This window comes from Girardinichthys multiradiatus, chromosome 7, assembly GCF_021462225.1.
Source record: "Girardinichthys multiradiatus isolate DD_20200921_A chromosome 7, DD_fGirMul_XY1, whole genome shotgun sequence".
Taxonomy (NCBI): Eukaryota; Metazoa; Chordata; class Actinopteri; order Cyprinodontiformes; family Goodeidae; genus Girardinichthys; species Girardinichthys multiradiatus.
Window position 1 is genome coordinate 44120992 of NC_061800.1, and position 72089 is coordinate 44193080.

The 72089-nt window shown below is 39.0% G+C and overlaps 1 long non-coding RNA gene across 1 annotated transcript; it reads right to left on the reverse strand.

The window, feature by feature from the left end:
- Window positions 1-14643: 14643 nt before the first annotated feature.
- LOC124871054 lies at window positions 14644-57038 on the reverse strand. Its single transcript, XR_007038936.1, has 3 exons — window positions 57016-57038; window positions 56748-56834; window positions 14644-14805 (listed from the first exon to the last, which is right to left on the reverse strand). It is a non-coding gene; the product is annotated as an uncharacterized LOC124871054 (long non-coding RNA).
- Window positions 57039-72089: the final 15051 nt, after the last annotated feature.

Consider the following 72089-nt stretch of genomic DNA (forward strand, 5'->3'; position numbering starts at 1 on the left):
TAAAATAGGAGTTTAGATTGCTTTTTGAGCACAAAGAGTGCATTAACTTATTGTGAAAACAAAGAATATGGAATAAAAAATATCCCAAAACTTGGCTTAGAAAATCTAAATATTTGATATTTGAAAAATATATAATACTAACCAAGAAATTGCATAGGAACACTGCTTTAAGATGTGTATTTGGGTGTAACTGTGTTGTGACTTATCAGTATAGAAATGTTACTGACCAGGTTGTGCATTTAGCTTACTACTATGTGCTGGTTTGGTAACTTTAGAATGTTGCTTTAGTATGACCTTAAATGCTTTGCTATCTCAAGTTTGTCACAGTGTAAGGTAGAGGTTTGGGTACAAAGGGTCCAGCTGTTATATCCATGTCTCTCCTCTGGTAAATAAACATCTAATTGGGTTATGTCCATGAATGTTTAACTTAAACGTCACCTAAAACATTGGTCTAGTTTTTAGCTTTAATGCTGGGTCACCCACATCCTGAGGTAATATAACACAAAGGGATGTGGGTTTGTTTAACCTAACATGACATGTTGGATCCTATTAACTTCAGTGCATGTTATTAATCTGTCACAATAAAGGTTAAAAGTTGGATTTCTACACCGGATTTTATTTGCCACATTTCTGGCATGAATGAAATAAAACACTAGATTTTTATGGTCTGTTTCTGTCTTGTCAGGTATTTCAGTAAAATTCAGTCTTTTTCTGCATTACAGTGGGGGTCTGTAACATAGTGACCCCATCAGAAATCAGTTTACCAGATTTCAAGTCATTGCTAGCCTTAGATGGAATTATTGGTTTTATAAGCTGTGAAAATAGACTATAATTATTGTCAACAAATGTCTGAAGATAACTGAATAAAAAGCAACAATAGAAGATAATTTCTGAGTTTCTTCAACAAAGGGTCCAAATGTTTTGTTTTTTTTCCAGTTCCAAACATGAATCTCAGAAGTAAAACCTACTGACCCAGACAGACTGAGATATTTTTTTCCAATTTCTAACCTGAAAACGACAAATCCACAAGTGAAAGAACTCCAAATGTTCAGTGAACTTTGTTGGTTGTTTTATTCGTATTTAAGGTATTATATTCATTCATTTATCTTCTATTCCACTCGATCTATTGATCTAATGCTGTGTCTTACCCTCCTGTTGTCCTCATTTTCTGTATACACCCTGTGTCCTCCGGGTCAAAATGACCCGTCTTCACTAAACCCCCAATATAAACAGCTTAATTGAATTTTAAACGCCAAATTTCATCTTGCATATTGTCATTGAGCTCAAAATGTGTGAATACTTGAGTTTTCCCTCTTCATTTGATTTTCTATAGCTTAAGAAAAGAAAAACAATTCACAAAAAGGAGTTTTGAATACATTTTTATTCATCCCAATGACTCAGTTTCATTTTTTTTTTTCTCCAGTGAACAATTTAAGACAATGTACAATACAAAAATATGAAAAATAACATAACCCATTCAACTAATTAGCACATGTAGGGTAGTATACAAGTGCCCAGCCTTTGCAGATATATTTCTTACACCTGCAACACACAGTATGTGTTTTACAGTCCTTCTTTTAAGGCAGAACTGACATCTCTTCCTCTTACTTGCCCTAGCTGGGGAAGTGGCTGTGGTAGATGGATCCTCAGGTTGATCAGGAGCTCCTGCACTCTGAATAGCTTTCACAACTGCTGCTGAGGGTTCTGTGCGGGGGACATTCTTCCTTCTTTCAATGAGTGGAGTTACAAGTGCCTTTCCTAGCTGCTCCAGGAACAACCTCCTCTTGTTCTGCTTATGAGACATCCAGGTTGGGTTGATCTCTCTCCAAATCACAAAAGAATTGTAGGAGGAAACATCAATGATGTTGTGGAAGATGACCAGGGGCCAGCGGGCAGTCATTCTTCTGCAGCTATATGTTCCAATCACCTTATCCAGGTTGTCCACACCTCCTTTGTTGTGGTTGTAGTCTAGGATGATGATTGGCTTCTTGTCCTCATGATCGCTAATGCCTCCGTCTGTGTGCAGTGTGCTCAGAAGAACTACATTCTTGTTTTTCTTTGGGAGGTAGGAAACTAGAGTGGTGTTGGGCATGAAGGCAAACTTTGAGGAGAAGACCTCTCTCTCCTTTGACGCAAGCAGTGCAGGTGGGAGCTCAGGCTTATTCTTTCAAACTGTACCAACCATGGTGATCTTCCTCTTCAGGAGCTGCTGTCCGAGTTCATAAGAGGTGACGAAATTGTCACATGTCACATTGTGACTCCTCAGTCCCTCTGTCACATCAAGCACAACTCGCATCCCCTGGTTCTTCTCTGGGCATCCACTGGTCAGCTTCCCAGTATAGACTTGCATTTTCCAAGCATAGCTTGATTAGGCATTGCAAGCCACCCATGACTTGATCCCATATTTTGCTGGCTTGCTGGGCATATACTGCCAAAAAGGACAACGACCTTTGGACAAAATACATTAGCATCAGTGATTAGTATCCGTGTCACAGAAAACAGTCAAAGAAATCAATAGTGAAAATCACTTTTATTACGAATATGAAAACAGATTACCTCTAAATGGAAGCAGTTGTTCATCCACTGTTAAGTCAGGCCCTGGATTGCAGAGGTAGGGCGAGTAGGTGTGAAAGACTTTGAGTGGCATTGTGGCTTGGAAAATTGGCCTTCCACTCTCAGCATCCCATAGACTAGCTGCAGCCTCACCTCGGGACCTGTATACACCTGCTAAGATTAGCAGCCCTACGTAGGCCTGCAGGTCAATCTCATCCATCTTTTTCCAGCTGTCTCCATATTTGCGAAAACCCTCCAGATTTGTCATCCCCAGGATTATTTTTTCTATTGCTGGTGTGATAAACAGGTAGAATGTAGAGACAATATCATGGGCATGAGAAACGGCATACCTTGTGGGTCCTTTATGATGTTTTGTGTTGTTCATATGCTGCTGAGGACCATGTTATTTTGCCATTTTTTGAAAGGAAAGTCTCTCTTTCAGCTTCAGGGTTTTCTTCTTCTTCTGAAAATGATTCATCGTGCTCTGGGTTGTATTACTCCCCATCTTCTTCGGATACATCCTCCACTTCCTCTTCTGAATCAAAGTTGTCTTGCTGGACATCTGAAAAAAATCAGCTCTACAGCGTCTTCAGTAGTGTAATGCACACTCATGGCTTCAGCACAGACAGAATTCGGGGTCCTGTTATCTGCAGCACCTTTATAACCTCTGGAAATAAACAGATGGCCTGCGAGAACACCACCTGATTTGCCTTGTTTACTTCTGCTACTGATTGATCTGAGACACATCTAAAACATTGTAATATTCTGTTGTTTGTAAATAACTCTGTGACCTTGATTTCAACTCTATTTGTCTCATGGGTCATTTTGACCCGTAGACCACCTTTGTACCTTTTTTTGTACAGCTTAAATGGAAATGTGAATAAAAGCAACATTTAACTTTTTCTACTGTTGGGGCCAATCTAGGAAAAGTCATAAAATTTCGTACTCGTACTCGTCGTCTTCCGCTTTATCCGAGACCGGGCTGCGGGGGCAGCAGACTCAGCAGAGACGCCCAGACGTCCCTCTCCCCAGACACATCCTCCTGCTCAGCTCTCTCTTCACCACAACGGACCGGCACAGCGCCCCCATTACTGCGGCAGCCGCACAGATCCGTCTGTCGACCTCCCGCTCCATTGTTCCCTCACTCGTGAACAAGACCCCGAAATACTTAAACTCCTCCACTTGAGGCAGGAACTCCCCTCCAACCTGAAGAGGACAAGCCACCCTTTTCCGGTTGAGAACCATGGCCTCGGACTTGGAGGAGCCGATCTTCATCCCAGCTGCTTCACACGTGGCTGCGAACCGCCCCAGTGCATGCTGTAGGTCTTGGCTAGAGGGTGCCAGCAGGACCACGTCATCTGCAAAAAGAAGAGACAAAATCCTCTGGTCTCCAAACCAGACCCCCTCCGGCCCTTAGCTGCGCCTAGAAATCATAAAATGTTACAATGTTGCAGGAGGCCAACAGCACTAACCTGGCCATGCACTTACATAATATGATTTGAGTCCTCAGAAAATGGGATTTAGATTGTCAGTCAGTCAGTAATTTTCTACTGCTTCTTCCATAGTGGTAAGCTGCGCCTATCTCTAGCAGTCTACGGCCAACAGGCATGGTACACCCTGGACAGGTCGCCAATCCACACAGAGCAACACAGAGACATACAGGACAAGCAACCATGCACAAACTCATTCACATCTAAGGGCAATTTAGAGAGGCCAATTAACCTAACAGTCTTGTTTTTGGACTGTGGGATGAAGCCGGAGTACCCGGTGACAACCCATGCATGCATGGGGAGAACATGCAAACTCCATGCAGAAAGAACCCCGGCTAGGAGACGTACCCATGACCTTTATGCTGCAAGGCAACAGTGCCACCCACTCCGCCACCGTGCAGCCCAGGTGTTATATTATTTATTATTTATAGTATGTCATAATACATCTACCCATTGTCATTTTGAGAGTCTCTTTGGCTAGTGTTTTATGTAACACCTTGATAAACAGTTATGAGGTCAGTGAGAATAAGCTGCAGACCTCACATATTAGTGGTTTATGTAATTGTCACATTTATTTCAGTGTTTGGGTATTATAGGGATAATTCAAAGGACTGACAGTGGATTAAACTCTGCCTGGCGTCCATACACAATAATTTTTTCTCCCCAAAACAAAACTACCCCAACATGAGAGCAAATTTGTTTTACCCTTTTATTTTAACGCCACCCAGTAATGTGTCATTTTCTTTCAGTATATATTTTTAAATAAAGCTTTTTTATAGCTTTTTTCTTGTCCTTGGACCCAGTCAGGCGCCTCTGCCAGTACCCTAAATGTACTAAAATCTCACCAATGTGTTTCACTGAATTTATATAAAATAAACATTTAACTAAAAAGCTTTTATGCAGAAATGGTAAAAACACAGCTTCTGGAGGAGTGATCAGTAGTCTTTTTACTGATTTAATTTCCTTCTTAAACAAATAAACTCAGAAGGGCAGAATCACAGAGGATTTCAGGCCCTATTGTAACATCTGGTAACTCATGCTGAAACAATGCCCACCCCCTACAACCCGCCTTCCAGACCATTAGTAGACTGATGAGTGAACAGTTAGCTGGATCAACACGGAGCGTCTGGTTCTGCAGCTCGCTCTTTAATCATTCCTTATCTTTGGCAACATTACCACATCATAGTCTTTCGCTTTCTCTAACTCTCCCACCCTTTCTAATCCTGCTTCTGTCACATCCATCTCACCCCCACACTCCACAGCTGCTGCAGTGTTTTTCCATGGGTGGTGCTGTTTCTGGCACCTCTCGACGCAGTTTTGCGGTGCCACTGCATGTTGTGTCTGGAAACTGTAGAATGCCAAAATGCCAGGAAATGATGAATGCTGGGAAAACAAACAAGAGCTGGTTCCTGAGGGATCCAGTGTTTGAAGCATGAGCCAAGTTTATCTTCAAATATTAGATGTTGAATCTAATAACTGGCTATAAATCAGAAAAGTCTGACCTCTGACGTAAAACGCTTCTAAAGTTGAAATTGCTTTAAAAAAAGAAGTATTGATGGAATAAATATAAGGTGGAATAAGGTGCTCTAGTCAGATGAGATAGAAAGTATACTGTTTGCCTACATGTAAAGTGTTAAGCATAAGGGAAAAATAACCCTGCACATGAATCTGGACACACCTTTACCAGTGTGAAACACGGTGATGGTAGGATCATGCTGTGAGCATGCTTTTCTTTAGCAGGAATAGGGAAGCTGGGCAGATTAAACGGGAAGATGGATGGGAGTAAATACAGGATAATATCAGAATAAATAAAAAACTGTTAGAGGTTGCAAAATATTTGAGACTTGGGTGGAGGTTCACCTTCCAACAGGACAAGGGCCCTAAAAATCCTGCCAAAGTTACTATAGTATGGCTTAGGTGAAAACTTCTTCATGGGTAAAAAAAAAGCCCAGATAAAGTGCAGAGTTAAATCCAATAAAGAATTTGCACCGTGATGTAAAAACAGTCTCTCTATTCAATTTAATTGAATGTTTGCAAGTTTGTAAAGGAAAATTCCCAGATGTATAAAACTGGTAGAGTGAACCCCAAAGGTTTTGCAAAACAACGTTCTACAAAATATTGACTCAGGAAAACGAAATAAAAATATAAACTTTTTCAGATTTGGATATGAAAACCTTTGCAATCCACTATTAATCCCATCATAAGTACAATAAGACCAAAACAAACAGCTTTCATTCTTATCAAGCAACACAGATATTTTAAAATAAATCTTTGTTTTTATCAGCTATCCCCGAAAACTATTCATGTTATTATGATGGTGCAAAGGGCTCTTATTTTATGATTAACTGAGCTCAGTGCATGTTAAAAAAAAAAAAAAAAAAAAAAAAAAAAAATCTGCATATTTTGGAAACAGACATTGTATTTGGATGTAAACAGTGGAGTCAAAGCCTGAATCTGCAGTCAGAATACAAAGAAAATGTAGCTAAATACAGGGTATTTTTGCACTGAGCATTCCCTGATTGAAAATGCCTGTAAATGTAATTCTAATTTATTCATTGATCTCCTAAGTTGACTAAATTTAGTCTAAGAGAGAGATGTTAGTGGGAGTCTAAATAGAAATTTAGACTGCTTTAGAAAGAAAAATGAAAGGGTACAGGGTCAGGATTAGACAAGTTGCAGGACTGCAAACCTAACCACTAAACGAGTGTGTAAGAGAAAACTTCACGTAGCTTCATTAAGGAGACAAAATAGCTTTTTTTTTTTTTTGATCTTTTTTTAGCTAAATTTACTTTTATGAATTTACTGAATATAAACTTGCTAAAGTTAATTTAGGTAAATTCAGTTGGATTAATTTTCATCATTGACTATATATATATATATATATGTATATATGAGATACATATTAATGACTGAGAAGTCATTAATAGGTATCCCAAATAGGGAAGCTATTAGTCCATAACAGATCTGTCCAGGACTTGACTCCCAACCACAGGACTTTTGCAGCATGTCTTCCACCCTTTTGTCTTTGCCCAGTTACTGTCTGATAAATGAACAAAGTCCAGAGGTGCAAAATCCTCAAAAAAGAAAAAAAGAAAAAGGATTATTATCATCACGATTGTCAAACTCAAAATTAAAGCCTGTTTGCAGAGATTTCAATGAAGGCATCCCTAAAAGAAATTCTGCCATTTTCACCTTCAAAACTTTTTTCAATGTGCACCAGTCAAACTATATCTCTTGTGATCAGCTTCAGTACTATCTTGTCTTTCATACTTACTGTCAGTATATCTTCCCCCAGGAAGGATGGCATGGGTTTAATTGCCATCAGGTGATGAGGAGCAAAGAAAAACAGAATTAACCTTGTCAGCCCAGAGCCATCCAGCTCTGTCTCCTCTATCCAATGTATCAATTAAAGTTGAGCCTCTGTGGTCCCCTGGTGTCTAAAGGCTCAAAGTTGCCAACACAAAGAAAGGAGGAGAGGTACAGTACAGAGGAGAACAAGTGGGGTTTACAGAGCAAAAGAGAAACTGAAACACTGACAAGGCGGATGAGAGCCGGAGACTGGGAAACAAGCAATGATAGACAGATCGACTTGGCAGATAAACCACAGGAGGGATAAAGGGGGATTCATCTCGAGAAGGATTATGAAGAAAGGATTATGGCACAGAAGAAAGAGAGTAAAAAATACAAAATGGGGTAAGAAATACTGAGGGACATTTGTCAATCTGAATGAGGGAAGAGGTTTGGATGGAGAAGTTATAAAACAGGAAATTAATATTACAATCTCACAAAAGGCAAATCTAAGATTGCTGAGCAGTTGTAAACTGTGGCTGCTTTCAAAGAAGCTGGTTTGCAATCCTCACTGAGGGTTACAGGAAGTGGAGAGAACCCTGAAAAAACAAAAACATACCAAAGCACTGCAGACAGGAACAGTGAGGCGACATTTTGGCTAGCCAATTGATGGCATGAAACATATCAGCTTCTTGAACCCTTACCTTTAATCTCTTTAGTCCTTCTGTGCTTTGTTTAGGCCCTAAGAGCCCATTATTTGGAACTTCTGCTACAGTGGAGAAAACAAGCATTTAAAACACTGCCGATTTTGCTGGTATTTCCACTTGCAATGTAGAAGTCTTCAAACTTCAACTTAAGTTCTCTTCAACTGTGGATGACAAAATATAAGACACAAATCCAGAAAATAGCATTGTGTGATTTTAAGTAATTAATTAACATTTTATTACATACGTATCTGAGTACATAACAACCAGTAAGAATTCTGGCTCTCACAGGCCTGTTTGGTCTTCTTTAAAAAGCCCTCCTGTTCTCCTGTGAACTAACTTAGGCAATAATTGGTATACCTTCAAACAACCATTCACAATGCAAGATCAGACAAAACATTATTTTAACAAAATAACATTTTAAAGAATGATCTGTTGAATAAAACCAACCTTCTGGATCACTAATTCTCAACGGCATTTAATTAGCTGTATTCATTTATTAAAACAATATTTAAAGGAATATTATTGAGGAAATATTAAAATAATATTTAAGGAAATATTATTTTGAGTAAGAACCAAACCTTTCTGGATAACTTGATCTTAATGAAGTTGAATTAGTTATCACGTTTAGTAAAATAATATTTAAGGATATATATTTTTTCCTAGATTGAAAATTAACAACCTTTCTGCGTAAATGATCTACAGCTGACTCATAAAGTGGAGGAGCACGTGTTCTTAGCCATTAAGGGTTAGAGCTAACAAAAGAAGCTTTTAGCTGGTTACCAGAATCAAACACATACCTGTATGGAGGAGTGGTCCAAAATCCCTGCTGCAGTGTGTGCAAACCTTGTCAAGAACTACACTAAACGTCTGATGTCTGTAATTGCAAACAAAGGTTTCTGTACCAAATATTAAGTTTTGTTTTTTTGATGTATTAAATATGGCATGCATTGCAAGTAGGAAAACCTGCAAAATTGGCAGTGTATCAAATACTTGTACATTCTAGTTTGTGCCAAGTCCAACATTCTGCTGAGACTGGCTATTTTGCCATACTGTTGAGCCGCTTGGTGTTTTTGATTGTGAAGCTACATAAAAGAGAGTACTGGGGCACCACAATGTAAAAAAATGTGTGTAACGTGTCATCCCACACATCAAAGGATGTCATCTCAGCAAGAACGAGAGGAGACGCTGTTCCTTCGTGTTGAAAGCCTTGGTGTTTAAGGTCCAGTTTCACATTCAAAAATACTTTCAAGTTTTGTAAATTATTTGCTTCACTCAGTATCATGTCATAGCATCAAGATTTGTGAATGGGGTTGTCTAGATCTCCACAAACATCTCTCTGGTTTTCATGATATTTATGTTGTAGCTGCTCCAATTGTGGCAATATCAGCAGGACCCCACAAAGTATGTTGATTCCTGTGCACTTCTGATACATGGTACGAATTGTATCGTTACAGTATTTCTGGATTGGAAGGTTTCAAAACATTGTATTTAAAGTTCACAGCATAGGTTGTGATGGGTTTGTGTTTCTACTAATGGGACATACTAAACCCCACAGTCAGTTTATGTGAAGAGAAGCAGCTAATCTAATTAGCTACTAAATATTTGACATCAAAGCAAAAGATGTTTTAGAAAGTTGTCAACATTCAGCATACTAGCTGCCAGCCTTGGTAGGCTGACACGCGCTGAGGAAATAGATGATCTAATAAGAAGCTGCCTCGAGTTACCAGTCCATGCTGAATGAGTTGTCGCCTTCTTATATGCTACTGCTGGGTGCTCAGTTACCATCTCATCACTGGCCAGAGCAGCAGCTGGGCTCCGCAGGGATGTAGCCTCCAACTACAATCCTCTGCCAACTGCTCAATAGTCTTGATGTTTGTCTTTTTTATTTTTTAACAAAGACGACAGATGAGGACACATGGCAGTTCTGTTTTTGTCCAACAAATATCTTCACACAAAAAAATCTTAATTTTTTAGTTTCATGAAACAGAAAAACTGCCTTGAAAAGACATAAAAATACACCATACAAACACTAAAATCCCAAAGCATGATAAAATGTTCTGGAAAGATGTTTGTAGGTTTGTGTATTTTACTAATTCAGTCTTCTTTAAGAAATAAGCGTAATTTTACATAGAGAATCCATCCGTTTGGCCATCCCTCTATTGTCATGTTCAGAAGAGAAACCCAAACATCTCTACAACCGGTCACTTTGCAGTACAATTTTGGGAATCCCAAGCCATCCCTAGGTATAAAAAGATACACACTCCCCAGCCATATTATTACGTACTGTACACCATGCAAGTACTGGGATGGACCCTCCTCGGCCTGTAAAATACTCAGGTAGGCTGTGGTGTTTAAATGACAGTCAAATACTTAGGGGCCTAAAGTGTACCAAGGAAATTTCCCCCCAAACCATTACACCACCACCACCAGCAGCATTAACCAAGGTCTCCAGGGTCTCATCCTAGATGGACATATAGTGTGGAATGTGTATATATATATATGTATATATATATACAAATACAAAGCTCATTTTAGCTGTTTTATACCAGCATCTCATTCTTTCAATAATGAGTTACATCTCATAATCATAGGTGATGGCTGGGACACTAATGGATTAACACAATTAGAGCTCGTCATTGGTCCCAGCTCCATCTCCACCAACAGGCAAGTTTTCTGAATTACATATGAAGGATGCTGACTATTGCTGTTGCTCAGAAGAGAACTTAACATGTTTAAAAACTGTAATATGTTTTGTTGTGTTCCAGTTTTTCCTTTAAATATGAGTTTCATTTGTTTTATTATACTTGTCAGAAACATCTTGGTTTCTTAATTACCTACCAGTTCATGGCATATCACTCCAGCTTGGTTCAACCCTTGTGTTACCTGCATTTCATTCTGTTCTTAGTTCACTTGTTTTGCAGTTCTGATCTGTTCTGTAGAAACATGATGAAGCCATAGGTTTCACCAACCTCCAATGAGTCCATTATGCATGTCCTCAGTTTTTTATATATCCAATGCTATACCACAAAGTTAACTGTAAAAAAAAGGAAACTTTTGAACCGACGAGAAATAATGAATATAAGTCCTGATTTTCCCAGTGAAACACTGCCGTTACAAGTAGACTGAATGGTGTGTTTTTATAACACAAACACAAAGTATGTTACCTGTGTCGGTTCCACCTGTTTCTACAGTGGTGTCTTTATGTGACTCACTAGAGCCCTGACGCCAGGGCTCTGCACCCTGACAGAGTGATAATGGAGCCCCTGCACACACAATCGCACACTCAGAGGACCTCAGAGCTTTTAACCCGTCTCGGTTTCAACTTTCTCACTGTCTTCAGTAGCATTCTTATCATCTGCAATTTAGCTTCTGCCCTTCTCTTTCTGACACATACACAAACCATCTATTCACATGTGCATTTGGGAACAAGTCGCATTACAATTTTTTTTTCTGTTTGATATAAATACACTTTTCGTAATACATGGCAAGGTTAAATAAAAATAATATAATTATATTTTACCTTGATACTTCACAGCAGGGCAAGATTGAACAATAACAAAACAAACCAAAAACTAACTAACTAATGATTACTGAAAAAAATTATAATGTAACATATTTTATTTTTTGCCAGTTTTTGTTTTATCTTTTCTACACTTTAGACTTTTGTGAAGATATAAGGAGCCATCTGCCACATATTGAGCATTACAAGATGGTTATTCAAATTGTTTACTCATAGAAAACAGATGCATTGCAGCTGGCCTTTGCACATTTCAGACCACAAAATAATGTATATGATGCACTGCAGTGAATATTTCTGATTAAAAGTTAAATAGCAAACACATAATGTAAGATTTAAATTAAGAAATTGCATTTCTGTTTACTTTTTTAAATTTCAAAAAAATCAAAACAAAAGCTGCAAAATTTTAAATCAGTTAGTTTTATCTGCCAGACACAGATCAATTCTGTGCATTTTAAAAGTTGTGATACACTCAATTAAAATTAGATAATTTAGTTATCACAAAATCAAAATAAAAGCACCTAAGGAACACTGTCAAGAGAAATGAAGTAAAAAACTGATTCTGTTTTGAGTCAATATACTTCAGTTACACTAACTGTAAAATAATAACTTGCAACATAAGATTAACCAACTTAAGACATCTCTACATTAAAACAGCAACATCAGCATCCAGAAACGTACACATGTTTTGGTGGCTTCACAGATTAGTTAATTAGTTAATATCATCAGTCCATCAGGTAAATGTGTGATACATATCTATTCAGATTAATTGTCATCTGCAGGAAAACTATCCACACAGCATGATGCTGCCACCACCATGTGTCACTATGGTGACTCTGTGTTCAGGGTAATGTGATGTGCATTGTTAGTTTTCCTCAAAAACTAACATTTTTCATGTAAGTCATAATGTTAAAGACTAGTCTCATCTAAATAAAGCATGTTCTTCTACATAATTGCTGTTTACCTTGAATTGCTTGTGGCAACTTGCAAAGTAACACTGGTTTTCTACATGCTACTCATTCATAAAGGCTATACTGTGCATATGGAGTGCAAGGATTGTGAGATGTTTAATGTTTGGGATAGTTTTTTTTTTAACCTAACTGTTCTTGAAACTTCTCAACATTATTCTGGACATTTCTGCTATTTTTCTTGGTCTTGATTATGCTGTTTATACATTTACTAATTAGCTAACTTCTTGAGGCAATTGGTTGCACTGGAATTTATTTAGGGGAATTAGATCTAAAGGAGCTGAATACATTTGCATGACACACTTTAACATTTCATTTGTAAAACAAATTCAAAACCATGTGTCCATTTCATTCCACTTCACAATTATGCACTATTCTATGTTGGTCTGTTATGTGATTTTCCAAGAAACACTGAATTTTTTTGCTGTAACTTTATAAAAATGTATAAAGAATTAGAAGAGAAAGCTGACTGTGCTCAAAGTGTCTTCTGTCAAAGCTTTATGTCATCGTTTAAGCAACTTTACAGTATACATTAACTCACACAAAATATTTAAAGGTATGGTTGCAAATTGACTTACGTAAAAATTTCTACCCATCCATAGGAGCTCCCTCACTAGCTCACCTGAAGTCTAGTTGGACTTGCACAGTGTTGAATATGACTTGCAATAAAGTTTATGATGGATGTTATTAATATCATACCATCTTCAACAGCACCAACAGAAACACCCAACAATGATGCCTGAAACTTCCTTTGGACATAAATAAATTAAAGTGGTAAAAGGATTGATATTTTAAACTGTTGGGGTTTTCAACCTTTCTGCAGTGGATGCTGCAGTATTGATACTAGCTTGTATTTAAACAAAAGGAGAGCTCTGGTTTCAGCCAAACTACTTTTTTCTGCCATCATCTTTAACTTTAAAATTGCTTACAATATTTTGGGCAAAATTTCCCATTTTTTCTTTTGGAAAACATATTTTTTTGCTGCTGCTTTGTTTATGTGTAAAGTCTGTTTTGCTAGGCAGCTATATTCAATGGGCACCAAAATCAAGTGCAAACCCTAACTTCCAATACTAATTGTGAGTGGGAACATTGACATAGTATATTAGACATCTATGACCAATGTGGGATCTGTTTAATATCCCACATAATTTAAATAAATTAAATGTATTCTAATCTAACTTCTCAAATGAATAGTTACTTAGCTGGTCCATAACTTAAAACATAAAAAAACATTGCTGCTCTGTGAGCTAGAAGAAAGAAAAATGTAACAGTATGTTTAACACTCAATGACATCACCTCTGTATTGTTGTGGTTTCTGTCTGATACTGTGGGTAGCTTATTGGTGTTCGCTTGCTCAAATAACTATAAAAAGGAAGGAGCAAAGGTTGCATTATTGAGGCAACTCAACCATTCTCAGTACATAATTAGCCTTATTTGCTTGGTACTGCATGTATTAGACCGGTTAGCAGTAAGACATGTGACAGTGGATGGATGTTTATTTCCACACAGCCATATGTGGTGCAGCAACTTCAGCAGATGACACAAACGGCAGGGGATTAGCTAGGTGCACCATTTCAGATGTGAGCTACTCTAATTAAATAAAGAAACTGGTAAGGCTGTTATCTTATCGTGACGTTTTTCTCAATTATACCCCCCCCCCCCCCCTTCCTGTGTCCCCTCCCTGTTTGTCTCATTTTTTTATTACGACTTAATTTGTTTCCAGTTTTGACCCTTGTCATTCTTTAAATCTGGGAAAATATTTGAGCAATAATAATGCTGTTTTCCTTGATGTTTTGTGTCAAAGCACTGAGGCCCCAATTTAGATAGCAACTCCACATGGGCCCCACCCCTTCCTGCTCCATTCTTCTTAACCCTGAAGCACTTAACTAACTTTCACAGGCTGATAAAAAAAATAATTGCTGCCCCAAGGGTGGGCGACTCCAAATACATTAGTAGCACAAAGAGGAGAGCTGGGATCACATTACACTGACTTCTGACACTACAGTCTACAGCCTGGAAAGAGTCAAAAAATATATCTGGTCAGCCATCAGGTACACAGACACAGAGAAATAAGCATGTCAGTGTGCATGCACTCACCTGAGTGTGCAATCACATGAGGAGATAGCATCAGTGCAGAGCCAATAAAAGGAATGCTCTCAGTTTGTTTCTTTGTCACTGTTTGAGGCTGATCTTCTTGTGTTTCTATCTGTGTGCCAGAGGACCTCATCTGCTGCCATGCTTCACTGCAGAACAATAAGACTGGGGTGGAGGATGCAGGTTCACTGTTGGTAGGAGTGAAAGGAGAAGTCAGTAGCGCATGACTGCTGGAGAGCACTCCGAGTGGAAGCAGATAGGTGAAGGACACCAGACTTCAACCAAGCTGCTGATCAGATGGTATCAGAAGACTTAGATTGTGTGGTGAGTTAGATCTACACTCACCGGCCACTTTGTTAGGTACATCTCATTCTACTCCCTTAAAATTTGACCTTGTGGCCAGTCCATGTTTCTGCACTACGTAATCCAACTATCACTATCTCCGTATTTAAATATATTTAACATTAGGACTGATTGAAGATCTCACAATAATAAAATAGCACAACATTTCTCTTGTTAATGTGTTCATCTAAAGTTTGGATTGCAGGCAATTACTATATATGTATCCATTTAAAAGTACATGCTATCACTTTTTTCATTACTGTTGCACTTTAATTGAAAGGTCAAGAGTAAGTCTATGAGTGCTACTTGTACTGAATTAAATTAAGCTTTTAGAGTTCGAGCAGCTCTCAAATCATTTTGTAAAATCCGCTGAAGAGGCCAAATTCAAAGGGGGCAATCACCAAGCCGCAACAATGGACCTCTTTCTGTTATTTTATCTGTCTTTAACAGAACAAAACAAGCAGACAAGACAAAATGGAAAGCAACCCAGATAAAGGTTTAGGTCAGCACACGAAAATCTTTCGATATCTTAAAAGGAAGGAACTAGCAATTCAGTGAAATTACATGTACATTTGGTTTCACCTGTACAGCTTTTAACAAAATGACTTTTCTCTCACGCCTCTAAGACTCCTCCAATTCTGTAAATGCACTTTGGAAAGACAGCCCAGCTGCAGCTGAAATTGGCATTTGGACTTTGCAATGACGACAAAGTCCTGCTTTTTTTCTTTTACCTTTCCAGGACTTCCACAGTCATTTGTGAGTCCATTCTAGAAAGGTGAACCAGAAAAAGGACACTTAAGCTGCCAATTGACACTCCAAATACGAACAGCTCCACTGCATTTCAATGGTACACAATGTTGTGAGCCTATTCTAGCTAAGTTAATGCCTTCAGTAGGGATTTTAAACACTATAGACAAGACTGATGCTGAATCTCATTTCATCTTTTCCTTACGCCTTGTACTTACACTTTTTGCATTCCTGTTTGGGAAAATATTGTGTCGAGTGAGGAAGAATTGGCAGCCCTTAAAAACAGAGATTTTTCAGGCTGACACTTAGGGACTAATGGGTCTGATTTTAAATACATACACATTTATTTTCTTTGTTAAATTGAGTTCTAATAAAAATTATAATGACCGATACATCCTTTAATATACCAATCCTGCAGAGTCATGAAAAGGTAATATTATATTTCTCTGATATTAGCTTCTCTTCATTGGCTCCGTTAAATTCAAACTAAATTCAAAGTTTATCTTCTGATAGATAGAACTCTGAATGCAACTCTTTACTATGTTAAAAATCGAGAAATTTTCTCTGACATTCCAAGTTTATGGTGGCTCCTACCATATGTTGATTTCCTGAAATACACATTTTATTAACTAGTATTCTAGGATCTTCTGAGTCTGACAGTATTGTATCATAACTAATTCAGACAGCTTTATTAGTGCCAAAATTTAGGGCCTTCAGCCAGCCTTCAAAACATTTTTTTGATAATAAAAATGATGTATACATATAAATGGAAAAAAATATTAGAAAAAACTATAAAAAACGACTGTAGTATGCATGTTCAGCAACCTTATAATAAAGGGAACAAAGTACTTGACTGGAGTGAGTCAGGCTGGCTGTGCATTTTCCCTGCTTTTTCAGCCCCCTGTTTCTTCCAAATAAAAAAAGATCACCATCTAAACTGTTTTTAACCTTCTTTGACCTTTTTGGTTGAAACTGAAAGTTTTGTGTGTGACTGGATTTTACTGTGAATCAGTGGACATATTTGTTGTGTAATTTACCTTAAAATGACATTTGCTGGAAATTTATGTTATATGAAAAAATTGCAAAGAACAAACTCAGACAAAACACCCTATAAAAAACTCAGCTGCAACACTGGAAGTGATCAGCAACCAAAGTTAAGGTCAGAATTTGCTGTAAACAGCTTGGATCCATCCTGCCTTGAATCAAAGATTCGGAGTTAGGGTGCTGGTTGTGTTATTGTATGGGAAATGTTTTCTCTGCAGACTTTGTGTGTCTACCTCCTAATGGGTCATTCCAGCAGGATAATGCACCATGGCACAAAGCTCACATACAGGTCCTTCTCAAAATATTAGCATATTGTGATAAAGTTCATTATTTTCCATAATGTCATGATGAAAATTTAACATTCATATATTTTAGATTCATTGCACACTAACTGAAATATTTCAGGTCTTTTATTGTCTTAATACAGATGATTTTGGCATACAGCTCATGAAAACCCAAAATTCCTATCTCACAAAATTAGCATATCATTAAAAGGGTCTCTAAACGAGCTATGAACCTAATCATCTGAATCAACGAGTTAACTCTAAACACCTGCAAAAGATTCCGGAGGCCTTTAAAACTCCCAGCCTGGTTCATCACTCAAAACCCCAATCATGGGTAAGACTGCCGACCTGACTGCTGTCCAGAAGGCCACTATTGACACCCTCAAGCAAGAGGGTAAGACACAGAAAGACATTTCTGAACGAATAGGCTGTTCCCAGAGTGCTGTATCAAGGCACCTCAGTGGGAAGTCTGTGGGAAGGAAAAAGTGTGGCAGAAAACGCTGCACAATGAGAAGAGGTGACCGGACCCTGTGGAAGATTGTGGAGAAGGGCCGATTCCAGACCTTGGGGGACCTGCGGAAGCAGTGGACTGAGTCTGGAGTAGAAACATCCAGAGCCACCGTGCACAGGCGTGTGCAGGAAATGGGCTACAGGTGCCGCATTCCCCAGAAGCGCCTGACCTGGGCTACAGAAAAGCAGCACTGGACTGTTGCTCAGTGGTCCAAAGTACTTTTTTCGGATCAAAGCAAATTCTGCATGTCATTCGGAAATCAAGGTGCCAGAGTCTGGAGGAAGACTGGGGAGAAGGAAATGCCAAAATGCCAGAAGTCCAGTGTCAAGTACCCACAGTCAGTGATGGTCTGGGGTGCCGTGTCAGCTGCAGGTGTTGGTCCACTGTGTTTTATCAAGGGCAGGGTCAATGCAGCTAGCTATCAGGAGATTTTGGAGCACTTCATGCTTCCATCTGGTGAAAAGCTTTATGGAGATGAAGATTTCATTTTTCAGCATGACCTGGCACCTGCTCACAGTGCCAAAACCACTGGTAAATGGTTTACTGACCATGGTATCACTGTGCTCAATTGGCCTGCCAACTCTCCTGACCTGAACCCCATAGAGAATCTGTGGGATATTGTGAAGAGAACGTTGAGACACTCAAGACCCAACACTCTGGATGAGCTAAAGGCCGCTATCGAAGCATCCTGGGCCTCCATAAGACCTCAGCAGTGCCGCAGGCTGATTGCCTCCATGCCACGCCGCATTGAAGCAGTCATTTCTGCAAAAGGATTCCCGACCAAGTATTGAGTGCATGACTGTACATGATTATTTGAAGGTTGACGTTTTTTGTATTAAAAACACTTTTCTTTTATTGGTTGGATAAAATATGCTAATTTTGTGAGATAGGAATTTTGGGTTTTCATGAGCTGTATGCCACAATCATCTGTATTAAGACCATAAAAGATCTGAAATATTTCAGTTAGTGTGCAATGAATCTAAAATATATGAATGTTAAATTTTCATCATGACATTATGGAAAATAATTAACTTTATCACAATATGCTAATATTTTGAGAAGGACCTGTACTCTCAAACTGGTTTCCTGAACATGCCAATGGATTTAATGTACTGCAGTGGCCTCCACAGTCACCAGATCTCAATCTAACAGAATATGTTTATGATGTGCATCATAGATATGCAGCTGAGAAATATGCAGCAACTTTGTAATGCTATTATTATTATGGACCACAATCTCTAAGGAATGTCTTACACCTTGTTAAATTTATTGCATGAGAAATTAAGGCAGTTCAGAAGGTAACACTGTGGTGTAACAGGAAATATCAAGATATTCAGATTCTTGTACTTTGTTCTGGGATAAATTTATGCATAACATTGTTTCTCATTTAGAAATGTAAAGTGGTGAATAACTGGATTAAATTCCAGATTGATTATTATACCTTTTAAAACATTACAACAGACCAAAATGACCTTACTGTGTTTTTTTTTTTTTTCCTTTTTAGAATTTGGGTCTGGACTACATTGTTAGCCAGCTCATGTTATTTTTTCTGTCTGAACCATCATAACCAAATGTAGTGTTGACCCAAGCTCATGGTTAATTACTTGATTAGATTAATTACCTCTCAGCCAATGCTGACACAACCAGCTTCCCCCCTCTCCTGGCTGGGTGGAGACAGGAAGGAGGAGGTGGGAGGGGTGAGGCAAAGGAAAGCAGAACCAAAGCGTAGCACTTTTCTTTGCCTTGCAAAAGGTTTATTGGTTTATTTTTAGAAGGGCTGATGAGGTGGGATAGGTCCAAGGGGAGTTGGACAGGTTAACATCACACTAACAAGAAATGTCAAGGCAATGCCCCCATGTCCACACTCAGCAACCCCGATTCCACTCATTAGTCTTCACTAAGAATTTCCCCTGAACTTCTTTATTCACCTTAATGTTCTCCTGTTTCTCTGGGGGATGTCTCTGCAAACAGCTTTCATTTACTACAGACACTAAACTGAGAAAAGACACTGCAAGCATTAAAGTGCCCCCCAAGGACATGAGAAATGTGCTTTCACGTAGAATTTGGCTAAAACTCGCTCATTGATCTCCTCCAACCAAAGCTGCAGATGGTACAATTATAACATTTCTCTTAAAAGCTGTTTATTTTAGATTGAACATTTATCTGCTAGTGTAAAATAAGTAAATTTTAAACATTTGTCCAGAGTGCTGTTTTATTATAAACCAATAAGTTTTGCCACCATCTGGGACTTTACACGTTTTTGTCCCAGATAATTAAAATGACACACCAATACTCTGCTTGTGGATGGCTATTTACCAAGAATTCTTTGAGATTCTTCTGCATAGATTCGACTTGAGACTGCATATGGAGTGCATTGGCTTACAATCAATGCATATTATGCAACACGCCCCCCCAATGCAGGCACTTGACAAACTAATTGTCACTAGTTTGTTTATAAAGTGTTTCGAGTTTTGCTCCGACGTGTTTGCTTTAGAGGAAAACACAAGCCATCAGAGGCAGATGGATTTAATTTCTGGGAGGCTTAAATATTTGAGAAACATTCTGTGCTGGCAGATGTCAATGATTGAATGAACAGATGATATTCCTAGATGTTGGTAGGCACCCACCGGAAAGGTCATAGTGGACAGTAATGATCACTTATGATGGTTATTTATTTAATAAAAATATGCCATATTGTGCACAAATACATCAAAATAACACATTTTTACTTTTATCATTAAGAAATACTTATTTTTCTTTTTTTTTTTAGGGTCATTGATTCTATGCAAAAAAGTTTGTTGAAACATAGAAAGTATCCTTAAAAAAGACGGTGTTCTGATGACTCAGCAAATTTGTTACATCAGGGTTGCCATGGGTGTGCCATCATGTGCACATCAGCAGCACTGACAGTCAGAATATTTCTACATAAACTATAGGCCTAAAATTTTATAATACACTATTTTTAGGCTATAAAGAGTAAGTGTGATTGATATAATTTGACAGAGTGAAGACAGGCTGACAACTGCCTGCACTGTGCAAAACCAACAAGACAGTAAGATCTTCTGAGAGTGCACTCTCATGTGTATCTGAGTGAAATGTAGGACATGGTAATATGGGTTGATGGTTACCACTGAAGGAACAGAGAATAATCCATAAATTTAATGTGTTTCACTTATCTGAGACTTGGTTGCAAAAGTAGCAGGTCCAGAAGGGAAACCCGGAACCCTAGTCATGCTCTCCATCTTCTCCTGGGGCCAATTCCCATAAGAAAAATACTTTTTTATTTTTTTATTTTTTTAAAATCCTAATTCAGTTCTTGAGTTTTACGTAGTAAGACATAAGAAACATAATTTGGTCCTTACCAGGCTTTACACAAAAGAGATTCCACACAGGCAATATTCACACTACCGGTCAAAAGTTTTAGATACACTTTCTCACTTAATGGGTCTCTTTATTTTCATGGCTATTTAAATTGTAGATTCTAACTAAAGGCAAAAAACACTTTAAATGAGCACACATGGAATTATGTAGTAAACAAAAAGTGTGAAATAACTTTATTAGATTCTTCAAAATAGCCACCCTTTGCTTTGATGACTGCTTTGCTCTCTTATTCTCTGCATGAGGTGGTCACCAGAAATGGTTTTCCAAAGAGTCTTGAAAGAACTTCCCAGAGATTTATTGAGAGACAACCAAAGATTAATATTTCAGTCATCACAACAGAGGGCAGCTACTTTAAGGAATATAAAACATATTTAAAGTTATTTTACAATTACAAAACTGTAAACAATTGTTTACAGTTTTGATGCAGTCAGTGAGAATCTACGTTTATTGTAAATAGTCATAAACATAAAGAAAACCATTAAATGAGAAAGGCGTTCTAAAACTTTCACCAGTAGTGTTTATAAAAAATATAAATTAAAAACTGAAAAAAAGGTGTCTAAATACCTCATAATTTAACAGTTTGTAGAACCAACTTTGCAGCAACTAGCAAGTACTTGTCTCACTTTAAATGTCTCTCATTAGTATGGAGGAGTTTTGGTTTACACTTTTCTATAAGACTCCTTCATTGCATCTATGACCCAGTTTGTGCCAGCCTTCACCTGTTGAAAAGATAACCTTACATTTGATTCAAGAATAATTTAATATACAGAGGAGTTCATAGTTTACTCAGTGCCTGCAGGTTGTCCAGTTCCTATGGATGCAAAACAAAGCCTATATCATCACATCATTACTTCATTAAGATGCAGCGTTGCAAATCTGATTTGTGCTACTATATTTGTTTTTTAGAGAGAAGAGATTGTTCTTCCTAAACCCTTCCAAAAGAGCCACACTGGTTTATTATTTTCCCTTTTAGCAAAACAATTAAACATCTAACATGCTACTTGAGCCCTGTGGAGTCTGAGATTGAGGTGATTGTTGTTTTTATTCATTTTTCAGAGCATTCCATTTTACCTTGGAGTCAGACGCTTTTCCACTGTCTGATTCTGGTCATTTCAATGCAGACGTAAACAGAGCTACAAGAGGAGCTGCATGGGGAGACTGTATGATTCCAATAAAAAATTTAGTCAAATTGATTTTTATTACAGGGCATCAAATAAGTTGAGTTTGGTACCCTAATCTGTCATTTTTAAATAAATTTAAACTAAAACAGTGTGAATTTGATGGATTGTCTACAAATATTTGTTTTATTTTTCTTTTATTTGCTGAAATTGGATGGTGTGCATTAATAAACCTTTTGAACAACACAAATATAAATGCACCCAATCACAGCCAAGGCTGATTTCCATTGTGTTCCCCCTGTCAGATGGTATAGGCTGAATGACCTAAAATTAATAAAGGAAAAAAAAAACAAGGGAAGAAAACATCAAGATAAAATACATCATATCAAAATTTGAAAATGTCAGGCTTGTTGTTAAATTCCATATTTAAATTACACAATGTCACAATTTTATATAGTATCCAAGTGTCCTATAAAAATTAAACCTACATTTACACAGGTGTGTATCTGCATACATTTACACAACTGTGTTTCTATGTTGTCCTAAATGTTTTCCATTTGTGAATAATCTTTTTCTCTGAGGATTAATGGACTTCAAGTATTTTGGAAATGGGCTCATAGGCTTTCCCAGATTGATGAGCAGAAACAACTGTTTCCACATGCATGTGATGCCACCTTGGCACTGAGACACACCAAAATGCTTCAGATCAGCAAAAACCTAAACACCTGTTTTTATAGAGGTGGTCAGAATAGTTATGATCCATCAATGAAGTGTTTTGATTAGCAGCTTCAGGCTGCAACTATTCCTCTTAAATCCTAATTTAGATTAAGAACCTAAAGATCATGATCATGTTATTATGCCCTCATATTTAAAACCTTGGAATTTTAAAGAGGGTATGCTTTTTTCAAATTACTGAATGTTTACAGGAATCAGATGGGGTGCCTCTTACCAGAACCAACTCCCCTGACTTCTTTGATGTGAAGAGGCAGCAGAAGAGGGTTTGTGACATAGGCGCTATTATCTAGGATTTTGTTTTTCAGTCATGCTCTACATATCAGGCTTGGCATGTTTATGAAGAAAATTGAGCCTATATAACATAATCACCTTTAAAAAAAGTAGAATTCTGTAAGTACCCAGTATTCATTTTTGTTGGCAGTGAAATATCCGAACAACTAAAACTCAGACATGAAACAAATTGAGATCTCTGTGTCAGTTGTGACCTACAGTATTTATCATGCTAATGTGCCATCCATCTGTCTGAGCCATCTGTGTCCTGTTACTCACTAAAGACTGGGTTAAACTACAAAGTGTCCCAAATGGGTGTTGATTGAGTCAAAGAGTTGAGCGACTCCTGATTAAATGGGATTTTAGCTATACAAATGGGTGTGCTTGGGGGGGTGCCTGGGACAGCCCCAGCTCAGTGTCTGGACATTCAGTCATGCCTGGTTGGATAAGGCAATTACGCTTTGGTTTTTACTTTATCCCTGCCATTTGTCCCCTCCAGGGACAAGCAGTATCTTCCTGCTTGTCTCTGGTTATTGACCTGTCAGCCCCTCTCAGGAGAGCTCAATTCATAAATGGTCCCTTTGAATTCACCTTGTCCTCAAAGCATGGTCACCCCTTCAACACATTCCTCCTCATCTCTGTCCTCCTTCCCACAGCCATTCTCACACCTTGTGTCAGATCTCATCTTTGTCATCCGGTAGCACATCCCTTTGTCTGCTCTCTTGCTGTTCTTCCTCAATAAAGGCTTCTCCCAAGCACTACTTAGACGAACTTGGATTTTAAATTACCATCATGCAGGTACGACAGCAAAAAACTGATTAACTAGGAAACAATATCTCATTCTACATACATTGCTCTAAAAAAAGGATTTATCATCTGACACATTCTGTTTTTGTGGGTTTTTTTGGCACAATTAAATGGTTCAGATTATTAAACTTTAATATCAGAGATAACCAGAGTCAATACAAGTTATTTTCAATTCAAAATTTAATTAAACAGAAAGTAAAAGCTATCTAAACCATTTTCAAATCATGAATTATCTTTTCGGAAAGCAGAGTTAAATTTCAATAGCCACACCCAGGCCTGATAACTACAAGACCTGGAGATCCAAGAAATCATTTTCACATAACCTGAAAGACAGCATGAAGTAGGATATAAATTCTCCAAAACCTCCACATCATGTCCTGATCTAAAGGAATTAAAGAAAATGTGAAAAACAATGTCAGGGATATCAATCAGTATGGAAAGGGTTAAAATCAATTTCTAAGACTCTGAGACTCCAATGACCCACAGTGAGAACTATTATCCATACATGTCCATACTACCACCGTAGGTAGTGGTAGTAGGAAGTGTGATGATGTGGAACTGCTTTACTGCCTTGGGACCTGCACACATTGCTGTAATGATAGAACCATTAATTCTGTTATCTGCCAGAAAATCCTGTAAGACAATGTTGGGCCATCAGTTCATGACTTTAAGGCCAAATGTACTTGAGTTATGCAGCAGGGCCAAGTCCACCTCTGAATGACCCTGAATGATTTTTGACTGGCCAAGTTGGGACTTTAATCTGATTGAGATGCTGTGGCATGACTTTAAGCAGGTCATTCATACTTAAAAAAACTCAAATGTATTGCTAGCAAGGTTCAACCATTTATTAGACTTAGGGGGGTATTACATTTTCAGTTGTTTAGACAGATTTGTTTCCTGTACTTGTCAAAAAGTCACTTACTTTTTATGTATGTATGACTGTTATTGCTCTTTCAAGTTTCATATTTGATGAAGGTGTGAGTGCTACATCCAGAAAAAAACTCCTCTTATGGCATTCCGCCTTTTGGCTTCCACTAAATGTTAACTCAAAGTGGCCACAATTATAGAAATAACAGCTTTAATCGAACATAATACAGAATCGTGATGGATTGCCAAAGGACTTTAGTCAGTTATAGTTGCTTATATCACTGCTAATATGCTGGGTGTAGCTAATTGTTGGATGTATTTCATTTTTGCAGGCCGAGTACAATGGTTCTGGGTTCTGTCTAACAAAGAACAGCAATGGGAGATATAGAAAGAAAAAGTCATGATAGTCTGCTTTGACTTCAAAAAGCTGGTGGGTTTTAGAAGATCAAAACAAAGCAATGAAAACCTTAAATCCTATTTTCTAACATGGCTCCTTTAGAATTTTAAACATGTAAAGATCTGCAGACTCAGAAGAATCCCATCAAAGAGAGCAACATACAGCTAACTCATTTTATCTAATTAAAATCATTGAACATTTCAAAGATTCTCTTTATAGTGTTGTACATTTTTTGAAATATTACAAAACCCCCTTCTGACAAAGAATCCATGTCATTTTTATGTTCATTTAATTACAAAATTTGTATCAAAATACAGAAACACTGTCAAAAAAAGTCCATTTGTACAGCTTCCATAGGGAGTGAACAACAGCTAGGTGCTGCTGATAAAAGGCATTTTGTGTGAGCTTTTCTAAAAAAGGACGAGTTTAGGCAGTTTGTAAGTCTAGAACATGTTTGCGTTACCTAAGGCAGAAAGGTTTGTGTCAATGCTAACGCAGAAATACATCAAGAATGACATTAGAAAAGCAACTGTTGCCACCCAACAATCTCAGAAAGCTTATGAATTAATTTCCAAACCATGAAGTCCATCAATCTTTAGAATAAAAGGATTTCTTACAAGTGAAAACATTTAGAACAGCTGCTAATTTCCCCAGGAGTGGAAATCTCATGAGTGGACTTTCCAGCTTATTTAAACCATAAAATGTTTAGAGAAATCACAAAAACGCAAGATTGTTCCGAAACTCGACTGGCCTTAGTTAACATGACAGGGAAAACAGAAAATCAGTGAAGAAGTGTAGCCTGTGTGGAAGGGTTGAAGAAGAAAGCCTCTTCCCTTTAATGCAATAATGGCATAGGTTTGCAAAGGTTGTTCCTGAATGAATCTCAAGATTTCAGGTGAAGCCAAAGCAGGGGTGTTTGCTCAGTACCTTGCATGCAGAAAACAAAACTCAACATATTATTACAAACACCTTATGTCAACTGTCAGGTAAAATTGTGGAAGAATGATTATTTGGTCTTGTTCTGCAGCCGCAGGACCTGGGCACCTTGCAGTCCTTGAGTGGACCACACACTTCTCTGTATGCTAAAGTTGTGTATAGTCAAATGTGAGGCTGTCTGTCTCAGAAGCCTGACCCAAACTGCGTCATCCACCGGTAAGATCCCAAACATAGCAGCAAATCTACCACAGAATTAGTGAAAAAGAAACAAGGTGTTGGAATGGGCCAGGCAAAGTTCAGAACTCAGTCTGATTGAAATACTATGGATGTACATAAAGAGAACTGGGCAGAAAAAAAAAAAATGTCCACACACTTTAATTACTTAAAGCAACATCGGAAAGGTTTCTCTACAACAATTTGTCATACAAGAAATGACTATTAAAAGTTATTGCTGCTAAAATGATAAAATGGACTGAATTTATACAGCTAAAGGTAGTTCTACAACAAGGCCTCCACAAAGCTGAATGAGTTGCTGATGAGGGAATTGAGCCATTTGATTTAATTGTTTTGGAGCAGGGATACATCCAGAGGTGACAGGATAGTGGCTCTCCAGGACTGGATTTGGGCATGTCTCTTATTGGGTGGCCATAGTTTTGAGTCACTGGTTACATATTTTACATTGGTGTATCCAGCCTAGCAAATGTTAGTAGACCTAACACAGACATTATATAGATCCATAATTGCATGCAGTCATACTTAAAGACCTTAAATTGAAACATAAATATTTTAAATGTGCAAGTTTAGTTTAGTTTGGCCTATAAGGCGATTTCTGTTTCTTCTGTTCAAAAGCTCAAACAACTCAGACATGTGAATCTGATAAAATATAATGTAAGGAATATGATTATTAATTAATTAATATTCATCAAGAATCTTAATTTAAAATAATAATTTGAAAAATATTAATTTCTTAACCAAAAATCATCACTTACGAATAGAAATCAGAGATAACCTCTGGTGTTGTGATTATGGGCTCAAAGCTCTTTAATAATTACAAATTATTAACCAAAACCACAAACTGTCACTGTTTATTCAACCAATTCACCGAAGGTGGGGGAACTTCGACCTTATTTTGACAGATAAATCATTCTTGCACGAAATAAATACAAACGCTTCTCTTAAGTATATATATGAAGATTTATTGAAGCCAAATAATCCTGATATGCGGTTATTCTGGTCCAAAAACCTTCACCTAACTAACAAGCACTATTCTACTCAAAGGGGATAAAAATTACTACCTAACAATAATAATAAATGAAAAATATATGCGCATTTAGTGTCTATGAAGATCAAACCAGCAGTTTATGGACAAAATGTGTAATTTGGGTTAAATGGAAAGAAATCCTCCTGTCGTGTTGATGTCTCGATTGCTGCGATCAGCTGATAAAACGGTGGGGCCACAACCCTTTAGCCACAACCAACTGATCGACCCAAATCTCGACAAAGGGTCATAAACTCTGAGGCGGGAACTCAGTGGAAAATCTCCAGCAACTGGAACAAAGAGTGGTCGGGCGAGGCCCAGACCGCAGCTGCCTTGAATGAAAAACTTTTAAAAGTCCAACTTCTAACTCCTGGCTGATTTGGGATCAGCTGGGCAAACATTAACCACGCACAATTCAGCAGCGCTTGCGCAGCAAATAAAAATACAGCTTGTTGCATTCAATCAGTATTGAATGCAACAAGTTAATACCTTAGATTAACTACTGGTGATCCTACGTCACCTTAACTGCCTCATCCTGACCTCTAAATGCACCTATCCGGTTTACAATGAAAAGAACGAAATTACTTTGAAGTTGATTTCTTATCTCCACCGGTTGAGGATGGGATCAGGTCTGAAGAAAAAGGAGGGGAGGGGAACCACGCATCCGTGATCAAATTAAAGAGGAAAAAAAAAAAAAACGGTAATTTCTCACCCGTCCAGGAGGGTAAAAGATGATGAACCGTTTAGTCAACTGCATACACAAGGAGGAAACTCTTATTCCTTGGACATAGAACCTCTGTAGGGTTATTACCTGCGCCGAGTGTGGCGCGGTCTTCGATCGGCAAATAAATCCTCTGATCTTCTCGTACCAGACAGATTTCCAGCTTTCAAGCTCTTCCGGGAATGGCCTTGTGGAGCAAAAGTTTGCCTGTGAGCTTGTTTCTCCAGATATGCGCCCCCTATACGCTGTCCTGTTAGACAGGTGGGAAAGGGCCCCGAAACTCTTCATCTCAGCCGGTTTATACTCCCAGTGATGTCAGAGCTGCGACGTCTGTTGAGCTGCATGCGTCAAAATGTGCGACCAAAATGGATGGCCCCAACAATAACATGATACATGTTTAATTTGTGAGTAAGAGATCTCAAACTCCAGTCCTGCAAGTTTTAGATGTGCCTCTGCTCCAATACACCTGAATCTAATGGCTGAATTACCTCATCAGCGTGCGGTGAAGTTCTCCATAGTCTTGCTAATGAACTAATTATTTTATCAATTATTCAGGGCTGTTGAAGGAGAAACATATCTTAAACTAGGAGGATACTGGCCTCTCATTTCGCAGCTCAAAAGCAGTTCAACAACTATGAAATTGAAATTGGTGTGCAATGAATATTACAGCCTTCAGTTTCCTAGTTCTCAACACGTATGTCAGATTTTGGAGCAACACATTCTCAGTACACTCCAACTGCATCGTGAACATTCACAATTAGGGAATTCAATAATGCAGAACTGCTGTCCAACCCGGGGAAATAATCCATGGGTGACACAGGACTCGCAGCAGGAAGGAGATTCTGGATGTTTGTGATGAAAACATTCGGTTAAAGTTGCATCATGTTTAGAGGTGTAGAATTCCTTTTAAATTACAATTTGTCACCATTCACAGGTGTTTGAAGTGTTTCTTTCTAATTATTATTTCTGAGTTTATTATTGTTAGTTGTTCATAATTGCCATTAGGGTATTGCTATGTAAATTCATTTATTTGTGTTTGGGTTCTTTTTTAGTACTATTATAATTATTTCCTATGTTTTTTGATCTATGCATTTTAGTTATTATTTTATGTTATTTTCAGGCTTTTCTGCATCTGTTGTGTAGATCCTTGTCTTTGTGTTAATTAGTCTCCCTCCCTCAGTTCCCCTGCTCTCACTCCTGTTTAGCTCACCTGGTTCCTTTTTCATTTCTACCCCCGCCTCAGTATTGAAGCTCCTGTTTTTTCAGAGTTCCTTGCTGGATTCTTTTGTTACTCTGCCTATGATTCACGTCCTGCTCTTCTAGTGATTATCCCTGTAACTTGTTCTGCTATTTATCCTTAAACAATTTTCTTGCCTCAGTCAATCTCCACACTTGGTCCTTCACTAACCAACAAATGTGACAGAACTGTAAAGTTGTTGCCATAGAAAAAAAAAAGGTGTCGTGCTTTCTTCACCTGTATAGAAATCTGTTTTCAAGCAGAATTATTTTTCACATCTCTGTTTCATGGATTGAGATTTTCTCGTGAACGGAAAATACTCATCACCCGCAAGAGGCTATACATGTTTTTGGAGGGCAGCAGATCTCTTATCCTTTCCAGCCTTCTGGTGGTTAAAAGCTTTATTCCTCTCTGAACTTTAGCAGCTCCCTCACAGTCTATGTTTTTACAAGATCAATAGAATCTCATGCCTTGAAGTAACTTAGGCATCTGTGCAATTATTTACCTCTGCATCAACATCATCTAAGTCTGAGGCCATGGCTATTAAATAGAAAGTGTCTTGATAAAGTGAACTAAAATTATAAATATATTTTTTACAAAAAGCTTCATTAACAGCGCTGAATCTAAAATCCCAGTTTAAAATGACTTTAAGATTTTACAGGGAGTTAGAGAGGCCAACACAGGGGAAACAGGATCTCTTTTTGGTGGTTCCAGTCACCTCTTTGGCTACTACACTGGAACTTAATGGAAAGATTTTCAGTTTGGGATAGGAAGCTCCTGAATTAGTTAATTTTCCAGATGTGTTATAGGTCCTGGCAGTGGCACTGAACCGTATGGCAGCTGTAGCCAATAAACTAAGAATCTTATCTGTGGCTGTCAGGGGAAAGGTATAAACGCTAGATAAAAAAAATAAAAAATGACATACTTTAGTTGGAATTTATTTCTATTTCAGTATTTTTATGACCTACTTGCAAACCAATTATTTTTTGTTTCTCTTTAGCATAAAGAACAACCTTGGTGAAATGACTTGGTGAAACAGAAAGACTGGGGGACTTTTTAGTAGCAATTCTGCTACCAAAGAAGGTCCCGTACAGATATCTGTGATATCTATAAAATCCTATACATGTATAAAATCCTATGCCTGTATAAAACGTGTTATGTGCAGTTCTAACAAAAAAGACTTAGTTGTATTTGGCAGTTTTAAATGTGTGTTTAAAAATTTTTTTCCAGATTAAGAAATTCAAATACATGCTGATATCCTGTTAAAAAACTGTTAATGTTTTGTAGGTTGTGTTTAATTAATAAAATAAAAAAAACTATTTGTGTGTTGTGTATTAACAGAATAGTAAGCAGCCAATTACATGCATGCTCAGTATGAGGGATTGCTGCAAAGTAAATGACACAATGCAAGCGACTATCCACTGTCGCTACATGCTCATCCAGGAGGAGTGAATGCTGCAAGTCATTGACCTGATGAAATCAGCTGGGTTTCCTTAGATTAAAACTTTTTGACCACTTTCAATTATAAACTGAATCCGACTGCACTGTTTGAAAGTTAGGATCAATTGGAATGTATGTACCTGACCTGAAATCTGTATGATTTGATTTAATTGACTTTGTAAAGTGCTTTTAGATGACATGTGTTGGCATTATATAAATAATCTGAATTGAATCAATCTATCTATCTATGTCACTCTCATAGTATCACATTTTAGTAGCTGTAGACCTAACCAAGTCATTTTCTCATTTTTTTATATAGTTTTGTTCATGTTTGTATGCCTCTTTGTCTCAAGATGTCATGTGTTTTGTCCATCTTCCTTTTGAAGCCTTAAATATCACAGACATACACACAGACAAAATGTATTCTTACCCACATTCTCACCACATTTATATCAATCCAACACACCAATACCCTCTTGATGGGATTCGGCTTTTTTATCATCATGGACTTTGTGATGACGTTCTGCTTGTGGTTTGCGGGCAGCAGGACTACAGCCAAAAACAGTTTGTTTTTTTCTTTTTTTTTGAAGGCCGAGGCTTAGCTTTATTATGTATTCATGGAAATGTATTATAATGTGGAAAAAAATCTAAAATATGTCATCATTAATAAATTAGAATATGTGTTCTGATGTCAGATTAAAAGTACTTTTTAAAAATAACCTTTAAGGAGGTATGAAGGACACTTCTCATTAAGTCTTTTCTGTACGATTTTTGTTATTGCGCTAAAGCAATATTGAATCTTAAATATATACTTTCATTACTTGTAAGCATATTCCCTTGGAAGACCCTACCAGGAGCTAAAGCTCCAGACAACATAGCCCTTAGGATCATAGAGATACACAAACCCTCCACCATGTTAAGGTGGCGATTCAACAGAAGGGCAGATGAAAACAAACATTTATATTCTGCACAACTTAGAAACAAGAAGATTCTTTCCATTGAGTCACTTGAGTTGGAGCAGAGATATATCTGAAACTTGCATGACCTGCATGGACCTAACCATATTGTAGTTTATGATGCATATTTATTCTTGAAAATATTCAAAATATAAATCTTTCACAATGTCAAAAACAAATGTTGTGTTCCAGCACTGTCACATTGACTGTTTCCTGAAATACGGTATAAGCCTGCATGCAGTGTTCTGAAAACAAGCCCTCAAACTCCTCAAAACTGACACTGAACGGCTTGAAGATGTCAAAGTCAACAAGGAGTCATAATGAACAAAAATACAGTCATGAAGTTGCAACAGGATTGACATAAATCAATAAGGCATGGGAAAACAAAGATGTGAGAAACACAAAATGTGCAGCGAGACAGAGAACATATTCGTGAAGAGACAGAAGAGTAGAAGTTGGTAAGCGAAGAAGGCGACAGGGGAACAAACCAGGTTGGCTTCATTTCTGTGACAATAAAAAATTCATAGCACCTTCACTGGCTGCCAGCCTGAATCAAAGGATGATATGCATTGCTGAAGGGCCTTGCAGGAATGAAATCAATTTATCTCCGATTTCACAAGAGGGGTTAAAAATATCCGCATCACTTATTTATGTCTATATCGTCCCGTGACATCCAGAGAGAGAGGTGACAGTTCTGCTGCTGGGAGCTATACTGTTTCTCCACCCCTTTAAGGATGCTAATTCACTCAGACGCTTGCTAAAAGGGTTCAAACATGACACACGTGCATGGCTTCTTGCCTCTGATGCAATTAGCAAAGAGGCTTCACGCTCGTAGAGATGACAAAGTTTGAATCAGCATTCGGTTCATGCACATGAAACACATTTTTTATGTTCAGAGTCATATTTTACCTAAATACTATCAGATCTGGCTGTCACTTAATATTTGTGCTTCTCTAAGAAAGATAACATGATTCATGTTTTTTAGATTTCTATATATGCATTAAAATTTATTTCAAAGTTTTAGCATATTAGTTATATTTTATTTACAAGTATTTTTGTCGGTTTTTAGAAGACTACATATGTAGGTTGATGTTTAGAGTGGGGGAACTTTTGCCCATGTTCTCATGTTATATCTACAAACTTCAGTGTATTGTGTTGTATTGCTCCAGGAGAGCTTTGACCAGATAACATTTACAGCCAGATGTTGATAGGCTTAAAATTCAATGATTTATTGTTTGGTTATCTTTTTCAGAGTGCTTCAAGCAAGGGTAACAATTAACCAAAAGTTCCAAACATAAATATCTCCAAAAAACAAAACAAATACCAATACAAGAATATGTACCCTGAAGTTCCTCAAAACACAACACAAGGCTTGAAATGACTTAAGGCCACAAAGAGTCCGCTGCTGCAGACAGCATCAACACTTAACCAAAAGAGAGAAAACAAACTGACAAGTCAGTTCTAAACCCCACTAGCAGATACAGACAAGCTAGTACCACTCTTACAAAGTATTACAACAAGGCAAAGCCTCCAAAAACATCAAAAGGATAAACCACCCAAGAATGGAGCGGGAGATCGACATACGGATCAGTGCGGCCGCCGCAGTAATGGGGGCACTGTGCCATTCCGTTGTGGTGAAGAGAGAGGTGAGCCGACAGCGAAGCTCTCGATTTACTGGTCGGTCTACGTTCCTACCCTCACCTATGGCCTCCTCCCGTCCCACTGGGAGGAGGCCCAGGGGACGGCCCAGGACACGCTGGAGGGCTATGTCTCTAGGCTAGCCTGGGAACGCCTTGGGCTCCCCCCGGAGGAGCTGGAGGAGGTGTCTAGGGAGAGGGACCTCTGGGTGCCTCTGCAGAGTTTGCTGCCCCCGTGACCCGGTCCCGGATAAAGCGGAAGACGACGAGTGCGAGTACGAGTATCGGTATTTTATGTGACTGACCAACACAAAGTAGGGCATATTTGTAAAGCGGAAGGAAAAATTATACATGCTTTTAACATTATTTCCAAATGAAAATCTGAGAGGTTAACTCTGCATTTAAATTCAGATTTTTATTTAACATCATAAAAAATCTAATTCTAATTTAATTCTAAGTAAAGATCAATCTCTGAAAACCTCAGAGGGCATTAGTGAACAAACTACATAATGAACAACAAGGAACAAAGCAGACTGATCACAGATAAAGTTGTGGGGAAGATGAAATCACGGTTTGAGCATGTGCTATGCATCCTCGGAAATGAAAAAATCTACCAAGACATGTCTGTCCACCTAAACCGATAGACAGGGTAATTAATTAAACAGACAAGAGGTCCATGGTAACTCTGTGAGAGCTATGTAGATCCACAGCTCAGGTGGGAGAATTGACAGGAAAACTATCAGTTGTAAACTCTATGAATTCGACCTTTCTGGAACAGTGTCACTAGAAAACCAATTGTTGAAAGATGCTATGAGAAGTTCCATTAAAGTTAATAAAGGGTGCAGCACAGAAGAAAAAATGAAGATGGCATGGAAAAAAAAAAGAGGCCAAACATCTAATTTATTATGCAAAACACCTTGTTGGGGGAAGACTATCCCTTAAAGCATCCTCTCTTTTGTGAACTACATCGTAAAGCAAGTCCATTGGGTATGATTGCTTTTGCAAGGCACTATTTGTTTAGTGACCATAGCCTGCATACAAATTTTCTTAAAACAATGTTGAGGATAAGTTATAAATGAAAAACAGACATGTTCAGAGGCCAATTTCAAACAAAAGATCTTCTGCTCCTACTGCTGTCGGTTCAATGGATTCTACTTAAAGTTACCTTTTAAAGTTATTGACACTGTGTTCTGCTATAACCCTCTGCTGGACACCTTTGGACAAGCAGAGGAGTGAAGCCTATAAGTTGATGAGCTCTCCTGTGCCCTCACTTCTAAGTGATTGTAAGATAATAGGGCCTTCCCCTCTACCACATGCTGTAAGATAACCACCACATGTTAGGTCATTAGTAAAAGTGAGTCTCAGATAAAGGATCTCCTTTGTTATCTGATGCCCTCATCAGATAAGAAATCCTTTATCTGTTAGAATGAGAGAGTGTACCTGATGCGAGTGAGTCTTGCATGCTAACCACAGAACTCTAGATTCATCATTCAGCTCTGATCACATTAGGCCAGAATCCGATTACTATGCTAGTCCTAATATAAGATACCCCTTGATTCAACACAATTTTGTAGAATAATTTCTGAAACACAGTTGCATAAATGTTATCGTTTGTGCAAGAGGAAAATAAAGATTTCAAACTAAAAGTGGAGAAATCATTAAAAAGCTCCTTTCAGAATATGCTGTCAGGCCACACATTTAGAGATGATCTGCTTTGATACAGTATAGTGGGTTAAAATTATCCCACTTTTGTTGCACCTCTGAACTGGCAAGGGAGGTTGACCCTGAGCTGAGTGTACAAGCAGGTTTGAAGCAGGAGGAAGTGCAAGCAGCACTCCATTCTAACCGTGGATCCCACTGTCACTTCCTGGTTCTGTGATGCTTGCTTCAGTTATTCAAGGACACGTAGGTCATGCTGGGAGGGCTGAGTTGAAAAAAGTCAGAGGTGGCTTAAAAATTTGCTTTTCTCCTCAGCTGTGGAAATTCATGTCAAATAGCCTTAAGAAAATGAGCTTCTAATGTCAAAAACTTGACTTTCAGAATTGATTTATTTACTTGTTACAATGTTTTTGTACTGGCTTCTAAAACTACCCAAATTCTTTGAAGTGAAGACAACAGAATAGTAATGTACTAATCATTCATTATGAGTGCCTGTTGTGAGAAAATGTGCTTACAAGGAGGCATCCCAAATCATATGTTCTGGACATCTTGTAGTTTTGGAAATAATTGGCAAATATTTTCCAGATCTTATTCTATATTTTGAATCACCAAATTTACCACCATAGGACAGAGCAAAACTGCTTCTACTCATGATCAATGGTTTAAAGATCTTATGTCCCTTTTAAGCCTCAGAACGATTGACTGTTGCGTGACTAACTTTTGTTGGGTGTGGGTTCTTTGACTGGAATATTTCACAAACCCAGATTTCAACCTCTAGGGCTATGAAGGAAGGTTTCATTTATATTTTGAACCTTTCCTCATATTTAGAGTTTCCTTATATCAGGAAGGGGTTGGGAAAGTGGATGCACACTCATCTTCCACCTTGATTAAGTTGCAAACAGTTGACACATATGACCTTGTTGTTCAGTTTGATCAGTTGTAACAATGGCCAGTTTATGTTGTAATACAGAACAGTTTTCATAACTGCTAATAACTGCTGTATGATGGCCCACAGGTCTCAGGCCTGTGTCCTTAAAAGCTACAGTATGTCTAATCTGCCAATTATATCACACTCTAATGTGTGCATTGTTTTATTTCACTTTCAAGTTTGTTGGTTAGTTTAAAATCTGTGTTGTGAGAAGCTTCTGGTGCAGTGTCAGATGTTTTCGTGAAACTCATCTCTTGAACGTTTTATGCTGGAAAGTGCTTGTAATATTGGCCTAGAAAGAAGAATCTTTAGAGGATTATTGAGGCACAGTTTCTGGAGTTAATGATGAAACATCTTAATTATACAGTTTTAAGAATTAAAGCTATAAAGACAAATAGTATCTCGCCTGAAAAAATCAGATGGATATTAAACGGACTTCGGATTGTATTGGACATTCTGACTCTCTGCATTGATTGCTGTACTGGAGTCTCACTTTATCTTCTTGTTGATTAAACTTCAAATATGAAAACGAGAATTCTCAGGTTTAAAATAATCAAATCACTTCATCTTGAGTAATACTTTCACTGCTAAAATGTCCTGAAAAGAATGGAATGCAATCTTTTCCTAAAGTGATGAAACATCTTGTGATGAAAACCAGCCTGTGATGGCATGTAATCTACCTGTTTCTACCAAAGTTACACTCTATGGTATTTCAATCATTGATATTCTGGAATTTGAGAAGAAAAACTATTTGAAAAGGAAGAAAAAAAAAAAACTTTAAACCTTTAACAGTTAAATTTGTAAGAATAGGGACAAAATAGGGTGAGGAGAGAGGGAAGTCATGCAGCACAGGTGGCCGTGGCCGGGACTCTAACCAGGGGACAGCAGCGTTTGAGGAGCCTCTGTATGTACATGGGCCGCATGCTCTACCTCTGTGCCTTTGCAGTGCCCATGCATTGTATATTCTGTTGGGACCCACCACCATGAGTTATAACGTGAAAGGCCAGTACAAACTTTCCTGGAACTTTCAAAATAAATTGCATTAACCTACTTCCGGCACAGCCAGAAAACGGGTAACTGCGGACTTCCTGTGACATCACTGGCCAAATAAAAGCACCCCATTTTCAACGGTCCGATCTCTCCACACCAGTGATAATCGGGACAGGAGCAGGCCCAGCGCGCTGATGTCTCTTTGCTGGCAAAAAGACATAACTCTTCAACTGGATCCAAGAGTGTCATAAGATCACGTGATCATATGCACCAGTTAAATACGAGTGAATAACTGTTTGTATACCCAGTATTCATTCATAAAAAGGGGAAATTAAGGTATAAGCATTGCCTGACTTTCTCTCTGAGGTCTGCAGAAGCAAACAGGGTTCCAGAGAAGCGGTCTCCCAGTCTGGAAGGAAGACAGCAGAGACCGCATCACCGTAGTTACGGTAACATGCAGTGTGGATGGCGGACACAATGAGCCGTCTTTCATCCACAGCTATGGAGGTTAGCTGGAAGCTAACCCTTTGTTCACAGAGCTTCCCCACCTTCAACCCCCCCACAGCTAAGGAGGTTAGCTGTAGCTAACCATTGTTCACTGTGGAGGCTTTCTTCAAACTTCGCCGCCCCAGACAGCTTTTCCTCAGCATGGATTAGGTTTGGGCAGAACAGAACAATAATAGAAAGATTTAGATTGAAATGATCTAAACGTTTTTCATTTTATGAAGTTTGGTTTGTTTGTGTTGAACTCAGCTATCTTGGTGCTAGCAGGCTATCTGCAGCACACGTGATCAGGTTGTGTTCTTTGTTTGTGTGTTTTTAAAGTTGAGACAAACTTTATTTAAAGGGTGATTTTAATCAGAAGGTTGATCATAACGCGCCGTCTGTGCTTATGCATTTTAAATCTTTTATTAACCCTGGTATTTCAAAGGTGTGTGTTTGATTCTGGTGCTAAGCTATCAGCTTCTTTTGTTAACTCAACTGCTAACCGGTAAGAACACATGCTTGCTACTAAAGAGTATTTAACAGAAAGGTTGTTAGTTTTCAAGCTAGTAAATAATAGTCCCTAAACATTATTTTACTAAATCTGATAACTAAATAAACACCATTAAGCCCCATTTCTCCAGAAAGATTTGGCTCTTTTCCAAAATATTCCCTTAATAATATTTATTTAAATATTATTTTAATAAATAAAGGCAGCTAATGAGACCCTGCTGAGAATTAGGCAGAAGGTTGGTTTTATTCTTAAAACATTATTTTATTAAAATAATATTTTATCTGATCTTGCATTGTGAATGGTTGTCTAAAGGTATGCTGCACTTCATTTTCAATATTCTTCAAGATAATCCTTGGTTCTCAAACATAAACATTGCATGGTAATGTTGCATCACTCTTTCGGTCATGGTTTTCAATCATCTTTAATCAACTTGTTTAAATTGTACATAGCCCATTAGTTTTCTCTATTCTTTAATTCTGCTTGGTAGTTTTGTTGGATTGTTTTAGCATAGTAAAGAGTTTGTTGATTGAAATATGTTTGACTTTGAGTTGACTTATTTTTGTTAATAATTTCTTGTATTTTAAGAAATTGTGTGAATTCATTCCATATATGTTCAGAGTTTATGCTGTCCAATAATGTCAGAGCTCGTCTCACACCTTTCTATTTTGTCTTAATACCATTGCCTTACTGGGCTGGTATTCACAGGACAACCCTTAACAGACCGAAATATTATTTGATATAATATTAAAATATTAAATATTAAATAATATTCTCAGATTCATAATCCCAACAATTCTGACATATTTCTTATGAAACATGCATCATCTTCATCAGCAGTGCTGAGGTCTAGCAGCTCATGTTTTGGATCAGATTACACAAGTGTACTTTCACTTCCCACATGCATGAGTGAGCCTTGACTCTATCACTATCACCTTTGACCAATTCATGCTTTTCAGCCTTAACTTGAATCAGCAGTCATTTAAAAAAATTAGGCAAAATTAGGACTTTGCAGTTATGTTCCTACTTCCACCTAAAAGATGATAGATTGTCTTTACAACATGGAGCCCAGTCATGTTCTGAATGTGCATCAACAGGCATTAGAAGTTTGAGTTCACTACCTTGCCGGTAAGGTTTAAGGTGCTTTGTGACAGTAGGGATACTGCAATTGTTAAAAAAAAAAAACAAAGTAAGTGTGGTAGTCCCTGAGGCTACGACACAAGTGGCAATTTGGTGTAAAACACAGTTATACAGTCGTGGAAAGTTGACCCACAGCTTTAAAAACTGTCCTTCAGGATCTAACAGACACTCACCGGGTTAGGTGTTTTACTATCATTGAGGTACTGGACTTGTTCAACAAAACTGTGGTCTGCAACCTGAAATGTGCACGTGGGTTTTATCAAAACCCATTGGTTTTCAACTGGGCCACTTTGGCATCTGTAGTATTTACTTCATGCCTAATTTGTAGTAGAATATATATTTAGTTTTATTCATTAAATTTGTACATTTGTCCTTTTTGGCTTTTACTTCTTCCCTGGAAGATTTACACATGTTCTGTGTTCCAAAGCACAGCTATGTGGGTTGTAGGAAAGGGAGAATAATCACAGCTAGCCTAAATGTTCAGCAAACTCACAACAGAACTGCCAGGTATTATGAAAACCCAAAATGCATACCCTTTATCAAGTTCTGTCAAGAGTTGGTTATGCTGTCTGCACGTCTTCCTCTGGGTCTCTTGAGCTTCTTTTAACTGCTGAACTGCTACTTGCAGTTTGAGACATGTACATTTGCATCATCTTTACTAAGTTCGCTCCAAGGTCCAATCTTTCTGGGTTATTTATTTAAGATGTGTTCATATGTTTCAACACTTAGCTATTTAGATACATTGATGAAATGTAATTTTAAAATGATTTAGAATAGAATACTCAACCGCTTTTTAGGTTGTTTTAAAAAGCAGATATATGGTGAAACGAGTACTCATGCTATATTTGAGAAGGTGCTTTTTGTGCATTTTCAGCACTGAAGTGAACTAATCTTTTGTCACTTAAAATAGAGAACTTCAGATAAACTGTTTTGGCTTGCGTCTAAATTTGCCAGTTCTTGGTGTAACTGGTGTTCCCTGTCTCTAAGCTCAGACTCTCTAAAGACAATCATTTTCACGTTTCTGCCTCTCAGAGGAAAGTGCTTTAAGACATTCCCACCTGAGCTCTGCGCCTGCTTGGCTTAACTACAAGGAACATTGCTGGTTCTATGTGGAGTATGCATGGCATGCAGTGTTACTCAGCAGACTCTCAGAGGTGGCATTTTCCCACCTCAGATGGTTTGCTAATGCACATGCTGCAGGGGCTATGCTGGGCACAGTCTGAATAGGCCGCCAGTTACGCGTCCTCACAGCCTGTGACCAAGTGCAATTTCATGGCATAGCATGTAGACCTATGACTTCCATCCATAAGAGCTTTTGGCAGTTGGGCATAAGAGGTTCTGAGAGTCACAGCAGAAAGGCTTAGCACTCCATTATTTATTGGAACCAGATTTAAATAAGATGTTTCAATCATTGAAAGGCTGCTCAAACATCTTGATGTCATGGCTTCTGGAGTGTGTCTGGTGCATTGTAGCCACATTATTGAGAGCAGGATATTTTATCTGTCTGTATAAAAAGTAAGAGTTGAATAAGTGAAAGTAATTGAGTCTTATTTTTCTTGGCCTCTGTTAAAAATACACTTTCAGCTGAAGCTACTATTCACAATGCTACAATCCTCTGAATCTACAAATTTAAGTGATGAGTCTGAGAACAAGCTCCTCAGTTAGAACAATTTGCATTGAAAAATGAGCAGCTTTTTGTCCTCAGGCTTCAAAGACCTCTGCTTTGAAACATAAACCTGTTGTCCTGGGATTCTGAAGACGCATATTAAATTATTCTACTCAAGCTGTTCTGCATTACTCAAATAAGTTTCTATGGGGTACAGGCTGCTGGAATAAAGACACACCAGGGAACGTGTAGAGCACTAAAGCAATGGACGTAAACAGAACCAGACAAGGTTATCTAACTGGTTACTTCCCTAAAGCAGCTCGCACATTATGCAGTTTTTAATATCCCTACCTCTGAGTTATAGCAGCATTGCCTGTTATGAGACAGCCTATTCAATAAAACTGTACCAGGTCCTGACTTTAAACGCTACCGGAACCCTTAATTTGTAAAAAAAATTTAGTTATTGGAATATCTATCTATCTATCTATTGTTGTGATTATGAATATGAATATATTATTTGATATTAATATTTTATTAAATTTCGGTCTGTTAAGGGTTGTCCTGTGAATACCAGCCCAATAATGCGGTGGTATTAGGACAAAATTGAAAGGGATCAGCCAGGCATGAATAGCAAAACTCTCTACACACAGAATGAATTCATACAAACATATTTCAATCAACAAACTCTTTACTATGCTAAAACAACCCAACTAAACTACCAAGCAAAATGAAAGAATAAGGAAGACCAATGGGCTATGTACAATATAAACAAGTGAATCAAAGATGTTTGAAAACAATGACTGAAAGAGTGATGCAATATTACCATGTTTGAGAACCAAGGATTATCTTCGAGTTAATCTTGGAACCAACTTATATAATAAATAATTTATATACCGTTAAACAACCATTCACAATGCAGGATCAGATAAAACATTATTTTGATAACACATTTTAGAGAATGATTTGCTGAATAAAATCAACTTTCTGGATGACCAGTTCACTGTGTTTAATTAGCTGCCTTTATTTATTAAATTAATATTTAAGGAAATATTATTTTGAATTGGAACGAAACGTTTTGGATAAATTGGTCTCAATGGTGTTTAATTAGTTATCACGTTTAGTAAGATAATATTTAAGGAAATATTACTTCCTAGATTGGAAACTAACAACCTTTCTGGGTAAATGATCTTCAGCTGACTCAAAGTGGGCGAACATGTGTTCTTAGTTGTTAGCCGTCAGAGCTAGCAAAAGAAGCTTATAGTCGGTTAGCAGAATCAAACATACCCTTGAAAATACCACTAATAAAAGGGTTAAACTTTTTGATTATTCAACTCTAAACTAATCTTCTCTGCCCAAACACTACCTCTTACGTGAAACGTGCTGAGGAGAAGTTGTCTGAGGCGACGAAGTTGAGGAAAGCTTCCATGGTGAACAAAGAGTTGCAGCTTACCTCCATGTGGGCTGAACTGCACGCAGAGCAGCATGTTGTGTGGTGGTACCTTTGTCCTTCCTTCAGACTGGGAAAACCACTCCACTTGGCATTGTAGAGACAGGGTCTCTGCTGGGAACTCTCTGGAACACAGTTTGCTTCTTTAGACCTCAGAAAGAAAAGTCAAGCCACACTTGCACCTTAATATTTATTAAGCTGACACGGCACCCCAGACCATCACTGACTGTGGGTACTTGACACTGGACTTCTGGCATTTCCTTCTCCCCAGTCTTCCTCCAGACTCTGGCATCTATATTTCCAAATGACATGCAGAATTTGCTTTCATCTGAAAAAAGTACTTTGGACCACTGAGCAACAGTCCAGTGCTGCTTCTCTGTAGCCCAGGTCAGGCGCTTCTGTCGCTGTTTCTGGTTCAAAAGTGGCTTGACCTGGGGAATGCGGCACCTGTAGCCCATTTCCTGCACATGCCTGTGCACGGTGGCTCTGGATGTTTCTACTCCAGACTCAGTCCACTGCTTCCACAGGTCCCCCAAGGTCTGGAATCGGCCCTTCTCCACAATCTTCCTTAGGGTCCGGTCACCTCTTCTCGTTGTGCAGCGTTTTCTGCCACACGTTTTCCTTCCCACAGACTTCCCACTGAAGTGCCTTGATATAGCACTCTGGGAACAGCCTATTCGTTCAGAAATTTCTTTCTGTGTCTTACCCTCTTGCTTGAGGGTGTCAATAGTGGCCTTCTGGACAGCAGTCAGGTCGGCAGTCTTACCCATGATTGGGGTTTTGAGTGATGAACCAGGCTGGGAGTTTTAAAGGCCTCAGGAATCTTTTGCAGGTGTTTAGAGTTAACTCGTTGATTCAGATGATTAGGTTCATAGCTTGTTTAGAGACCCTTTTAATCATATGCTAATTTTGTGAGATAGGAATTTTGGGTTTTCATATGCCAAAATCATCCGTATTAAGACAATAAAAGACCTGAAATATTTCAGTTAGTGTGCAATGAATCTAAAATATATGAATGTTAAATTTTCATCATGACATTATGGAAAATAATGAACTTCATCACAATATGATAATATTTTGAGAAGGACCTGTAAAGGTGCTCATATTATAAATGTAAATTTTTTCCAACCAGATGTTTTGATCAGGAATTATGTTTGTTAATTTTCTGAAGCCGTTGACCAGTAACATTTTAAATTGTGGTTAAGGCATAAAATGCAATCAAAGGCAAATTATTCTGTGGTTTTCAAGTTTCAATAGGAGGCTTCTCATCTCATTTTGTCAGGGCTTGAGCAACAGACGAACCCAGAATGCAGACTAGCAGGCAGCATGATGGTAAGTGGAAAAAGATTTAATAACAAAAAACTCACTCACTAGGAGGCAGAAACCAAAACAATAAATGCACAGGCAAAACTGACATGGGCAGGCTTGCAAGACAGGCTTGGCGTGAACAGCAGGACATGAGCATGAATTGAAAAATGTTTCCGCGATGAATAACTGAACAGGTGTGTATATATGGAGTGTGAACCAGGTGGAGTAAGGAGACAGATTAGCTTGGAGCAGGTGAACCAAATAAAGATAATGACAGACAGAACAAAACGTGACTGGAGCAAAACAGAGATTCATGAGTACAAACTAACAGAAACTAGAAAAACATGAAACTAAACCATAACCAGATCCAAAAACCAAACTTGACAAAACATGCATACAAAAACTAAAACATGACCAGGAAAACAAACAGAAACATGATTCAAAATCTAATAATAATAATAATAATAATAATAATAATAACAGAAGAGCGATTCAAAACCATAACTGTGAAAAACATATAAAGAAAAAACCCGAAACCAAAAACCAAACAACCCAAATCATAACACATTTAGCCTCTAAAACACTGGAGAGGCCATAATAATTGTTTCAATGTACATGAAAATGTTTTTAACCTTTCTTTGTCTTCCCTTAAATAACTCAGAACATTCTGATTACTCATAGATGAAATAAATAACTTAATTCAATTCAACTTAATTTAATTTAATACTTAAAGTAATTGATGAATGATTTAACAACAAAAAAACACAATAACAATATTACAAAAAATGTTACTTTAGATATTGGCAATTCCACTACAGTGAGTAGTTTCTACAGTGGTGAATAAAGGACAACTCTTCCATGAGAGACATAGCAATAACACATTAATAGTAAGTCCAAAATTCAACCAGGTAAGCTAGACTGCCATGGAACCTTTGGACCTCAGGCATACAGGACTTGCACTCACAAATCATGTATAGTGCAAATATGCAATGACTCAGTAAAAACAGTAGTTAATCTAGCGCTACTCTATGAAAACGCTTCACTCACCTCGAGATGCTGGATTCATAAAACTGAATGTGAAACTAATGGCATCAATCAATTGGCTAATAATTATCTGACCACTGTCGTGCATTCATGGAGCATTGAAAGATGGTGAGTTGATCATTTAATAGAAAAAAAAAATTAATGCTTTGAAGTATGCACTACACGACCTTAGTATATATACATTACTCAGAGGGATTGACATGCGTCAAAATTTACACGCATAGTTCAAAGACATACACAAAATTCCATTCACTTCCTCACATTTTGAGTCATGCAACATGCTTTTGTAAAACATCAGCCTCTATTACAGCATAAGAAATATTGTGACAGCAACTTCAATTAGAACACGTCTGGTCATTCATTCTTCTATCTTATTCTGAAAACAACTGCACCTACAGAAACAATTTCTATGATGTGGATTGGAAGGCAAGTACAGTCAAACCCAGATGTTTGTCTGTCACACAAACTTTGAGTTTTGCAAATTTTGCAGCTTCAGGTTTTTGTACAGATAGTTCATATTGCTTTTGTATTATTGTGCAGAGTGTACCAGATGCAGTTTATTTGCAAAATGCTTTATCAGTTTAAGAATTGTATTTTCTATAACGGTCTGTTTTAACGGTATTTTTGGCCGAAATGATCACCAAACTTTATTTAAGTATAGTCAAATAATCAGCATGGGTGACATTGTAAAACAGTCCAGCTGAAAGAACAGCTTTCTAAACAATCAAAATCTCCAAGATTAGAGGTCAAGTAGCTATAAAGAATCCAAGAGATTCCAGCAAGGTCCGGGTTGGTTTCCTTCTGTACAGTTGGCAACATATTCGGTCATATTACTGCAGAGCTTCCATTTAAATTTTTTGATCTGTGGTCAGTTCTCAAAATGCAAGTGCATATATTGAGGCAAACATGTGATCAGTTATGTTTCGAAAACAGCAATAAAAGCAAAGTATGGCACCCTTAAGTTTCAACATGTTATTAATTTTATTCATCTGATTTAAGCACTGGATTTTTCAAGCCTCATCTGTTTTAAGCACAAAAAGCAGCAATACTTATTTCCGCCAATAGATGGCAGTAGTGATTTGGTGACTGACTGATGCTCCTAGGCATTCTACAGCAGAAGTAGTAGAACAAATAAACACTTGTTGCGCCGGAATTACAGTTGTCCTCATTCATAACATAATTTGGCGAGCCAGCCAGGAGAGAAGAACATCAACAACATAATTCAAGAAAAACTCAAGGATGGAAGAACAAAAGGATGAAATCACCAGAGCCCTGTGGACACTTGAGAAAACACGACTTATTTAGTTGTGCCAGTATTTAAAGTGCAGTGAACCAGGAGGCAAGGGACTCAAAGGACAGCCTTGACGTACTTGAATTCGTCTAGCAGAAGACACCTTGGATGAGATCAAGAAGTGTGAGGAATCTCATGTTTTCCAGCAGCTCATAATTGATCTCCACGTATTTATTCAGTCATCACCAGAACAGCCCATTTTTAAACCATCAAAGCAACAGACTGACACCAGCGAAATAGCGAGACTGAAGCAATAATACATACAGCTCCAGCAGGCTCAAGCAAATGAACGTTGCCACCTCGAGGAAAAAATTGAAGCTCTAAGTGTCCAATTTAAGTACAGTAGAGCAAAGACAAAAGGGAGTGAGCCAGCTTACAGGTCACAGCATCAGAACTTACTTTAAGAAAAGATTTTTGCATTTGGGGCCAAATAGGGGAGGCTGGACAAAAAGATAAATTATATTTCACAAGTCTGACCAACCAGATTAAATCTGGCCTTAAAAAGGGCTACCAAGAAACTGAAATTATCGAGGCTGTGATAAAAGCAGTGAGCCCCGGACTTCACTTAAGAGACCTACTGGAAGTTAAATGAGATTTGACACTTCCTACACTGAGAACCATACTAAGGGTAAGGGGACATTTTAAAGTAGGTTCTTCCTCTGACTTACTCCATAGACTACTGAAAATCTATCAAGACCCCAAGGAGTTAGGGAACTCAGGACTCAGACAAACTATAATGGAAGTCAGGTGATGATGACAAAGGAGAGCAGTTTAGTCCTGAATTAAGCCAGTGTAAGTTTCTGCGCTCATTAGAGACTGGTCTTTTCAGAGAGGCTGTGAAGTTTCAGCTAAAATCCCACCTGAGCAACCACAGAGTTACAGATGAGGTCTTGATAGAAAAAATAAATGAGGTCTCCAGTCTCGAGACGGAGAGACAGAACAAACTCAGACGAAACATGACTTTCAAGCCACCGAGGATTAATGAGGTCCACACAGCAATCCTTCCTGACCATACACACTTCCCTTCCGGTTGTGGGGATGTCATGATAAATGAAAGACAAATCAAAGGCAACGAAGTTGTCCCAACCAAAAAGAAAAAAAAAAAAAAACAGGAACAAAAAAACAGAACACAAACAGACACTGAGACGACCAAACTAATCGAAAGCCTGGAAGTCCTGGAAGTTAAAAGGATGGTTCCTCTCCCGAACCAGATCAGTAAGTACTGGTGCCCTCCCTGGGGTGTGTTCTATCCCCACTCTTCTCCCTCTATAAAAATGACTGCACCTCAGCGGACTCGTCCGTGAAACTCCTGAAGTTTGCAGATGACACCACTGTCATTGGACTGATCCAGGACGGTGATGAGTCTGCCGACAGACAGGAGGTTGATTGGCTGATACACTGGTGTAGTCAGAACTACCTTGAACTCAACCCATTCAAGACAGTGGAAATGGTGGTGGACTTTCGGAGAACACCACCCATTTACACCCCCTCACCATCCTCAACAACACCGTGTTGGCTGTGGACCACTTCAGGTTTTTAGGAACCACCATCTCCGAGGACCTGAGATAGTCTTCACACATACAGGTCCTTCTCAAAATATTAGCATATTGTGATAAAGTTCATTATTTTCCATAATGTCATGATGAAAAATTAACCTTCATATATTTTAGATTCATTGCACACTAACTGAAATATTTCAGATCTTTTATGGTCTTAATACAGATGATTGTGGCATACAGCTCATGAAAACCCAAAATTCCTATCTCACAAAATTAGCATATCATTAAAAGGGTCTCTAAACGAGCTATGAACCTAATCATCTGAATCAACGAGTTAACTCTAAACACCTGCAAAAGATTCCTGAGGCCTTTAAAACTCCCAGCCTGGTTCATCACTCAAAACCCCAATCATGGGTAAGACTGCCAACCTGACTGCTGTCCAGAAGGCCACTATTGACACCCGCAAGCAAGAGGGTAAGACACAGAAAGAAATTTCTGAACGAATAGGCTGTTCCCAGAGTGCTGTATCAAGGCACCTCAGTGGGAAGTCTGTGGGAAGGAAAAAGTGTGGCAGAAAACGCTGCACAACGAGAAGAGGTGACCGGACCCTGAGGAAGATTGTGGAGAAGGGCCGATTCCAGACCTTGGGGGACCTGTGGAAGCAGTGGACTGAGTCTGGAGTAGAAACATCCAGAGCCACTGTGCACAAGCGTGTGCAGGAAATGGGCTACAGGTGCCGCATTCCCCAGGTCAAGCCACTTTTGAACCAGAACCAGCGGCAGAAGCGCCTGACCTGGGCTACAGAGAAGCAGCACTGGACTGTTGCTCAGTGGTCCAAAGTACTTTTTTCGGATGAAAGCAAATTCTGCATGTCATGAAATCAAGGTGCCAGAGTCTGGAGGAAGACTGGGGAGAAGGAAATGCCAAAATGCCAGAAGTCCAGTGTCAAGTACCCACAGTCAGTGATGGTCTGGGGTGCCTTGTCAGGTGCTGGTGTTGGTCCACTGTGTTTTATCAAGGGCAGGGTCAATGCAGCTAGCTATCAGGAGATTTTGGAGCACTTCATGCTTCCATCTGCTGAAAAGCTTTATGGAGATGAAGATTTCATTTTTCAGCACGACCTGGCACCAGGTCACAGTGCCAAAACCACTGGTAAATGGTTTACTGACCATGGTATCACTGTGCTCAATTGGCCTGCCAACTCTGCTGACCTGAACCCCATAGAGAATCTGTGGGATATTGTGAAGAGAACATTGAGAGACTCAAGACCCAACACTCTGGATGAGCTAAAGGCCGTTATCGAAGCATCCTGGGCCTCCATAAGACCTCAGCAGTGCCACAGGCTGATTGCCTCCATGCCACGCCGCATTGAAGCAGTCATTTCTGCAAAAGGTTTCCTGACCAAGTATTGAGTGCATAACTGTACATGATTATTTGAAGGTTGACGTTTTTTGTATTAAAAACACTTTTCTTTTATTGGTCGGATGAAATATGCTAATTTTGTGAGATAGGAATTTTGGGTTTTCATGAGCTGTATGCCACAATCATCCGTATTAAGACAATAAAAGACCTGACATATTTCAGTTAGTGTGCAATGAATCTAAAATATATGAATGTTAAATTTTCATCATGACATTATGGAAAATAATAAACTTTATCACAATATGCTAATATTTTGAGAAGGACCTGTATACCCAACTTGAACATGCATATCACCCTTCACGATACAACACCTGTGCGGAAGACATACATTTCAGTACCAAAACCTCTTCACCAACAGGTGAAGGACTATCTTCAAGATCTGCTGAACCGTGGATGGATCTCAGAGTCCATGTCACCCTACTCATCTCCAATTGTGTGTGTTCGTAAAAAGTCTGGCCAATTGAAACTGTGTTGTGATTACAAATAACTCAATAGGAAATCTGTACCAGACAGACACCCATTTCCGAGAATACAGGACATGTTAGATTCCCTACATGGTAGCTCCTGGTTTTCAGTGCTGGACCAGGGTAAGGCATACCACCGGGGATTTCTGGACTCTGAAAGCCGGCCTCTCACAACCTTTATAACCCCGTGGGGTTTATATCAGTGGAACCAGATACCCTTTGGTTTGAGCTCAGCACCTGCTGAGTTCCAGAGGAGTATGGAGGACTGTTTGAGGGGTCTCCGGGATGTCATCTGCCAGCCATACTTGAACGATAACCTTGTACACTCTCCATCATTTGATAGTCATGTGGACCACCTCCGTGCTGTCCTACAACGTTACCAGAAACACGGGGTGAAGCTCAGCCCCCACAAATATGTTGTTTTCAAGAGGAGAATCAGGTTCCTGGGCCAAATGGTAACAGAAGAGGGATACATCATGGACCCAGCTGAAATTGGTCCTGTGCAAGCACTGAAAAAAAAAAAAAAAAAAAAACTCCAACGACAGTTGGGGAGTTGAGCAACGTTTTGGGTTTCCTCTCATTTTACAGAGCCTACATTCCCAACTTTTCAAACTTGGCAAAGCCTCTGTATAAGCTATTGACCCTGCCAAAAGAGAAACCACCTCAGTCTGTTTTAAACTCAAAGGTGAAAAAACATTGTAAAAAACCCAGTGGAAGACTAGTTGCATATGGGTCACGGACATTAAAACCTCCTGTAAAAAACTACCTATGCATTCTGGGAAGCTAGAGTTGCTCACCCTCAAGTGGTCAGTATGTGAGCGATTTCGGGATTATCTGTATTATGCTCCACATTTTCTTGTCTATACAGACAACAATCCCTTGACATATGTCTTCACAACAGCAAGGCTGAATGCAACAGGACATTGTTGGGTGGCTGAACTTGTGGATTTTAACTTCACAATCAAATATCGGCCAGATTGCCTCTTGACATCAACCAGTATATCACCCAGTGCACCACGGAGGCCACTCAGGATGTGATCAGAGCTGCTGTGGAAGGTGTAGTGCAGCAGAAGACAGGTTCCTTCAATGGGATCACTTTGTTAAAGCAGAAGCCATCAGCTTAGTACAGGACACCACCATACTCTCTAAAGGAAAGTGTGTGTCACAGCAAGACATCACACTGAGCCAGGAAAGGGATGCTGTAATTGGCAGTCTCCTTCAATACAAAGCAAGGGATCACTTACCCAAAGGTCCTGCCTTCAAAGCTGAACCAACGGATGTCAAAATACTGCTAAGACAATGGAATCGGTTGTTTTTAAATGATGACGGCATCCTCTACAGAAGAGCTAATGGCAGAGAACAACTTGTACTTCCCAAAGAACATCACAACACAGTATTTACACAACTGCACAAATCTTGGTGTTAATCAGGGACAGGTTTTATCGGCCTCACATGCAAACTGATGTGGAACACTTTGTGTTTCATGTGTGTGAGTGCCTGAAGAGGAAAAAACCAAGCAGAGCTGTCAGGGCTCGTCTGACCTCAATCGCAACTACCTACACAATGGATTCCTGGCTGCAGTGGAAGATTGTGTGCCTGACAACAATGTCAGTCGAGGACGTGGAAGATTTTTACATAATTGGATTCTGTTAACAGAATTTTGGAGTTGGCGGTTACCTGGCTTATCGAAAGATTTGTAAATCATCGGCAGCAGTTCAAAGCACTCCAAAGCTGCCTGGGATGTTTGAGAGGATCTTTAGAGCTCTCAGCACTCAGACTGATATGTTAAGAGAGCAGAATTGCAAGCTGGACACAATCCTTGAACAGAATCGCAGGCTGGCTGCGTTTCCCAGACTCAAAAGGTGATATGATTTAATCTTGGAGAAAGTTGTTTGCTCAGGATCTACTGAAAGTACCAGAAATGGTACGGCTATTTGGATTTGAAATTGAGAAATACCAGTAAGACTTTGAAGACAGGCGGAAAATCACAGCCAGCCTGAACCAAAACATGTATTGTTTGTCTAATTCAGGCACCCTGACATGGCCTTCACAGGCTTCTTATCAAAACATTTCTCCTGGATGTTCTGTAAATACGACGCTCTGCCCCAGCAATCCCCCTCATCTGTGAACTGAACTGTATGGCCGTTTGATAAAACTTCCATCTCTTTTTCAAGGACAATGGTGCCTTCGTCAGTGTTGACAGTCTAATTATTTGCACACACACTCATACTTAAATATTGGCCCCTGCAAAATCTTTGCTTATGTGTGTTGCTTTCCCATGCTCCTTATTTTTTACCTAAATGTGGATTACATTCTTCATTTCTTCTCCTTTTCATAGATTTTTAGATTTACCAGTGAAAGGAAAATAATACTAGTTTCTTAAAAATTTGAACGAAAGACCATGAAAGAAATACACCGGTGACTCAGCTTCCTTAGTCAGAACTCAATGATTGCTTAGTTGAATTTCAATGGATGCAAATGACTACAACTGCATTATACCAGCGAACCCAAGGATTATTCTCTCTTAGCACAAGATGCTTTCCCCTACATAGAGGACTTAATGATATTAATACTTTAAAAAGATTGGTTTAGAACCAGCTCTTACCAGTAAAACCCAAAGGATTATTAATGTTATCTGTATCATTGTAATTTTGGCCAGATATTTTTAGATTTCTCAGAAGGATTCATAGATTTTTAGATTTCTTAGAAGGATTGTAGTATCATTTGATTTATTTTTATGCGTTTATTTTCTTTGTGATTGTATTGTAATTGTATGTTCAGCGCTTTGAGTGTCTTGTTACTGAAAAGCCCTATATAAATAAACGTTCCTTACCTTACCGAAATCTCACAGAAAGAGGAGGGCCTGGGAAGATCCGCTCACACTGGAAGGACACTGTGTATGTTATTGTGAGTCAAAAGAGCCAGGACATCCCAGTTTATGAGATCAAACCAGAAAAGGGTGGCAAAAGCCGGACTGTTCACAGAAATTTGTTGGTCCAGTGTGACAGCTTGCCAGTGAAAAAGGTGGAGCCAAAAGGACAAAAAGGAGAAAGAATGGTAAAGAAGCAGAGGAGGATCACTCCACCTGAGACACAGCCTCTGAACTTCAATGTGGAGAGTGAGTATGACGAGGAAGATGGACTCGTATGGAGGTTTCCTCACAGATACTGCCATGAGAATAAAACAACATCTCAAGTCCTGGAAACTGAGGCCTGCAATGAGGAGGAAGATGAAGCTGTCACAGCGTATCATGAACCTGTGCTTCAGGATGGGGGACAGGATATGGAGAAGGAGCTTTGGACAGCGCAGGAGTATCATAGTGAATCCCTAGGACAACATGAGCTCAGTCCTGATGACACCAGCAACTGCTTGGAGGAAGACAAAGACTCTGTCATCATTTCACCATATGTTCATCCTCAGAGAGCACCAGGAAAGGATGCTGACATATGTGAGACTGGGACAACCAACCATCAAGGCTATTGGATTTTTTCCCTAAATTTAGAGGGGGAGGGTGTGGCACTCTTAAGTTCCAACATGTTATAAATTGTATTCATCTGATTTAAGCACTGGATTTTACAAGCCTCATCTGTTTTAGACACAAAAAGCGGCAATATTTATTTCCGCCAATAGATGACAGTAGTGATTTGGTGACTTACTGACGCTCCTAGGCATTCTACAGCAGAAGCAGTAGAACAAATAAACACTTGTGGCACCGGAAGTACAGTTCTCATTCCGTTTGTAACAAATGCTCTATGCGATCATTCATGAACTATAAAACCAACCCTAAGAATGTAAACGTCATAAAAACAAGATTTGTTTTGGCTAAAACCTTTAGCCATGAATATTATTGTAAGGCTACTTACAAAAAATGTTTCCAGCAGCTACAATACTGACTTAGTAGCTACAGTACGTCTGCAGCTCTATTTTCATTAAACTGTCAAGATAATTTTCAACAAACCTTTTGCATGTTAAATAAAAGTCTCACTCCTGACATTCTTCCATAATCTAGTTTGAGAAAGATATACTGGGGTATGTAGTGCTGTCAGAAGGTTGTAGTAGTGATATGTATGGTTCCAATAAATTGAATAGTGATTGCTAATAGGAAAACAACATTCTTAAACCAGATAGAATCATATACCAGCCTCCTCATGACTTTATTTTTAATTATTTAATGTCAGCAAGTACTGGTAATACTTTGTTATACAATATATCTGATCAGCAATGCTGTGTAACCATTTCTAATGTCAGATCTTATTTTCACATTTTGTTGTTATCTCTCTTTAAACGCAGTAACTTTTAAGGAAACACAAACTAACATTTTGCAATTTTCATCTATGTGTAACTTGTTTAACGTTTTGCCTCAGTGCTGACATAATGCTTGTTGTCTGCCCTTACTGACTCCAATAATTTATTTCTGGATAATAAGTCTAATTGTTTCACCTTTGCACTAATGTAAGTAGCCATGCTGTTAAAACAACTTTACATAGACATAGTTAGGATACTTTGTCTTGAAGAAATATGCTGATTTCAAATTGCAGCCAACCTGACCTTGTTGGAACAGAGCCTTTTGTGCAAGATGCAGTTTTATGCTGCATTTGAGTTGTACTTGGAACTTAGAATGTCTGAGTGGAAAACGTGAAAAAAATCCTCTAGCATGTCTAATAAAGTTGGAAATTGAAATTTCACCAACCCTGACTGCAAAATACAGTGCAGCTACTGTCCAAATAAATAAGAACAGTCCATTGTCTTCTGGCTCTTGTTTGATGACAGTTATAAAGCAACGTTTTTTGTACATTAGCGCCACCACCAGGAATAAAACTGCACTTCTGACTATATCCTTTTAAATCTTTTGCCACTTGCAGCGGTTGTACTGTTCAATGTCTGATTGTTACACCCACCCCCACACCATTACACATGGTCCAGTCTTTTGAATCACATTAGAGGAAATGATGCTATAGCTAAATAATGCCCCTACAACGACCTCCCTACGCATTTAATACAGCAAGATACACAATTAGATCACTGCATAAATGAGGCTGCCACGGATGTTTTTTTTTTTTTATTCTGCCACGACAATTACATATTAAGTGTAATGCACTTTTATAGCACTACTAAGGAATAAAGTAAACTGATCCTAAATCAACATCACTGTTCTATCCTGATGCTTTGCTCACCTCAGGATGTGGGATGGTTAAAACTGAAAGTGAAAGGAGAAGTACCCAAATGCAGCAGAACTTTGGATTCCTCTCTAAAGATCTCAGCATACACAAACCTTTCAGAAAAAGATCACATCAAAAGCAACATACCTTTACACTATTTAAAACAGGACTTTGTAATACTTAAACCATTACCATTTGTTACCATTTGATGTGCTGTACCAGACTATAGCTTGTAGCTAATTCACATCAGCAGTCCCTTGACACATCAAGATAAGAAGGCTTAGGAGTCAAGATAATAACAAACGAAATACACAAAACAAACATAATTCAACAATATCCTTACATGTATTATCTTACATAAGACCCAGAACACCAAAGATTATTTTTAAAACTACCTAATCAATGACAGCAGCTCTGAGCAGTCTTTAAAAAACTCTTTAAGTTGGAGTTAAGGATCTAAAAGCTACAGCTCCTCATCTTCTGGCAACATGTTCCATTAGACTACCTGTATAAATATTATACTTTTTAAATAATAAAAAATGTGTTTGCCTTTACAGAACAGTATAGCAGAATGGTATGTGTGGAGGATATTCTGAAAAATCTAATTGACTTCCATGGGGGAGTATGAACAAAGTCACATAAAGCAGGGGAAGCCAAACAATTGGTAAAAGGTGATGTAGATAGTAGGACAGGGTTATATAGGGCACTTCCGTCATTTTGGGTCTACAGTTCCCCTAAGTGGTGCTGCCCATGCTATCCTCTGTTGATTTTACAAGTTTTAGTTTTTTTTCTGTCACAAGTCTAATAAGAAAAATAGCTTTAAAAATAATGTTGCGCTTGATCATTGATGAACCATAAAACCAACCCACAGCCATGCAAATACACTGTATGCCAATCTTCCCAGAGCATAAAATCATTGATTCTGCTTTGATATGGCTGGGTTGCTTTGAAAAGATAATCCATGAAAAGATCAGCTCAAACACTGAAGTGATTGGAAGTCTTTTATGGCTTTCTGTTGATGTCATTCGAAACTGTTTGACACCAATATGATTATCACGCTTCAGATTTAATAGAAGAAACATTATATGCTGTCATCAGGAACCAATGTAAAAAGGCCAGCACTTGCTTGGTGTTTGACAAGGAGAATTTTCAACATGACTGGTCATGATATAGTTTACCTAAATAATTTTCTTGGCAGTAAAATGTCTGTTGAGAATGCTCTACACACAGACTCATCAGGTTGTTATTTATATGATGGAACATATATTGATAACAAACTAATGATAAACGATTGAAACTTTATCATTCTCATAATGTGTTATGAGAGAATAATATAGTGCATGGATAGAAACTACTTGGCCAATATATGATTTTTTCATTGTTTAAACAACACATAATTAAGAAGTTTGACCCTCCATTAAATATAACTGATTAGGATAAGTATAGATATATTTTGAATTTACTGAGGGTGATTCAATTGAAGGCATCTGTGTCAGGAATTAACCTAAGTCCCTAGATGGATCCTGAGAAAGAATTGAATAGAATCAAAGAGAGGACTGATGAATCCTCATTGAATCCTACAATTCATGTTCCAGAATTCAGTTATGGTTTAAGTGTCATAATGGGTGTTGTAGTTGGAGTAGGACCAAAATGCAGACAGGAGCATGGGAGCCACATGGTGAGTAGAATTGTTTCTTCTTTTAATAATGATAACAACTTACATGGGTAAGCCAGAACAGCGACACGGACATGGACCCAGGTAGCAACAAGGAAGCATACAGTGTAGCAATCAGGGATGTAAACAGGAGGAACCAACGAGGAACAATGAAAACCAGGAAGCTAATATACTGAGGGAAGTGGAGTATGAACCAATGAACTGGGAGATGAGCTAATCAGGATAATGTGATAAAGCTGGGGACCAGGGGTGCAGGAGAACTGAGGGAGAGTGAATAATTAACACAGAAGAGCAGGGAGTACAAGGAGGTAACCAAAACACATTTAGATGAACTGAAGCAAGTAAAAAATGGAATTAACTAAACTAAACGAAACCAGATCTAAAAGGAAATGTAACTATACACATCTAACACCTCTAACCCAGAAAGCAACAAAACTAAACACAAGTAACAAAAACTAAACAGAAGGAATCTAATAAACATGAATGAACAGAAAAGCACGTGGCTAAGAAAAGAAAGCAAAAACACAACACTGGCACTGACTGAAGAAGGAAATAAACAAAACATAAACTCAAAAACCTAACACTGGCAGATCCTGACATTAGGAAGAAAACAGGTTCTGTGTCCCAGAGACACTGTCTTATGTGTGTATAAGCTGTAAAACAAAGGAAAAGCAAAACACCCATTTGATCTAGATTTTTTGTTGTAGGAGGGACAGAGGCACTTTACAAAATAGATCACATCATAAGAAAATAAATTTATATGGAAATATACTAACGAGTATGAATTTGCAGGAATAACAGAGTTGCTTTTCTTACCCAAGTACATGTTGTGGACTACCAAATCCACCACCGTGAAGATGGTGGTATAATGGTGTGAAGGATATTTGTGCAGCATACGTTCTGCTGTACAAGTAGATATAAAGCAAAATGGTAAAGGGTGTGACAGTAAGAATACTGAAAAAACAAATTATCAACACAAAACATTTGACAATACAATTCAAACGGCTGTTTAAACTTACAAAAGTAACCAGGAAAAATAAAAAGGCATCAATCAGGGTGAAGCAATTTGTTTTTGTTATATTACCTGATCTAGTCCTTTATTTACTGTCTCCCTGCACCCCAAGCCCACACCTGTTCTGTGTTTTCCCCTGATTGTCTTGTCATGTTTGTCATTAGTTCCCCCTGCTGTTAAGTTTTTATACTTAAGCCCATTTGTTTCCTTTGTTCCCCGCTGATTCCTTATGTTATGTGTATGTACACCAACAGCTGCTGTACACCAACAGCTGCACCTCCAGTCACCAGTCTGTCAAGCTTCTGAAGTTTGCGGACGACACCACCCTGATCGGACTCATCTCTGATGGTGACGAGTCCGCGTACAGATGGGAGGTGGACCATCTGTTGGACTGGTGCAGCCAGAACAGCCTTGAGCTCAACGCTCTAAAGACAGTGGAGATGGTTGTGAACTTCAGGCAGAACCCAGCCCCACCTGCCCCCATCACCCTCTGTGACTCCACAATTGACACTGTGGAATCTTTCCGCTTCCTGGGAACCATCATCTCCCAGGATCTCAAGTGGGAGCCAAACATCAGCTCCCTCATCAAGAAAGCCCAGCAGAGGATGTTCTTCCTGCGGCAGCTGAAGAAATTCAACCTGCCAAAGACTATGATGGTGCACTTCTACACAGCCATCATTGAGTCCATCCTCACCTCCTCCATCACCATCTGGTACGCCGCTGCTACAGCCAAGGATAAGGGCAGGCTGCAGCGTGTCATTCGGTCTGCTGAGAAGGTGATTGGCTGCAGTCTACTGTCGCTCCAGGAACTGTACACCTCCAGGACCCTGAAGCGGGCAGGGAAGATTCTGGCTGATCCCTCCCACCCTGGTCACAGACTCTTTGAGACTCTCCCCTCTGGCAGGAGGCTGCGGTCCATTCGGACCAAAACCTCACGCCACAAGAACAGTTTTTTCCCATCTGCCACCAGCCTGGTTAACAAAGCCCGGAAACCACACTGACACTCTCCCTTTCCCCCACACCCCCCCTTTTTTTGCTGACAGGACACCTGTAACTCTATGCGTTACATTAACGCTCAGCATGGACTCCTGCTTTACTTGCACAATGATCACCTGCACTGTTGTATTGCTCTTGCATCTTATACTGCTCTATATTTACTCTCACTCACTTAAAACTGTGCACTTATATTTATATTATATTGTAGATATGTTTGTACTGTTTAATTTGTACTGTATTGCACCGACTACGCCAAAACAAATTCCTTGTATGTCCAAAAACGTACTTGGCAATAAAGCTTTTCTGATTCTGATTCTGATTCTGATTCTGATGTGCGATCGCGTGTGTTGGCTACCCTGTCTGTGAACTGCCATGGAAAATAAAGGCTCGTCTTACCTTCAAACCTGGAGCTTCAGGAGTTCTTCCCTGCATATTGGTCCATCAAAAAACCAAACTATGACAGAAAGACAATAAAACAATTTAGGACAACCGTAAGACCAAAATGTTTGACTCAACGTGTGCTGAAGGCCAGTTGAACGGGTGAGTTAGCTGTCTTAGATGAAGAAAGCTGGAATGGAACAAGCCCACATAGTTTAAGAGAAGCATCAAGATGGACACCAAGGTTTTTGATGTTATCCTTACAATAGGAGAATGAAGTCTTAAACAGGCTCCCCAAAAATGACAACCTCTGTTTAAAAAGAAAAAAAAAACAATCACTGTTGACGTCTTTAAGACTACACAATTAAGGCTAAAATGATTATTTCTCTGTTTTTAACGGCAGATAAATCTGTAAGTTATCGGTAAAACAGTGGAACAAAAGGTTAAACAGTGAGAAAACTGACCCCAAAGGCAACAATTACAGTGCAAACAGAGCTGGACCCAAAGTTGAGCCTTTGAGGAAACCACTGCGAAGAGGGGCTATTTCTGAACAGAAAGGACCCATGTTCACATAAACATTTTTTCAGATAAGTGTCACAGAAACCTCTGAAGAACAGATTCTTTAAGCCCAACTCATGATTCCAGCTGTGCGTGAAGGATGAGATGATCAACCGTGTCAAAAGCTGCTGATAGGTCCAACAAGAGGGAGACAGAGCTACCAGAATCTAAAGTTAAATGGATGTCATTAAAAAATCTTAAGAGTGCAGTCTCAGTGCTATGAAGTTATTTAAAACCAGATTCATTAAAATCAAAATGGGACTGCTACTGTGAATAGACCACTTTCTATAGAATGTTTGAAAGAAAAGGAAGCTTTGATATAGGCCTATAACTAGCCAGAACATTTGGGTCCAAGTTATGGTTTTGTAGAAGAGGCTGAACTACAGCCTATTTGAAACATGTTGGGCCACAGTGAGAGAAATATTAATTAAGCTCTAATCTCTTAATAATAACTGAGGGTTGCTTAAATACCACATCTTACCTGAGTATTGTTCTGACCATGTCTAATCCTTTGTGATCTCAGCATACCCTTCTTCTTATGGAGCAGAATAGATCAGCATATTAAAGAGCTCAAATCAAGGATGTGCAGACAATAATTCTGCAGCAACTGCTTGATCCCACCATGTATATAAGGAACAGAGTCTCTGAGTAATGCTTCTGACATGTGAGATAATAAGAGAATGACAGATCATGGTAGGTCATGATGGATTTTGAGCATGTACAAAACCTCAGCACTGATGAGATGGTTTATCATTTGTGTGGCAGTGTATCTATATCATAGGGTCTGTATAGCTTGCTCTGTTAAAATTTTAGGTGAGCCTGTCCACGCTTGCCTCATGCATATGCTTTCACTGTAGCGCAGTGGTACCATGATGGGATCTATTAAAGATATCCCAAATTGAGGCAAGGAGATGGTTTAATTGTAGACACAGGTGAATGACTTGTCATCTGCAACAATCAATATCTCAAACTGGCTACAAAATTCACAACTACATCTTAATGTATCATAAACTGTCTGTATGTTCCAAACTCTTTTAAGCAAGTCAAAAATACTGTGAATAGAATGAAATTTAATGTATCCACTTTTAGATGAATCACACATAATTTAACATATGAAGCAGCTAAACTATGCTTTAATACAATGATTGCATCTCATATGTCGTACTGAATGACGACTTGGGCAATGGCATGTAAGAGAACAATTTATCAACACTGGGAAAATAGTTAATATAATTAACTTTGCAGATTCTATCCTGGTGTCCAAAATCCTCCATGAACTGGCCCTGCTCCACTACATGACTCAATAAAAAAAAGATCTAAGCAGGTTAACAAGAGCAAGTCTCAGAGGCGATTGTTTGATGTCTTTTAGAAGAAGTGCTCTTGGAAAGGCAGTGTTTTCTTATTGTTCCTCCCAAACCTGGAAAACTCTACTTATTGTTCTACGTGACCTGCCCACCCTCAAGACATTTACTAAACATTTAAAGATATAGTTACTCAACAATTTAAACTATCATAATTAGAAAGGATTTTATGTAATTCTCTAAAAAAACATTATTTATTTGTATTTTTTTGTACATAATCTTGTTGTAAATTGAACCTGATATTTTTTTGTTTTTAATTATTCATTGTCCTCTTTGTTTTTGGAATGTATTGGGAGTTTTGTGACTGGCATTTGTGTCAAGGCACAAAAGATCAAAAATAGCCATGGCTGTAATGTTGCATATTTACATGTTAATGTTCATTAACATGCATTGTCCCAGTATGCACTGTTTTAAATAAAGATTCACAATCAGAAATGATAGTTGGCAACATACTGCTGACGTATAGAGGTTGAAGTGGGCGGAGGAGAAAACCGATTAAAATCCAATTTGGCAAGTGTAGTAGCACTGCATCATCATGACTGCCTTCACACTGATAGAGTTTGTGGTAAGCATAGCTCACTCTCTATCCAGTTTGAAGGCAACCATTGATTTTATGTTTGAAAAGTGATACACACACTGTAAATCAGAGAAATCCTTGAGCATAATGGAATCTTTTTACAATGGGCAGATAATATTATGAGAACAAAATAAACTACATTGATTCCAGACTGCAGTGATGGCACTGGGGTTGTAATCCACAGAGATAGAGGTAATTTAAGTGAGAAATCTAAAAGGGAATCACTCTCCTCATACATATATAATGTCTTTTGCGGGTAGATCCGAGGCACAACTTCGGTAAAACCATTTTACCTCCAAATTTACAGAAGAGAAAGTACTTATTTACAGTTTTCAGAACCAGCTCCTTGTCATTGTTAGTGTTGCAGTACAAGAGAAGAGGAAAAAATGAATGTAACTCATAGAGCTCATAGCAGATTCGTATCAGAGCTTCGGTCAATCCAATTAAAGGAGAAGAATTACTGTCTTATGAATCAGGTCTCGTATTACTGCCGCCTTGCTAAACTGGCTCAATTTGGAGTCTGGTCCCCAGTTGGCAGATTACTGAGATTTCCAAAGCTCTTACACTAATAAATCTCATACAGAACCTTCTTTTTCCTCTTACTCTGCTTACTATTAAAGAGCAATGTCGAAAACATCCAGAAAACTGCTCCTTATCTAATTTCTTAATGGCTAAAGTCTGGTTGATGGACTGTCTGAATGTCTCAGTCTGTCTTCAGAGTATGCATGAGAAGAAAAATCACTCAAGACTATAAACTGTAAAGCAAAGTTGTGCTGCAAGTTTAATATATATTTTTTTTCATTTATTTTTCTTATTTGCCCAGGACTTTCCATTTCTCAGTTCTAAATCAGAGGACTTGCTGATATATTTAGGGTCATTATCATATTGGAGGGTCCAGTTTTTTCAACAATTGTGTCACATTTTCCTCAAGGCCTCTGATGGTAGAATTTATTAAGCATTCTATAGTAAGCTGCACAGGCCCTCTTGCATCAAGTGAACCATGAAACTTACAGCTCTGTGCTTCACATTTGGTATGAGATTCCGTTCCTTGAATGCTGTACCTTGTTTCTGCCACACAGCTCCTCTGTTCTGGTGTTCAAATAATTCAGCTTAAACACATCTGTCCAAAGAACATTAGACCTGAAGCCCTGATATTTGTCTATGTTTTCTCTGGCAAATATTGGTCTGGCATTAGTGTTTTTCTTAGAGAGCAAGGCTTCCTACTTGCACAGCTTCATATAAAATAAACCTGTATAGTTTCCTTTTGATTGTATAGGCATGTACTTTCATATTAACTATAGAAAGAGTCTGCTATGGGTTCGTAATGACATTTTACAGTTTTTAGAGACTTAGTTCATCATCTTGTAATTTGCTTTCAGGGTGAACTTGTTCGGACAGCCCGACCTGTCAATTCGGACAGTTATTTTGAACGTCCTCCACTTATAGAATAATTTCTATACACTGGATTGCTGATTTTAAATTATATCTCTTAGTGAAATGCTTTTATAAATAGAAATTTAATTAAATATATGTGCAACCTATTTGTGATATACTAATGCAGTGGTACGATGGACTCCACAACTCATAATTCCTTTATACTATCAAAATAATTATAATTAATCAAATACTAACAATTGTTTTGGGAAAGCTCCCTGCGCACTAGATTACTAGGTAATTTTCACATTTTTATTTTATTTTTTATGTGATGTCCTGAATGGTTGTCAAGATTTAAAGTACTTCACACAGTGTGTGTGGTGACAGTCTTCCTAATAGAAATAAAGAAGGCATATTCACGTCATTATGATGAGCATTGAGCAATGAATGAGCTTAGTGCAGCAGCTAGACAGTGCCGTTCAGTTTAGATACACACTGTAGAATCAAACGGATTCCAGCCGGCAAACATTTTATTTTCACTACAGTTTTAGTCGCTGATGTCATTCAAGTTGTTGCTGGTTTGCTTTAATTACTACAAACATCCCTCATGATGTGCAGACACAGTCTCTCGATTTTCCACCGACAGGAAATGGTTCTTTGACTGTCACAGCACTGTTGCCATGCTTATTTGGACACGTGATGGGTGACTTCTGGCTATTTTTACTACTTTGCATGTGTATATAGGGGCTAGGACCGGGCAGTCTAAGTGCTGTGTCAAACCTACCGCAAATTGGGAGGTATGAAGGAAACATGTGCAGTGACATGTTTACGCACAGTTTCGTACATCTGAATTTTTCTGTGTGCAGCAAGTTTCAGAATTTCTCCCTACCACCAACTTTCAGTATGACAGCTGTGCACTCTCTTTTATATGAGGCCCCTGGTCCCTGCGTATCTTAGTTAATCCTCTAGATAAGTGGTACTATATTTGACCTCTTGTTGGTAGTTTCCTTTGTGTCTAATTTATTTTTCTGTGCTAATTATTTACTTTCGCTGTTACATATAACTCTGATTTATTCTCCAATGTGATTCTCTACCATTCCATCTGTACATACGTTTGCTAGCTGTCATTCTTCATTGCTGGTTTCTCCCTTTACACTACCTGTCCTCCATGTCCTGCTCTTTCTGTGATTCCCCCTTTAGGTTCTCATTATTGCATTGTTGTTACAGAACTTCTTTTTTTGCCACAGTCAGTTTCACCTGGGTCTCTACCACCAAAATAACCAAATTTAAGGTTTTCTCTTCAAAGTCTCCTAATTATATTCTGCCCTCATGTCTGAGGTTGACTGCTAACGTTTATAGTATTTTTCCTGTATATACACAAGACTACTTTAACTTCAGTAAAATATGTTATAACAGCAGTAATGGCAGTAAGAGTAGTAATGCTACTCTTTACAATTTTTGTCTATTCTACTGACCTCTTCCAAATGCCACCTTCAGTGTTGAGCTTTCCAACTGAAACAGCTGTGAACTGATGTTTGAACAGCAACGTCTACTAGCTGAATGTTTGTTGGACAATGTTGGTATTTCCTTTGTCAAAAGGCCAAATAGAAGCTTTGCTAAGTCAAAAATAAATAGTTTTCAAAAGCTCATAAACAGTTCAGATTTTACTCCAGATCAGGCCCATCCATTTTTATATTTTGTTTCTTCTAAATGCCAAAAATGACAACATTTTATTCAACTGTTAAATCATCTGAACTGATGTTTAAATTAATTGAGTGAATATCTGCTTAGTTTTCCTGTCAGCCTCAATTTATTGCTGGTAGTGAATAAAGTTGCTATAAATATTGTTTGGCAGAAACATCTACCTCTTTTTCAGGGTGTTTGTGGTTTTTGATAGTACAACATAATGCAGGTCTGCTCTTTCTTTATAATAACCGTTTATTCTTTCTGTCAGTTTGGTGCCAGACTAGTTTTAGGTGACATCTGAAAGAACAGCGTGTGAGTTCTATGAATTGCTGGACTGGATATTACTTAGGATTATCCATTGTGATGCCAGCATAAACCTCTGGAAAACGATGCGATATTAGTTCAATGGAGCACATACCTGTATTGTGTAGGTCTACATTCATATTCTGGAAAAACAAGTAGAGTCACCCCCTACCTGAATTGTTGCAGCACAATTTGCATCCTGTTTGCGATCACTATCGGAGTAACTTATTACAACACTTTAATATTTATTACAGTATTCATTGACTATTTTAAAACATCCTGTGAAATATACACATACCTTAATGTTGGCAACCCTTTCGATTAAATCACAGCACATCTCGAGTTTGGTAAAACCTTAAAACCTGTGATCAAATAAGATTCATAATGCAACCATCTGTTGCTGCTGAAAATCTCTGAAATTATTTCATAATTATAGAGCTGCAGCCGCTGGAAGTTAATGGTGTGCATCTACCTATGCAAGCATTTGCTGGCATTTCATTCTTGACAAATGCTCAGAGATGTTTTTATTTTACAGCTGAAGCCATAATTCACTTAATTCCATTGCTTTTGAGTAAATAACTTCATACTGGAAGTTTAGTACAAAGCTCTTTACCCCCCAATAGGCAAGTTCATTTATTTGACACAGGATCTAATTGTGGGCTGCATGGTGGTGCAGTTGTTAATACTGCTGCCTTGGTTAGGCAGGAATAGACAATGGATGAAACTTCTACTGATGATTTCAAAACCACCATAGCATTAAAATGAATGCTTTTTTTATAGAACACCCTCTTCACACTGCGTGCCAACACTGATATGATGCCAGTCAATTAACTAGAACATCAATGGTTTTTGAAGTGTTATGATATTCAGAGGCTTATTAAAATGCAGAAATCAACTATATGTTTTGTCTTTCATTTTACTGAATTTGGTCATTTTTGTAATGCGTTTTTTTTTTTCCCATGTTGTCAACATATCCATAACGAGGATCCATGTGCTGCAAAATGCTTTGGTGATGAACAGCTTGAAGTGAGACTGGCTACATTAGCCTGTTGACTAGGTTCTGATCCTATATTTTCCCCAAGGTGTTGGCAATGCTCCCATAAATTTATACCAACTCTTTATGGTGCAGAGTACATCCACAGCTCTTATAACAACCAACAGGATTGCACCATGCAGCTGTGATCCAGTCAGGTTCTTAAGGCATATAGTTTGTGCAAAGTATAGCAACAATTATTTAAAATAAATCAGGCAAATATGTATCTCTGCCAAGCTACTCAGTTTATCTTAGATTTTGGCCTTATTTTAAAGATGCCACTGTCATAAATAAAATGACCCAGTAATGTACATACTTATTTTTTCTGTTAAACACTGTACACATCTTAAATCCACAAAATCCTCCCTGGATTTCAAAAAAGTGAATATATAAACACCTATCTTAACTTGCTGAGAATACCATAAAAACATTTATGGGAGGAGACAATGGATTATGGGCAACAAGATTAAATCCAGTTAATAAATAAATGCAAACACACCACAGGAAAGTAACCAGATAATTTGACCGAGGATTACAAGGACCGGGTATTATAACTGAGGAGTATGATTAGGTGGAGAACAGATGTGTCACAATAGATGGGTCGCAGCTGTGAGTGAAGCAAGAAAACCAGGGCAGCTAATGGAAACAAATTAAAGATAGTAACATAGATGCTTCAAAACCATTCAAAGAAACAGAAATTCAAAATACAATGCTAAATCCTTTCATATCATGCCAATAGTTCAGCATGCTTTCAATAAGAACACATTTGTGAATGAACAAGATAATGTGTAAAAGCGGTTTGTGGCTGCGTGTTTACTATAAAATGATGAAGGGGCTCTAATGTCAGGAAGAATAAAGGGAGTTCTGAAGGCAAAAGATGGTTCAAGCCAGGTAGCTAAAGTGGCTGCTGAATGAAGATATGAACCTTGACAAGGTTAGCAGTTACTTTATAAGTCGGGACTGTTTACATTTCATTGTCTAATTGTGACAGAAAGCCAGTAAAGAAAATACAAGAAACCTATAAGGAAAGTAGTGATAGACATCCATCTTTCATTTTCCTGTTTACAATTCATTTTTCTCTATGAAACTTCATATGTGTTGCAATCAAGCTACAGAAGAGGCAGATGGTGCTTTACCAATTGCCAAGCAATGGTGACTTGTGTACATCTGTGATTTTTTCCAAAATTAAATTTACATGCTGCACTTAAAAACTTAACCTCAAACTGCAGATTACAGATTTAACTGGATGATAAATTCCATTTTACAGTGACTTCCTAATCGTTTTCTGTTCACATTATCGTACCCTGAGCCCAAGAGTCCCACTGCACCTTCTCTTTATGATTCTTCATATTCAGTTTATTTAAAATCAGCAGCCAGACACACTGAGACCGAACACTCGCCATGTGTCCATTACAGTGACAGCTATAGAGTTCCTCACCCAGGGTTCAGTTTCGGTGAACTGAAACTGGTCCAAAGAGTTAATCCCTCTTTCTTCATCCCTCGCCATCACTGTTGGAAAAACCCAAGCAGGGGCAAGACGAGATAACGCTGAGGGAACAGAAAAGCCATGTGTGGACTCTGAACAACTTCACACTGTTTATGAAAGACAAAACCTTTTATTGTGAGGCCTTGCATGTGTGAATGTGTGTTATCATATTACACATGCTCATTTTGCTAGCCTTTTATGGTGTAACTCCAGTAACAAGTCTCCAGGTGTAATAGTCATTATACACAAGTGAAAATTCAAGATGCATTAAAAGAGTGAGGGCGAATCTGGTCATTAGGAGAGAATTGTCCATTACACAAAATAACTGATTAAAGAAAACTCAGTTTAGTAAGTTATGGCTTCTTTTGACAGCTATAACTGTAGTATCTCATACTTTCTCACACTCTCTATTCTGCCATTCTCACACTGTTTATTCTGCTGTTCTGATCTGAACATTGTGGTGGTTCATCAAGCTGCCCATATTTGTTGGAGATTATTAAACTCTCTTACAGGCCCATTGACATTTTTCCAAAAGCTATTTTTTAATGATTCTTGAGCCCACTGGACCTGGCTTATTCTACTTTATTAATAGCAATGTGCAATCTATTTTGTTCGAATGTGAATAAAGAAAAGCTTTTAAAACCTTTTTAAGATCTTGTTAATGATAATCAGTAAAAAAAAAAAAAAAAAAAAGATTAGCCTAATAAATCTGTCTTTCGCATCTTCTGAATATTGCTGATTGCTGTTAAATTTTGACAGGTAGCAATTTGAACAAACTTAAAAGGCACAATTATGGTAGATTGGGCAGATCCTAAGTTTTATTATATTACTCCATGATTAATGTATTACAATTACTGATCAAACTGATAATACTGATTGCAAATAATCCAGTCACCACTGTTTTTTTTTTTCTAAACTTTGTAAGACATGCTTGAAAAGGCAAAATTAAAATGCAGCTTAACAATGGAAATTAGAAGTAATTAACTGTAATAAATAGATGGCACTGATTTTGTTCTAAGTTGTCATTCTATTGGGTCACTTGTTGATTGTTTATGTTCAATTGGAGAATAATTTAAAGCTTAACATTTGTTAAATTTACTACAGTGTGATAAAAATTAACATAATGAACATAATAGATAAAGCTGCAAATAGACATGATGCTCAAAGTCAAACACATAGAGAAAAACATCTTGTTAATGCGTAAATGTTGTGTTCTTTACAGAAAAGTATGGAATCTCAGAATGAAAACAGCAGGACCCTAGAATACTGTACCACCATAATCACTGTTGCCTCACAGCAAAAAATAAAAAATAAAAACCCAGTGTCCAACAATATGCATGATGGGTTGAATGGCCAATCTAAGCTGTTCTTAAGTGTAACTGAGGTAAGCAGAAGACCTCCTGGAATCCTGTAGCCTTAGTTTATGTCAAAAACAGACACTTTTCAACATTATTTATAACCCTGGCTTTTCTGTTTATGATAGCTGGACAAAAATGGAACACTTTGATCAGGGCTGGACAGTTGTTGAGCAGTTGGCAACACTGTCACCTAGCAGCAAGAAAGTCATGGGGGAAATTTGGGGTCTTTTCGCATGGGGTTTCCATGTTCTCTCTGTGCATGCATTGGTTCTTTCCGCGAACTCCTTCCTCTCACTGTTCAAGAACATGATTGTTAGAGGTTGATTTGTCTCTCTATGTTGTCCTTAATTATTGGTGTGTGCATGCATTATTCTTTTTCTTGTTTGTCTCTTTGTTGCCCTGTGATGGACAGGGTACCCGTTCAGGGTGTACCCCATGTCTGTTCCAATGGCTGCTGGAGATTGGCACCTGCAACCCTGCAAGGGAAAGCAGGTATATACAATGAATGGATGGAATAACCTGCCTGATCTGAATCCGAGCGGTGTTTTGTTATTGGACTTCTGTGCTAGTCACGGATTGTCCATAATGAACACCATGTTCAAACATAAGGGTGTCCATCAGTGCACTTGGCACTAGGACACCCTAGGCAGGAGGTCAATGATCGACTTTGTTGTCGTATCATCAGACCTTCTGCCGCATGTTTTGGAAATTCGGGTGAAGAGAGGGGCTGAGCTCTCCACTGATCACCACCTGGTGGTGAGTTGGATCCGCTGGGGGAGGGGAAAGCTGGACAGACTAGGCCCAAGCGCATAGTGAGGGTCTGCGGGGAATGTCTGGCGGACCCCTTGGCCAGGGATGTATTCAACTCCCACCACCGGGAGAGCTTTGACCAGATTCCGAGGGTTGTTGGAGACATAGAGTCCGAGTGGACCATGTTCTCCGCATCTATTGTCGATGCTGCCGCCCGTAGCTGCGGCCGTAAGATCTGCGGTGCCTGTTGCGGCGGCAATCCCCGAACCCGGCAGTAAGGGACGCTGTCAAGCTGAAAAAGGAGTCCTATCAGCTGTGGTTCACTTGTAGGACTCCTGAGGCGGCTGATGGTACCATGGGGCCAAGCGTGAAGTGTGCCGTGGCCCGGGTGGTGGCAGAGACAAAAACTCGGACCTGGGATGAGTTCGGTGAGGCCATGGAGAAGGACTACCGGTTGGCCCCGAAGCGATTCTGGCAAACCGTCCGGCGCCTCAGGAGGGGGAAGCAGTGCTTAGCCAACACTGTTTACAGTGGGGGTGGAGACCTGCTGACCTTGACTGGGGACATTATCTGGCGGTGGAAGGAGTACTTCGAGGATCTCCTCAATCCTGCCATCACGCATTCCCTGGTGGAAACAGAGGCTGGAGACTCGGGGTTGGACTCTTTCATCAACCAGGCTGAAGTCACCAAGGTGGTTAAAAAGCTCCGCGGTATCAGGGCTTCGGGGTTGGATGCGATCCGCCCTGAGTACCTCAAGTCTTTGGATGTTGTGGGGGTGTCATGGTTGAAACGCCTCTTCAACATTGCGTGGCGGATGGGGACAGTGCCTCTGGATTGGCAGACTGCGGTGGTGGTCCCCCTACATAAGAAGGGTGACCGGAGGGTGTGTTCCAACTACAGGGGGATCACACTCTTCAGCCTCCCTGGTAAGGCCTACGCCAGGGTATTGGAGAGGAAAGTCCGGCCGATAGTCGAACCCCGGCTTCAGGAGGAGCAGTGTGGTTTTCGTCCCGGCCGTGGAACACTGGACCAGCTCTATACCCTCTACAGGGTGCTAGAGGGTTCATGGGAGTTTGCCCAACCGGTCCACATGTGTTTTGTGGACCTGGAGAAAGCATTCGACTGTGTCCCTCGTGATGCCCTGTTGGGGGTGCTCCAGGAGTATGGAATCGGGGGCCCTTTATTAGGGGCCATCCGGTCTCTGTACAAGCGGAGCAGGGGTTTGGTTCGCATTGCCGGCACTAAGTCAGACCTGTTCCCGGTGCATGTTGGACTCCGGCAGGGCTGCCCTTTGTCACCGGTCCTGTTCATAACTTTTATGGACAGGATTTCTAGGCGCAGCCAAGGGCCGGAGGGGGTCTGGTTTGGGGACCAGAGTATTTCGTCTCTTCTTTTTGCAGATGACGTGGTCCTGCTGACCCCCTCTAGCCAAGACTTACAGCACGCACTGGGACGGTTCGCAGCCGAGTGTGAAGCGGCAGGGATGAAAATCTGCTCCTCCAAGTCCGAGGCCATGGTTCTCAACCAGAAAAGGGTGGCTTGTCCTCTTCAGGTTGGAGGGGAGTTCCTGCCTGAAGTGGAGGAGTTTAAGTATCTCGGGGTCTTTGTTCACGAGTGAGGGAAGAATGGACGGGAGATCGACAGACAGATTGGTGCGGCTGCCACAGTAATGGGGGCGCTGTGCCGGTCCGTTGTGGTGTAGAGAGCTCTCAATTTACCGGTCGGTCTACGTTCCTACCCTCACCTATGGCCATGGACTTTGGGTCATGACCGAAAGAACGAGATCCCGGATACAAGCGGCTGAAATGAGCTTCCTCCGTAGGGTGGTCGGGCACTCCATTAGAGTTAGGTTAAGGAGCTCGGCCATTCGGGAGGGGCTCGGAGTAGAGCCGCTGCTCCTCCACGCCTTCCTCGGGAGGTGTTCCAGGCACGTCCCACCGGGAGGAGGCCCAGGGGATGGCCCAGTACACGCTGGAGGGCTATGTCTCTCGGCTGGCCTGGGAACGCCTTGGGCTCCCCCCAGAGGAGCTGGAGGAGGTGTCTGGGGAGAGGGACGTCTGGGCGTCTCTGCTCAGTCTGCAACCCGTTTCCGGATAAAGTGGAAGACGACGAGTACGAGTACGTGTGGATGGACTGAATCTATAATGTGTAATGTAATAAGCATGCCTTTTTAAACTGCAAGCCAAAGTATCTAAAGGAAGTTTCCGAATGATTGTATTGTGAGAGAACATTGAGGATTAAACAAATTAATTGCCCAATGAAGAACAAACCACCATATTTAATGTGAGGTAGAAGTAAATTTAAAGAAAGTATGTAAGAAGGTAAGTTAAAATAATTCCAAGCTAAGATTGGAAGTGCTGCATCAGTTAATTTAAGCAAATTGATTCTGGGCCTCCTGTGTTGATTGAGCCTTAAACACTGTCATCGTCCAATAAGGATTGCCTTTTATTTGTTATTTATTTAACCAAGCAAGTCTACTGTGTCTTTTTTTGTGCTGGGATCAGATAAAAAAAAGGTTTTTATGGGAACAACAAAAGAGAGAGACCAATTTATAAAAATTAGCATTATATGTGATGGAGATACTGAATGCCTCTTTGTTGTCTTCAGCTATCCTACGAGGGTTTTTGGATAAAAATGTTGTTGGAATGACTGTAATACATAAATCTATTTGCAAAATAGAACTTTAACAGTTACATTGATTAATATGCGCTAGTTTATATTTAGAGCTACAAATTGTACCCAAGATTCTGGACACAAGTGGCCAAAATAAGCCTTCCCCATAGGGAACTTAGGTTTACCCTTAGACATAAGGTAAGGGGCATCATCATTCAGGAGGTGATCGGAGTAGAGCTGCTGCTCCTTTGCATCAGAAGAAGTCAGGTGAAGTAGTTGGGGCATCTTAAAGCATCCCTCCCTAATGCACCCATTGGGAGATTATTTGGGTGCTCCCCACTGGGATGAGACATTGGAAGACTTAGAACTTCAATGCCTTCCCTTGGAATTCATTGAAATTCCCGAGAATGAGCTGGAGGGTCTCGCTGCCGATGCTGATACCTAGCTTTCCGTCTTGGACCCACTAGCTCTGAAACCTGATCTCAGAGAATTGAAGGACAGTTGTGTGATGGATAAATAACTTTATCTAAACAAGTTTTGGTAGCTCAGGACATTCAAATGAAATTATAAAAATGTACCAAAACTATACCAAACTATAACAGCTGGAAGTCGGAAACATATAAGGAACAGCTTAACATTTGCATCCAACCTTGGCCATTTTAAACACTCAGAC